The sequence below is a fragment of the Quercus robur genome, chromosome 2 (genome assembly GCF_932294415.1).
Source record: "Quercus robur chromosome 2, dhQueRobu3.1, whole genome shotgun sequence".
Lineage (NCBI taxonomy): Eukaryota > Viridiplantae > Streptophyta > Magnoliopsida > Fagales > Fagaceae > Quercus > Quercus robur.
The window spans coordinates 24,425,075-24,486,022 of NC_065535.1; the positions used below are offsets into that span (position 1 = coordinate 24,425,075).

General features: G+C 34.5%; 4 protein-coding genes and 1 long non-coding RNA gene across 7 annotated transcripts; 3 read left to right on the forward strand and 2 right to left on the reverse strand.

Annotated features, from left to right (window-relative positions):
* Window positions 1–20,085: 20,085 nt before the first annotated feature.
* LOC126696540 (zinc finger BED domain-containing protein RICESLEEPER 3-like) lies at window positions 20,086–21,602 on the forward strand. The gene is made up of 4 exons (XM_050393259.1): window positions 20,086–20,762; window positions 20,930–21,045; window positions 21,161–21,528; window positions 21,588–21,602. Exons 1-4 carry the CDS (start codon window positions 20,086–20,088, stop codon window positions 21,600–21,602), a joined length of 1,176 nt encoding a protein of 391 aa, XP_050249216.1.
* A 201-nt stretch (window positions 21,603–21,803) lies between these two features.
* LOC126705292 (zinc finger BED domain-containing protein DAYSLEEPER-like) lies at window positions 21,804–22,428 on the forward strand. Its single transcript, XM_050404185.1, has 2 exons — window positions 21,804–22,168; window positions 22,270–22,428. Exons 1-2 carry the CDS (start codon window positions 21,850–21,852, stop codon window positions 22,383–22,385), a joined length of 435 nt encoding a protein of 144 aa, XP_050260142.1. The 5' UTR covers window positions 21,804–21,849; the 3' UTR covers window positions 22,386–22,428.
* A 7,316-nt stretch (window positions 22,429–29,744) lies between these two features.
* Window positions 29,745–31,118, reverse strand: LOC126705309 (uncharacterized). The gene is made up of 2 exons (XR_007648236.1): window positions 31,062–31,118; window positions 29,745–30,243 (listed from the first exon to the last, which is right to left on the reverse strand). It is a non-coding gene; the product is annotated as an uncharacterized LOC126705309 (long non-coding RNA).
* Window positions 31,119–44,565: 13,447 nt separating this feature from the next.
* LOC126713000 (probable histone H2A variant 3) lies at window positions 44,566–51,149 on the forward strand. 2 transcript variants are annotated; one of them, XM_050412586.1, is made up of 3 exons: window positions 44,568–44,897; window positions 50,607–50,904; window positions 50,999–51,149. In XM_050412586.1, the coding sequence occupies exons 1-2, from the start codon at window positions 44,790–44,792 to the stop codon at window positions 50,901–50,903; spliced, it is 405 nt and encodes a 134-aa protein (XP_050268543.1). In that variant the 5' UTR covers window positions 44,568–44,789; the 3' UTR covers window position 50,904; window positions 50,999–51,149. The 2 variants fall into 2 exon arrangements, with proteins under 2 accessions (XP_050268541.1, XP_050268543.1); XM_050412584.1 differs by having other exon boundaries at window positions 44,566–44,897; window positions 50,607–51,149.
* A 4,097-nt stretch (window positions 51,150–55,246) lies between these two features.
* Window positions 55,247–57,828, reverse strand: LOC126713001 (3-ketoacyl-CoA synthase 11-like). Of its 2 annotated transcripts, none has more exons than XM_050412588.1 (2): window positions 57,658–57,828; window positions 55,247–57,344 (listed from the first exon to the last, which is right to left on the reverse strand). In XM_050412588.1, the coding sequence occupies exon 2, from the start codon at window positions 57,057–57,059 to the stop codon at window positions 55,527–55,529; it is 1,533 nt and encodes a 510-aa protein (XP_050268545.1). In that variant the 5' UTR covers window positions 57,060–57,344; window positions 57,658–57,828; the 3' UTR covers window positions 55,247–55,526. The 2 variants fall into 2 exon arrangements, with proteins under 2 accessions (XP_050268545.1, XP_050268544.1); XM_050412587.1 differs by having other exon boundaries at window positions 55,247–57,447.
* Window positions 57,829–60,948: the final 3,120 nt, after the last annotated feature.

Here is a 60,948-nt window from a genome sequence, read left to right on the forward strand (position 1 = left end):
ATAATTTGTGGGTTCCAGTTAGCTCAATGGGTTCCAGTTAGCTCAACTGATAAAGTCTCTGATGGTTGTATAAGAGATCTGGGGTTCAATCCCCGCCTACACCAAAAACAAATTGGTGTCTTGGTCTGATGATAAAGAGCTATCATCAGGAGCGGACGCCATAGGTTAAAACTCTCTCAAAAAAAAAAAAAAACAATAATTTTTGGACGAACTATGCAAATGCCCTAAATCTAAAAGCGACATGTTGACAATGTAACAACATGAACATGATCCCATGTTACTGCTGGGACAGAGACAGGGTTGCCAATTGCCCTCAAACAATCCCAATATTTCTGCCCCTGATGATGCTTAGAGTTAGACTGTTCCCAAATTTGCAATTTTGTATCGTTTGGCCCGTTATAGTGGGCTCAATGCACCTGCTTTTTTGTTCTTTTCCTAATTGATTGCCTGTTTCCCTTTTACCCCAATCGAGTTTTTTTTTGAAGTCTACCAAAAAAGAGTTTATTTTTAAAGAAGACACTGCAATACACTATGCCATTAGGGTGTGATAGCTAGGCATGACAAGCAGCACATAGCATTTTCTTTTCTTTTTTGTTCTCTTTTTAAAATAAAGAAAGAAAACAAAAATTACAAATCTGTATTCTTTCCATTTCAAAGGTCCATTTTAAGGCTAAGATTTAGTTGAAATAAATTTGTGATTTAGAATCTACAACCTCATTTAAAAAGTCAAAAACTTTTTAAGGAAGAGTGTAAACACAAAATTCGAGCAATCTCAAAAGTTTTTATAATTGCAGAATTTCTAAATCCATATGGAGTTAGGTTTACATCACAGGATGTTTCCGAAGCTCCGTCAGAGAATTTATGATTGCAGAGAAGAATTTCATACTAAATGGAATTGCCAGCTATGAATTTGAAGGTGGTGGAAAAGTAAATGTAGAACACCATGAGCGTAACGCTACGAGAGGATGATAATTATCGGAAAAAAAAAAAAAAAAAAGGAGAGGATGATACTTATGACTTATGATCTTCTAATGTACAATCCAAACAACTAATAAGTGATTTGCACTCTACTCACCCTCGCATGTTTAAATTCTCAAGTGTTCATTTCTAACTTCTATTGAAAAAACACACACAAATCTCAACACTCAAGCGTTCATAAAATTTCACATTCCAAGTCATTTCATTTCCAATAAGAATTATCACAAAAGTTACAAGCTATAAGAATTATTACTCCTTTCTTCCAACTGTGTCAGCTAGGACTAATTTTGTTACTAGACTTATGCCAGCATCTTTTAGTCTTCCCCATTCCCTCCTCTTTCACATCGTGAGAAATTAAAACGAAAGCTTTCAACCAGTTTATTAAATTTAAAAAAAAAAATTAAGCTAAAATCTTTAAAAGAAAAAAGAAAAAAAAAAAAAAAAAGGAGTATCATTGTATCAATATACCCTTTATTGTTAAGCTTTTTTACTTGTTTCCTTTTTTTGAGATTTGAATCGGTGAAACTTTATGATGTAAAAAATATGAAAGAAATAAATAAGTCAAGTTAATAGTATACCATAATAATTTTTTTTTTTAAATAAAGCTAATTGGTGAAAAGTAACGATAATTTAGTAAACCCTATCTTTGGCACTTTGCATTCATTTGTTTGCATCTTTGATGTGTCTTCCTTTTATTTCTTTACTCTCTTTTTTTTTTTTTTTTGGGAGGGAGGGGGAGAGAGATGTTAGGATATGTGCCCTTAAATCCTATTGTATGATGTTATGTATGATATTATGTATGACTTAGGTTTCGTTTGGAAGGAGGGAACGGAATAGAATGAAAAGAATCATTTTAAAATATTCTTCCATTCCCTTGTTTGGGAGTTTTAATGAAAGGAATGGAAAGCCCGTTCTCTTGTTTAGGATTTTAAGACTTTAAGTATGAGAGAATGAAATGGGTAGGAGAGAATACTCATTCCTCTCTATTCCCTTAAAACCTCAAATTTTCATTCCCCTCGAAATCGGGAGGAATGGGAGGGAATGAAATTAAATTTAATGATTTTTTTACTAAAACTCCCAAAATATCCTTGTATATTCAACTTTTTATTTTAAAATAGGTGTCTATAGTAATATTATCATAAAATGATTACATTCAATTCCTTCCATGCTGCTTCCAAACAAGATTACTTACATTCCATTCATTTTTATTCCTTTCCATTCCTTTATTTTAAAACATCCAATCAAGGTTAATTAATTCCATTCAATTCCATTCTTTTATATTCTTTTCCCTTACTTAAATGCATTCCATTCCATTTTATTCCTTTCCATTCCCTTATGATCATTTCATTCCATTTCATTCCCTTCCCTTATGAATTCCCAAACGGAGCCTTAATGTTGTGATTAATAAAGTTGTTTTATTATTATCTAAAATAATGGTAATATAAATATTTGGACATTATCATATAGCCCATAAGATGCATAGTATGTAATTTATGTGATTTACTCACAGAAGATATATTTGGACATTCCATTCCCTTATGATCATTTCATTCCATTTCATTCCCTTCCCTTATGAATTCCCAAACGGAGCCTTAATGTTGTGATTAATAAAGTTGTTTTATTATTATCTAAAATAATGGTAATATAAATATTTGGACATTATCATATAGCCTATAAGATGCATAGTATGTAATTTATGTGATTTACTCACAGAAGATATAAATCACAAGTTCTTTATAAACTTAAAATTTTAGTTCGTAGTCAATGATGAAATTAAGTATTTCGTCTACGAAGACTATAACATATCAACTAAGATGATTTGTCTTGATCATAGAAGTTGAGACTTCTAGTTGATATGTTAATATATTTTAAGAGTTAAGACATATTGAACTGGACCGCTGTGAGATTTATTATTCTCCTAACGATTGTCAAATGAATAACAAATCTCACGACTTCTATTTACATCAACTTTTTATCCTGAGAGAATAATGGACTTGATCATGAAGTGTAGGTTGTTTTGATATATCAGGAGTGAGATCTAAAGTCATGATCAAAACCTCAGTATGTTGAGCAACCACATTTAGTATTAATTGAACATATATTCTTAAGATGGAATTCATAATATCTTAACAGAGATATAAAATATTCTCTTAAAAAAAGTTTGATGGATTTGGTTATTCAAAGTGTTAGACCTAACCACTTTAGTAATGAGTTACTAAAGTATATATTTATGAAATTGGATTTCATAAATATATGATGAACAACTTAAAGGATTAAACCGAGTACTCAAGGATTAAGATGGAGTAATCTTCAAAGTAGCAGTCTACATTCATGCTTTTGTATTACTACGAATATTTTAATGAAAGGGTTGCATGTACAATAAAGTCTTGGGATATAATTTATTAATAAGGCTTAGAGTGCAATTATATTTATATAATGATATTAAATATAATTAATGGTAACTTTGGACTTGTCAAGAGTTAACAAAAAAGCCCAAGGCCCATTGGAGCTAGTGTCTTATTTGTTACCTTTTGATCCCACTCCAAGTCACGTACTAAAACCCAATTGGAATGACCCATGAGGCTAGCCCAATTAGATAATCAGTTATAAGGAGAGAAACATACAGAATTTTGAGAGAGAATGAAATGTTTTTGTATGTGAGTGTTGGACACTTTCTTACTCTCCCTTGAACATACACATATAAACTGATTGAGAGACCACACTTCTTAGGCATAAGTGGAATTTGAGTGAAGATTAAAAGTGTTCTCAAGTACTTCTAATCTTTATTTTTGAATTTCACCGTACCAAGGTACACTCTTTTATTCTTGTATTCTGAAATTTACATAGTACATGTTATCAATTGTGAATGAAGTAGATTTGTTAATTTTCCGTTGCGTATGTTTTGTATACGATACAAACTATGTTTTTCCAACAACTGATATCAAAGCAAGGTTTTCAATTTCAAATCTGTATAACATGTTTTGTGAGTTTTGGAATTAGAGATAGTAATTTCAAGATGTTAGAAGATTTAGTAATTAATTTTCTGCATGGTCATTGAAATTATTGTTTGATAAAAACTGATATTAATGTTAAGATGTTGTTTAAGTTTGATGTTAAGTATGTTAAATTGAACTTTAAAGCTATAGCATCAATGGAATTCAGTTTTGATATCAATCTCTGTATATTATGTTCTTTTTCAATCGATCGAGAAGCGATTGAGTACCAATCAAGCTAGATAGATTGCTGAGTTTGGTTCAATTGATATTCGATTGCTAGTCAATCGATCGAATGTTCTTTTTTGATCGATCGAGTACCAATCGAGCCAGGTAGATTGTTAGGTATGATCTTTTTTAATTTTTTCAACCGATCGAGATACATATTCGATCGATTGAAAACTGAGAATTTAGAATTTTTTCTAAGTGTTTTCACATATAAAGAGCAAGGCTTTGTGTGATTAGATTACATTTGTTTTCTAATTAAAAACCTTTATTTTAAAACATCTAGTGAGAGAGAGATACAAGGGTTGGATCTCACGGCCTCCATTGTCGGTTTATAGTAGTATGATTAAGCACCTCACCTTGGCGTATATGCCTTGCTCCCTTCAGAGGATGTTTAATTCATGTTTCTATAAATTAAACTTCTTTTTTTTTTTTTTTTTTGACTGTGAAGATAGATAAATTAAACTTCTTAATAATGAATGATATGTGTTTTTACATTAAGAATGACCATGCTACCATGGAGTTACTTAACGACTCACATAAAATTCAAGCTATGGTGTACACTAGACTAAGTTTAATGTTAACCTCCCTTCGGAGCTATGTCATTATTACTTAGAGGCTAAAGGAAATACAGCATATTATTAGGGTTTGATAAGAGTTATCATGATAGCACTAATAATGAGAATAGTTCTCAATCAGTCATAGTGTTTATAATTTACTTGCTACCAAGGAATTTAAACATGGGATTGGGTTGTCATTGCTTATTTTATATTATGGTTTTATTAAGGTTCCATACTATATGTTTATATGCTAAATTGTTAATGTCTAGTTTACTTATTATATTCATGTTTATTGTTTTCAAATTTGTTCATGGCATCATTTAACCCACTTGTTACTATTCTTAATCAAAACAAACTGACTGGATCTAACTATGTTGACTGAAAAAGAAATTTGGACATTGTTCTTACTACTGAAGAGCACAAATATGTGCTTACTCAACCATGTCCATCATTAGATGCTCCTTTTAAGGAAAAACAACGATATGATCATTGGCAGAAATCTAATGAGATGGCCAAGTGCTATATCCTAGCATCTATCTCAAATGTTCTACAACATCAAATGCAAGATGTAGAACTATTTTCGGACATAATGCTAAGTTTGAAGGAAATGTTTGGTGAGCAAGGCCGTTCTACAAGGCAAGAAACTATGAGGCAAATTTATAATACCAAAATGACTAATGGCACTTCAGTGAGGGAGCATTGTCTTAAGATGATCTCTAATCTGAATACACTGGAAGTTTTAGGTGTCGATATTGATGGAGAATCCCAAGTGGATATGATACTCCAGTCACTACCAAAATCATTTAAGGAATTCAAACTTAATTATAATATGAACAAAAATATTTATTCATTGTCTAAATTAATGAATGAATTGGTGGCAGCGGAAGGCATTCTTGGTACATTCAGTGTTGATGCTAATATGGCTAAAACTTCTACTTCTCAACCTAAATCAAAATGCAAAGGTAAGGAGAAGAAGAAGAAGAAGGACTTTACCAAGCAAGATGGTAAACAAATTGCCTTAAGAGTTACCAACAAAGGAAAGAAAACCAAAGGAAGGTGTTTAGTACAAAATCCCACGGATTCTTGGTTTGTAAAATCAGGTTGTACTAATCATATCTGCAATTCTTTGCAGGGGTTCCAAGAGACCAAAAAGCTGAATGAAGGCGAATTGTTTCTTAATTACTTTGGCTGATGGAAGCAAGATTCCAGTTGTAGCTGTTGGAGTGTTTAATTTATGCTTTGAATCTAGGGTTTTTAATATTGGAAAACTGTTTATATGTACCTAATGTTCGTAAGAATTTAATTTCTGCAACTTATTTAGGTAATCATGGATATTGTGTTATCCTAAAAGACAATGTTGTAATAAAGAAGGGTAAAGTGTTTATCTGTTCTAGCAATATTGTTGATGGTCTTTATATTTTAACTCCTGATAAGCATGAATTATATAACTTTGAATTAGATAATGACTCTCATGTAAAATCATTAAAAAGAAATTTTCCTTCTACTAATGATGCATATCTTTGGCACTTGTATTTGGGTCATATTAATCCAAACAGAATTCAAAGACTAATCAAAGATGGACTTTTAAAGCCATTGGAATTTGATGAATTTCCAGTTTGTGAATCTTGTTTGGAGGGAAAAATGACCAAACAACCTTTAATGCAAAAGGTAGAAGAGCCCAAGAATTACTTGAATTAGTTCATACGGATGTATGTGGTCCTATGTCAACCCAAGCAAGAAGAGGTTATGAGTACTTCATCACTTTTACTGATGATTACTCAAGATATGGTTATGTGTACCTAATGAAGCGGAAGTCCGAAACTTTTGAAAAATTCAAAGAGTTTAGGGTTGAAGTTGAGAATCAATTTGGTAAACACATAAAGGCCATTCAATCTGATCGAGGTGGTGAATACCTTTTTGGGGATTTCAAGGATTACTTAACTCAAAATGAGATTGTATCCCAATTGACTACACCTAGAACTCCCCAACAAAATGGTGTAGCAAAAAAAAGGAATAGGACTCTTTTAGAAATGGTTAGGTCCATGATGAGTTACTCAACTTTACCGATTTCTTTTTAGGGGTATGCCTTAAATACAACAATACATCTTTTGAATTTAGTTCCATCAAAATCTATTCCTTAAACACCCATGGAATTGTGGAGTGGGCGTAAGCCTAGTATGAGATACCTCCACATTTGGGGTTGTCCAGCACATGTGCTAAAAGGGAAGCTTGATAAACTGGAACCAAAATCAGAAGTATGTTTGATTGTAGGTTATCCAAAAGAAACTAGGGGTTATTTATTCTATAGTCATAAAGATAACAAAGTTTTTATTAGTACAAATGCTAAATTCTTGGAAAATGACTATATGAATAATTTTACTCCTAGAAGTAGAGTTGCTTTGGCTGAAATGAATGAACCTATGATTGAACAATCAATGGATGAAAACTAGGGATGATATGGCTGTATTAGATACACCACAAGATATTACTCATGAGATGACTAGTACATAGGAGCCTCGTCGTAGTGGGAGGATTGTTCGGCCAACTATAAGATTTATAGGTTTGGGAGAAACTTATGAAACTATCTCAATAAAGGTTGAAACTGATCCTTACATTTATGAAGAGGCAATGAATGCTATAGATGCACATCATTAGGTCAAAGCTATGAAATTTGAATTAGATTCTATGTATTCCAATCAAGTTTGAGATCTTGTAAAGGTGCCTAACGACATTAAACATGTTGGTTGCAAATGGTTACAAGAGGAAGAAAAGGATAGATAGAAATGTTGAAACCTTTAAAACAAGGCTAGTGGCGAAAGGGTATACACAAAAAGAAGGAATTGATTATGAAGAAACCTTTTCACCGATAGCAATGCTTAAATCTATTAGAATTCTCTTATCCATTGCTGCTCATTATGATTATGAGATTTGGCAAATGGATGTCAAAACTACATTTCTAAATGGCAAACTTGAAGAAGAAATCTATATAATGCAACCGGAAGGTTTCATAGTAATGAACCAAGGGTATATGGTATGCAAGTTGAAAAGGTCCATTTATGGACTTAAGCAAGCATCTAGGTCGTGGAACATCAGATTTGATCAAGCAATCAAGTCATTTGGTTTTAAACAAAATCCTGATGAACCATGCGTGTACAAAAGACATCAAGATAAAATATTAATATTCCTAATGCTTTATGTTGATGATATTCTACTCATTGGAAATGATGTAGGGGTAATGCCATCGGTAAAGGTTTGGTTGTTAAGCCAATTTGATATGAAGGACTTGGGCAAAGCTAACTTTATTCTAAGGATCAAGCTTTGGCGAGATTGCAAGAATAAGATGTTAGGTTTGTTACAAGCTGGATATATAGATAAGATTCTAGAATGGTTTAACATGCAAAAGTCCAAGAAAGGATTACTTCCTTTTAGACATGGAGTTCCTCTATCTGAAAACCAAAGGCCTAAGACTTTCGAGGAAGAAAATATGATGAGACAAGTTCTTTATGCTTCTGCAATGGGAAGTCTCATGTATGCCATGCTTTGTACTAGACCAGATAACTATTATTCAGTTGGCATGGTCTGCCGATATCAATTAAATCCAAGATCAAAACATTGGCAAGCTGTAAAGCATATTCTCAAGTATCTACGGAGAACAAGATATTATATTCTTGTTTATAGGCGTGAGGATTTGATTCCCATTGGTTATATAGATTCAAATTTTCAATTAGATCTTGATTTCAAAAAGTCCACTTTAGGTTGTGTATTCACCATAGGAGGTGGAGCCATAAGTTGGAGGAGTGTTAAGAAATCTTGTATTGCTGACTCCACCTGGAAGCTTAGTATGTTGCTGCTTGTGAAGCGGCAAAGGAAGCTGTTTGGCTCAAGAAATTCCTTTCTGATCTTGGTGTTGTGAGAATGGAGCAAGTTCCTATTACATTGTTTTGTGACAATAGTGGAGCGGTTGCACAATCCAAAGATCTAAGGAATCACAAGAAAGGAAAGCACATTGAAAGAAAGCACCACATCATTCGAGACATTGTTGCTCAAGAAGATGTAGTAGTAGCAAAGATTGATAGTACAAATAATCTAGTAGATCCCTTTACCAAAACTTTGCCCCAAAGGACCTTTGAGTCACATTTGGAGGGAATGGGAGTTAAATTAGTGCACAATAGTCTTTAGGGCAATTGGGAGATTATTAGGATATATGCCCTTAAATCCTATTGTATGATGCTATGTATGACCTTATGTATGACTTATTAATAAAGTTGTTTTATTATTGTCTAAAATAATAGTAACATGAATATTTAGACATTATCATTTAGCCCATGAGATGCATAGTATGTGATTTAGTCACAGAGGATATAAATCACAACTTCTTTGTAAACTCAGAATTTTAGTTCGTAATTGGTGATGAAATTGAGCATTTCATATGCGAAGATTATAAAATATCAACTAAGATGATTTGTCTTAATCATGAAAGTGGAGACTTCTAATTGATATGTCAATATGTTTTAAGAGTTAAGACATATTGAACTGGATCGCTGTGAGATTTATTATTCTCCTAATAACTGTCAAATCAATAATAAATCTCATAACTTCTATTTACATTAACTCTTAATCCTGAGAGATAGACCTGATCATGAAGTGTAGGTTGTTTTGATATATCCAGAGTGAGATTTAAAGTCATGATCAAAACTTCAGTATGTTGGGCAACCACATTTAGTGTTGATGGAACATATGTTCTCAAAATGGAATTCATAATCTCTTAATGAAAATATAAAATATTCCCTTGAGATAAGTTTAATGGGTTCGGTTATACAAAGTATTAGGCCTAACCACTTTAGTAAGGAGTTACTGAAGTATATATTTATGAAATTGCATTTCATAAATATATGATGAATAACTTAAAGGATTAAATCAGGTACTCAAGGATTAAGATGTAGTAATCTTCAAAGTGGCAGTCTACATTCATGACTTTGTATTACTATGAATATTTTAATGAAGGAGTTGCATGTACAATAAAGTTTTGGGATATAATTTATTAATAAGATCTAGAGTGCAATTATATTTATATAGTGGTGTAAGGACCGAAAGTGGATTGGTCCCAAAACTAGATTGGGCTCAAGCCCCAACAGCTCAAACAATAAATTTGTAGAGCGTGGATAGAAGAACTAGATTTATCCCAGAAGAAAAACGATTAAATTTAATGGTTCAAGACGGTTAGATACAAGTAAGATTAGAAAATCCATCCTCGGAATCAATTAAGTAGTTTGTATTATATGGTTTTGTTGAATAATAAAATTGTACAAGAGTTCTAGTCCTTATCCTTGATTTCTTCCTCCTTTTTTAGTACATCTTTCCATGTTATATATTCCAGCCTTGGTGCCGTCCCTACCATACACGTGTAGGTTAGATTCGGAGAACTCGTTCCTGTCCCATCTAGCACTTCCCAGAACCATCAACTAGTAGCTGTAAGGCTGCTTAGTCACTGTTTAGGCGTCACTTCCACATTAATGCGGCCAGAGAGTTGGTTGGGAATCATTTAATGCAGAGGTAGCAGCTTTTTCAAGATATTTCTTGCCCTTCTCCTTTCTTATCCTTTGTCCGACGTCTAATCCTTAGTGATGATGTAAATATGAAGTAAGTCCGTGATGATATGGCACTCAGATCAACCTCGGACACATGTTGCCGAGAGGGCTTTTATCCTCTGACACTTGTTTGACCTATCTCATACTGCTTCTACTCCTCTCTTCATTCCATTCTCCTTTATAATCTTATCTGGACCTCCTCAAATGGTTTAACGTCCTCGGATTGGGTCATAGGCCCAGTTAACAATGTCTTAACAGTACTTCCTAATTAATTGGCCCCCACAATAACCCCTCAAAATCTTGCTTTTCGACTCCTCGGAAGGAAATGAGGATTTTGACATCCTTAGTCCATCTTGCTTTTGGTCCTATTCTATATTCCTGACCTCTCATGCATTTTTTCGCCCGCTCAGGGCACGCTCCTGAAGCTTCAGCGTCCAGAGCATGCCAGCATTAAATTTTGGCAACGACCTTGTCCCCCACGTTCAACGGTAAGATGTAAATCTAACGGTGGAAGGTTTTTCTTGTTTTGCGAGCGGGAATTTTCCCGCTTGTAACTTCTACGCCACTATAAATAGATTTTCAAATCAATTCTCTCTCCTACTTTCAACAATCACACAATCCTAGAGCTCATACATTGAACCTCTCTTTCATTTCCTTGTGCGTCTACAAATACTAGAACTTTGTCCGAGGACCCTCTTTCAAACATGTAAGTCTTCTTAAAACCTTTTTAGTTTTCATCTTAAACTTGTTTATTTTCTTTGTAACCTTTTAGAAAAATGGGTAAATTTCAATGTTTGGTTGAGTCCGAGGAGGGTATGAGAAGTTTCAGGGAAAAATATAGGATCCCACCAACAGTGGGTGTGAGGTATGCAGCCTAAGGGGAGTGGGTCGGCGCTAGGAAAACAAGGGAGGTGGTCATTCCCATGATTACCTTCATAGAGGGTGGGATGACCATTCCCATGGGTACTATTACTAGGAATTACCTTAGGTTTTTTAGGTTATCTCCCACACAGTGCGCCCCAAACATGTTTAGGGTCTTGGGAAGTATAGAAGCTTCAAACAAGAGAATGAACCTAAACTTGACCCACCATAATGTGAATTGGGTGTACAATCTACACCATTTGAAGGGGCAGGGATATTGCCTCAAATCGAGGTATCCCGCAGTAAGGCTAATCCAGTGCCTTCCCACTTCAAACAAGAATTTAAAGGAGGATTTCCTTATCTTTTTCGGGGAATGGCACGATGGCCTGCCCTGTCCAACGAATGAGGGAGAACCAAGTGGGAGTATAGCCGTAGATTCATGAATTTTGGTTAACATTTTTTTTTTTTTTGTGTCTCAATATTCTTATTTCTAATGAAACCTCATTTTAATTCAATGATTTTGCAAATAGGCGTTCTACCAAACCCAAACTTAACTTAGTCAACAAAACGAGCTTGGATAGGGTATTGCAAGTTGAAATATATGTGAACGAGCTGACGGTCAACTCCGAGCAGCCCATTTAATCCTCGGATACACACCTCTCTCGTTCGCCTTTCAAGCTTCTAAGTGTGTAATCAAAGCTCGCGACCCTCGGCTCCGCCGTATCAGCGTTACCTACCAGGGGTTCGTCATTCCAAAGGGTGTTCCACTCCCTAGAGACACTCCCTGCACTTAGCCACTTTTCGTTGCCACTCCTTCAATAGGAGCATCCTCATCCCAACTCGTCCTCAGGGAAGAGGAGGATAGAAGAGAAGAAGAAGAAGAAGAAGAAGAAATAAATCCGGAGGAAGTTGTAGATTTTACAGATTCCTCGGACGAATTCGAGGTTTTTAATCAGACCATACACTTCAAGGACACTTTTGATGAAATGGGTGTCTAAAGGAAACCCCAAAGGAGTCTAATGGAGCTGATAGAGAACCAGCCTGGGAAAGGTGCACCGGGGAGATCTACACAGTCTCAAATTCCCCCTTCTCCCACCAAATCTCCTCCTCCTGCTCCTCACCAACCTCAGCCAGTCAGACCTGAACCTGTTAACCTAAAAAGGAGAAGGAAGCAGAAAGAGAAGGACGTGATTGATACTGGAAGATCCCATCCGACCTGAGAAGAAGAGGCCCAACGAGCTGCGAAGCAGCAAAAGGTCAGCCATACATCACAACGGGGCCTGGAGAGGTCGGATACTCAGCCTCTTGAGCCACAAGCCTGGCTCCCAGCACCCATGCACGGTGGGGAGCCCCTGAGGGATGATGCATCACTCAGGGACTTCAACGGTGGCATTGGGTGCCACGTAGCCTCAGCCGTGGAGGAAGCCTTGTTGCTTCCAAGAGATATGGCCGAGCTGAAGAACATGAGGAAGAATGAAGTCTTCCTTAATTGCAAAAGATATTTGGGAATGGTATAGTGTTAACTCTTTTCCCTCTTTTTTTTTTTTTATAATTATTATTTATTGATATGTACTTTTTATTGGCTATGGTGTTGATCCTTCCCTTTTAGGCTATCCAAAACACTTTCAAACTGGAAGAGATTACCAATAACTGCTACCAGCAGTTGGAGGATGAAAGGAAAAAACGGATGGCAGCCATACAAACACTGACCATATCTGAGCATAATCTTGCCGAGTTGAAGAAAAAGTTGACTAATGAGGAGCAAGCTCGCCGTAGCGCTGACTCGGCCTTAGAAGGTGCAGAGAGGCAAGCCGAGGACCAAAGGAGGCGTCTACGCGAGGCAAATGATGAATTGAATGCTGCCAGGGAGCAAATAGCAGCCCTTAAAAAACAACTGGAGGAAACCCAAAGGCTAAAGGATCAAGCTGAGAAGTCCAAGGTTGAAGCTGAGATGGCAAGGGTTGAGGCCAAAAAGGCAAAGGACAAGGCCGAGCAGAAGGGTTATGACCTTGGAGTAGCTGAGACCGAGGAAACCCTTAAGGTAGAGGTCCCAGCGGTGTGCCGCATTTACTGCGCCCAAACTTGGGATGAAGCCCTTAACCGAGCTGGGGTTGAGGCTTCATCTGAGTTGAGGAAAGCAGAAAATGTGTTTTACCCTCCTGCAATTTGAGCCTCGGATCCTCCTTCCACTCAAGATGATGTGGCTTCTATAACTGTTGATCCAAATCCAGAAGTATTGCCTCAGGATCCTCCTCCCCCCAGCCAGCAAGGACCAACAAAAGAGACCGGTGCTTCCTAAGAAGTATCCTCGGATAAGGCTGCAGCTATTTCGGAGGTAGGGGCAGCTTCCCAAGGCTTTCAGCAAGACTTGGCTTCTACAGTCATGCCCGCTGACGGAGCTTCTAAAGACAAAGAAGGAACAACTACCTCAGAAGCAGATAACCCGACCAACAAAACTTCCAAGCTTCAAATTAAGCTGAAAAAATGAGCTTTCTTTTGTAATACAATTAGGTCTTTTGCAAGGGATTTTGTTGTTTGTTGTTTTTTTTTTTTTAGACATATTTTAATGAAGTATGCATTTTTACTTTTTGGAATTCATTTGAGTTGCTGTTTATCTCATTTTTGTGTTATTCATTTTATCATTTTGGTTTTGAGTAGTTTCATCTTGATTGCCCTTTGTTTATACAAGAGAAAAAACATAATTTACACACATTTTTAATTGCCAGCTAAAGTGGATGATAACCATTGAGTCTACAACATCACATAGATATATTTTGGATACATATATATCCATTCTAACAAGTTGAACCTTAAGAAAACATTCAAAAGCTGGATAAAGTTAAGTCTAGAGCACCTCAATATGCATTAAATGATGCTCGCAAGCTTATTGGGATTTATATCTTTACTAGGTAATTAGAAACCCTATGATTTGAGAATGGGACTTAAGGGTTTACTCCTTTGAAATGCCCAAGTTTGTGTGGCACTAGCATTTTAATAACAAGAGGCTGTATTAGTTTCTATTGAACCTATTTAATGCTCCAATAGTAGGGTATTAATTTCCACTAAATTTATGGTCCTAGGAACCTGACATAACTTAGTTTCTGTTTAATACTTCAGTAGATGTCAAAGGGTATTAATTTCCACTAAGTTTGTGGTCCGAGGAACCTTACATAACTTAGTTTCTATTTAATACTTCAATAGATGTCAAAGGGTATTAATTTCCACTAAGTTTGTGGTCCGAGAAACCTGGCATAACTTAGTTTCTGTTTAATACTTCAATAGATGTCAAAGGGTATTAATTTCCACTAAGTTTGTGGTCCGAGGAACCTGACATAACTTAGTTTCTGTTTAATACTTCAATGGATGTAGAAACACATGATGTATGATTGGCATAAATTAAAGGAAGACTAAGCAAGATTACTTTTATTAATAATAATACCTCTTCAGATTGTTTACATTCCAAGGATGGATTACAGCTTTTTCATCTAAGTCTTCCAAATAATAGACTCCTATTCCGGCCACTGAAGTAATCCGATACGATCCTTCCCAATTAGGCCCCAATTTTCCCCAGGCTAGATTCTTGGTGGTTCCCAAAACTTTTCTCAGCACCAAATCTCTTACAGCTAACGGCCTCAGCTTTACATTGGTATCGTAACTTTGCTTGAGTTTATGCTGGTAATAAGCTAGTTGGACCATTGCGTTCCCCCTTCGCTCTTCGATCAAGTCCAGACTTTTTTCCAACAGCCTATCATTACTGTCCGAGGTAAATGCACTAGTTCTTAACGTTGGGAAACCAGTTTCTAGAGGGATGACGGCCTCGGCTCCATATGTCATTGAGAAAGGAGTCTCTCCTGTTGATCGTCGAGGCATTGTTCGATACGTCCAAAGAACATATGGCAATTCCTCCACCCATTTTCCTTTTACATCATCCAGTCTCTTTTTAAGTCCATTAACTATAACCTTGTTGACAGCCTCAGCTTTCCCATTCCCTTGAGGGTAGGCCGGAGTGGAATATCTATTCTTTATCCCTAAGTCAGAACAGTATTGCCTGAAGGCTTTACTATCAAATTGAAGGCCATTATCCTAGATAAGGGTGTAGGGAGTTCCGAATCGAGTAACGATATTCTTCCAGATAAACCTTTTAACATCCACGTCTTTGATGTTAGCCAAAGGTTCAGCTTCGACTCACTTAGTGAAATAATCCGTGCCGACCAGTAGATACTTTTTGTTCCCTAATACTTTAGGAAAAGGACCTACAATATCTAAACCCCACTGAGCAAAAGGCCAAGGGCTAGAAAGAGGATTCAGAATTCCTTCAGGCTGGTGGATGTTTGGAGCGAATCTTTGACATTGGCCACATTTTCTAACATATTCTTGTGCTTCCTTCTGTATATTTGGCCACCAGTATCCTTGAGTAATGGCCCGGTGAGCTAGGGACCTTCCCCCCGTGTGACTTCCGCAAATTCCTTCATGCAGTTCTTCTAAGAGTGACTCTGACATCTCAAGATGTACACAGAGCAGATACGGCCCAGAAAAGAACGTTTATACAACTTTCTGTCCTCGGACAACCAAAACCGAGGAGCTTTCCTTCGTATTTTCTCAAATTTTGTTCTCTCCCCAGGCAATATATCACTTTCGAGGAATAAGAGTATGGGGTCCATCCAACTCGGCCCCAAGTTGACTTGATGAATCAGGAGCAAGTCCTTCCTTGTCAAGGTAGGGGTGCATAAGTTTTCAACAATTATTACCCATGGCAAATTCTGTGCCAAGGAGGTGGCAAGCATTGCCAAGGAATCTGCATGGGTGTTCTCACCTCTGGGGACATGTGACAAGTCAAAAGATTCAAACTTTGTTTGTACACGCCTGACTTGACCCAAATACTCTTGCATTCTTGTATCTCGAGCTTCCAGCTCCCTTTTTAACTGGCCGACGATCAGTCTTGAATCTGAGAACATTTCCACTGCCTTTCCACCCATTTTCTGAACCATAGTCATTCCCACCAACAAAGCTTCATATTCCATTTCGTTGTTCGAAGCTGAGAATCTCAGCCTCAAGGACTTCTCAATGATGATCTTTTCAGGGGATACCAGAACTAGCCCCACTCCTGCTCCCCGTTGGTTCGCTGCTCCATCGACATATACCTTCCAGGATGGGGGGTCTTGTGTGGAGATTAGGCCAACCGACTTTTCATCCATGCCATGTTGCTTCATCTTAGCTTCTTCTGGAAGCTCAGCGAACTCGGCTACTAGATCGGCAAGGACCTGACCTTTCATAGAGGTGCGAGGCATATACTTGATGTCGAAAGCCCCTAGGATCGTGCCCCACTTAGCGATCCTCCCAATATAATCTGCGCTCCTAAGAATGGACTTGAGCGGTAACTGAGTTAGAACTACTACGGTGTACGCCTGGAAATAATGTGGGAGTTTCCGTGTAGCATACACTACTGCCAAGATGGCCTTTTCCAGTGATAACTACCGCACCTCAGTTTCATGAAGTGACTTACTTACATAATAAATCGGTCTCTGTCTTCTCGTATCAAGACAAAACTTACTGCATAAGTGACCACTACCACGTAGGCAAACAAGACCTCGTCCACTTCAGGACTGGACATGATAGGCAGCCGAGATAGGTATTCTTTCAGCTGCTGAAATGCTACGGCACATTCTTCAGTCCACTCAAACCCTTTCCACTTATGCAGTAAAAGGAAAAAGGGTCTGCACCTATCAGCTGACCTAGAGATAAATCGGTTTAAGGCAGCAGTCATTCTTGTCAATTTCTGTATCTCTTTCGGATTCCGAGGTGCTTGTAAGTCATTAATGGCCTTAACCTGATCTAGGTTCACCTCAATTCCCCTGTGAGTCACCATGTATCCCAAGAACTTTCCGGAGCCTACACCAAAGGAATACTTTGAAGCATTCAAACATAGCTTGTGCTTTCTCATAATTCCAAAAATGCTCATAAGATCTCCCACATGCTCGAAAACCACTTTGCTCTTCACAACCATATCATCGATATAGACCTCAATGTTTTTGCCCAGTTGTGGTTCGAACATTTTAGTCATCATCCATTGATAAGTAGACCCTGCATTTTTCAAACCAAAGGGCATCACTTTATAATGATAGTTTCCAATGGGGGTGACAATAGCTGTCTTCTCTTGATCGTCCAATGCTAACAGTATTTGATGATATCCTTAAAAGGCATCCAAAAAACTCATTCGAGGATGACCTACTGTTGCATCCACCAACTAGTCTATCCTTGGCATAGGAAAGGGGTCCTTAGGACAAGCCTTATTGAGATCCGTGAAGTCCACGCATACTCACCACTTCCCAGTCTTCTTTTTCACCACCACCGTATTGGCTAACCATTGAGAATAAAAAACTTCCTTGATAGCCCTTGCATGCTTGAGCTTGGCCACCTTACTTCTGACTGCCTCGACGTGCTCTTTTGATGGGCGTTGAGGTGGCTGTCTCTTCAGAGTGACGGAAGGATTAACATTGAGTTGATGACAGATGAAGCTTGGATCTATACCCGGAGCTTCATATGCACTCCATGCGAACACATCAACATTTTCTCTGAGGAATTCAATCAATCGCCCCCTCTCTTGCGAAGGCAATTTAGCCCCAACTTGAAATAACTTCTCCGAATCATCACCAACGATTACCCTCTCCAGATCTTCGCATTTTGCCTCGTCGGCTGGTCCACTTAAGGGTAATGTTGGGGCTTTTGATTGCTATAAACCATTATCGGCGATAGCCGAGGTCTCTGCCTCTGGCCGATGTTGGATAGCCGCTACCAGGCATTGTCGAGCTGCAGCCTGACTTCCTACTATCTCCAAAACCTGGCCTCTGGATGGGCATTTCACCTTCTGGTGTAGAGTAGAGGAGACGGCCCCCAGAGTGTGAAGTCAAGGTCTGCTCATAATAGCCGTGTATGAAGAGAAAACATCTACAATGAAGTCCACTTCCACCACATCCCTACCGGTCTGCACAAGTAATCTGATCTGACCTTTTGGGACGACCATTCTTCCCTCAAAACTCACCAGAGGGGAACTATAGGCCGCCAGGTTCTCAGACTTCAAACCTAGCCCCTTATACAAATCAGGGTACATTACATCAACAGCACTGCCTTGGTCAATCATCACCCTTTTCACATCGTACCCGCCAATTCTCAGCGTGACCACAAGAGCATCATCATGGGGCTATATGGTTCCAACCTTGTCCTCATCTGAAAAACCCAAAATCAACGGGATGTCCATCCTGGCTCTTTTAGACATTTAGCTATACTTCTCGGCTGGAGATCAGGATACTAACATTACTCTGCAAGGACAAGATTCAGTCCTCCCCGGGCAGCAAAAATAACATTTATTGTGCTAAGGGGGAGTCTTGAAGAAGCATCTCCCCGCATCTCTGAGCCTGCTTGGCTTACCCGACCACTGGAATGATGCAAAAGTTGCTTCAACTTCCCTTTTCGGACTAGCTAGTCCAAATGGTCCCATAAATTTTTGCAATTCTCAGTTATGTGTCCATAATCCTGATGATAGTGGCAATAAAGATTCTGATTGCGTCTCATAGGCTCTCCTGCCATCTTGTTTGGCCATTTGAAAAACGGCTCATTCTTGATCTTCTCCAGTACTTGTTGCACTGGCTCCCGAAACATAGCATTAATTGCCTGGGTGTTGGCAGAACCTAATTGTAGGGATGGCAATTTTTCCCCACCCCGCTTGACCCGCCCCTCCCCACTTCGTCCCGTGCAGGTTTTCCCTGCCCCGCAAAGGTGGTAGGGCAGGGATGAGGTGAGATTTTAGACCCGCACCACAGGGCAGGGCGGGGATGGGTTTACACTTTTTAGACCCACCCCGCCCCACATTAATAAGGGTTAAATTGTAATTTTATTGTACCCTAAAACCCTACTATTTAAACAAAAATATCATCAACTTATTTTTTTCTACCTAACGTGGCTCTACCTCTTTTTTCTCTCTAGCAAAGTTGGAAAAAAGGTACCAATTTTAACTTTTTTTTTTGTCTTTATTAGAAACAAATTTATATACTATTGTGTGGGCATTTGGCTGCTTAACAATACTGTTTCTTTAAGCTTGTTAAATTCCATATCTATTTTACTGGGTTTTTGTTTTTTAAGTTTTGGAGACAAGATGATGAGGGTCAGGGATATGTTTCCCTATGGGTTTGATTGCCAATATGATTCTTTCTTTTTCTATTGATTCTTTTCTGAAATCCACTAGATGGACAGAAAGACTAACCCCTATGAATAGAATCTAAGTGATTTCTATTTTCTACGTCATACCCTTTACTGAGCTACGGACCTCCTTCATGCCTGCCTTACTTGACTGGCTCACTGGCCTGTTCCTAGAATTACTATTGGAATAATATATACTATTCGGCATTGTTTCATAACCCGGGTCATTGCTACTAGCTCTAGCTGTTCGTTCTTGTTCTCCATGCAAAACATACTCACAATTTAATTTTGTTTTATGTATTTTTATTAAAAAATATAAGTTACAGGTTTTTTTTTTTTTTTTTGAAAGGGGTACAGGTTTGAGACTTTGTCCCATTCTCTATGAAATAGTCACAAAATGGGAGGAATTAACTAATGCATACTACTGACTACTTAGTATAAAGGAGATTTGTTTTAGTGTTTTTTAGGCCAATGAAATATTAATACCCATTTGTGTATGTGCTACGGGTGCTATGATTTTTAATTTAATTGTTTAACGACGTTGCTAAATATATTTTAATTGTTTAACAATGTTGCCAAGGAGATTTGTTTTAATTTTTTTTTTTCGTTCCCATTATTTTATATTATCACTGTTGGAGAAATATAGTTTGTCCATTACTAAGTTGCTAAATTAACATCAGGAAAAAAATGACTTCACATGAAAACATTGGTAGCTCTAATCCATCTGGTAGCAATCAATTTCCTTTGATAGTAGATGAAGATAATGCAACCCCATCATCACCTCTGTTGAATATGCCAAACGATGTCCAAGCAGTCCAGCCTAGCAATGAAATAATTCAAGAAGAGGGGAAGTACAAATCAATTGTTTGGAATCATTTTAAGAGAAAGAGAGTTGATGAGAAAGACAAGGCTGAGTGCAATTATTGTAAGAAATTGCTAGTAAGGGGATCCAATTATGGCACTAAACATTTGCATGACCACGTGAAAATATGTCCAAGGAGAAAGTTTCAAGACATTAGGGATATGAATCAAAAAATTTTGGCGAGGGATCAAAATAAAGTGGATTCAATGGCGGGTGTGAATGCTTATAATTTTGATCAAAATGTATCAAGAAATGAACTTGCTCGTATGATCATCTTGCATGAGTATCCCCTCTCTATAGTTGACCACATTGGTTTTAGAAAATATTCAACTTCTCTTCAACCATTGTTCAGGATGGTTTCTAGGAACACAATCAAGAAGGACATTTTGAGCATCTATGAGAAAGAAAGGGAGAAATCAAAGCATGAAATTGATAAGAATCAGGGTAGAATTTCTATTACCACTGATATGTGGACTTCACAAAACAAAAGCGAGGGTTTATGGTTGTAACAGCACACTTCATTGATGGTTTGTGGAGATTACAAAGCCGAGTTATGAGGTACTTTTTTTTAAAGTATATATTCATTTTTATGTTTCAATTAAATTCTTTTCAAATGTTTTATGAACTTATATCATTGTTGGTTCTAATTATTTAAATTTCTCATTTAAGGTTTATTTATGTGCCATCTCCACATACGAAAGAAGTGCTTTCTTGTGTCCTTCTAGATACTTTGTTGGAGTGGAATATTGATAGGAAGTTATCTATTGTGACTATGGACAATTGCAGTATGATGTAGTTATAAAAATTATCTTAGATAAGCTTCGACGTGGTGCACTTATTATGCGTGGATCAATGTTGCATATGCGTTGTGCAGCACATGTTCTTAATTTGATTGTTCAGGATGGTTGGATGTAATTGGATCATGCATTGAAAAGGTTCGAGAAAGCGTGGGATTTTGGACTGCATCAACAAAGAGAAGGCAGAAGTTTGAAGAGACAGCTCGACAAGCACATGTTGAATGTACCAAAGAACTAGCCCTTGATTGTAAGACTCGTTGGAACTCTACCTTTCTCATGCTTTCTATTGCTATAAAGTATCAAAATGTCTTTTATCGATTGAACATATGTGAGTCATCTTATAAGTGCACTCCAACGGAGGAAGAATGGGAGATGGCAAGTAATATATATGAGAGATTGGCAGTGTTTTACAAGGTTACAGAGCTATTTTCAGGTACCTCATACCCTACAGCTAATCTTTTCTTTCCTAAGGTATGTGAAATAAAAATAGCTTTGAATTATTGGTTTACAATCGCAAATGATGTGATTAGGAGTATGGCATTTAAAATGTTGGAAAAATTTGATTGTTATTGGAATGTGATTCATGGTGTTATGGTTGTGGCAACCATTTTAGACCCAAGATATAAGATTGAATTGTTAGAATATTATTTTCCTGATGAAGCTGATAATGAAATTCAAAGGGTTAGAGATATTTGTTATGAAATGATTCGTGACTACAGTTCTTGGAGAATGGGTAGGGAAGGTACTCGTGGCCCTTGTGTGGGAGAGGATCCGCAAGTTGATGACTCTCTTATGGACTTTGAAAGATATCTTAGTCAGAAAAAAAGGGGTGGGAATATTAAATTGGAGTTGGACCATTACCTTGAGGATGATTTAATGCCAAGAACTATGGATTTTGATATTTTGGCATGGTGGAAATCTAATGGGCCAAAGTATCCTACTTTGCAACGTATTGCAAGGGATATCCTTGCCATTCCAGTGTCAACTGTTGCCTCAGAGTCATCATTTAGCACAAGTGGTCGATTGTTAAGTCCACATCGCAGTAAACTTCATCAAAAGACTGTGGAGGCATTAATGTGTGCTCAAAATTGGTTATGGGCTGAAATTAATGGTAATTAAATTTACTAGTTTAATTATACAATGATTTATGTTGCTGCATTCTTTATTATATTTTTCAATTGTTTGATTGAATTTATTTTATCTTTTTTTTAGGTTCTTCATCTACCATAGATGGAATTGAAGATAAATTCCAAAATATCCTGGATGATTATGATGATGAAGAAGAAAGTGGTGTCACAATGATGGAAGAAAGTGGAGATTCTTTTTGAAGAACTAGGCAATTTTTATTTTGTTATGTATTAGGAGTTTGGATTATTTTATTGTGTCATACTATGAGATTTTTGTTGTGATATTGTCTTGTTAAACATTTAGATAATATTATTTAGTTTTTGCTAAAAATTAGTTTGATTTGATAGGATAAATTTATTTATAATTTCAAGTATATTTTTATTATTGAAACATGTCATTTTATTTGAAAAAATGGTAATAGTTGTAGGGAAAATTAACAAGAAATAAAGTTTTACGGTGTAGGGCGGGACTTCGCGGGTCTTCGTGGGGCCTTAAGGGGCGGGGATGGGGTAAGACATTTTCCCCATCATGCGGGGCGAGGCGGGGATGGGGCAAGAAAAATCCATGCGGGGCGGGGGCGAAGATCTCATCCTTCGGCCCCGTCCCGCCCCATTGCCATCCCCACCTAATTGCCCAACAAAGTCTTTCCAAGGTCGGTTATTGTTATACTGGTCCGACCTGAAATCCCTCCTCTCCTGAGGGATCACCTTAGTCTTCCCCTTTCCCTGCTGTTGGTCTTCTTCTACCCTTCTGTACTTGTCGATCCGATCCATCAATTGGCATACGCTAGTAACAGGTTTACCAGTTAGAGATTTCCTCAAATCATGCTCGGCTGGAAGACCGGCCTTGAAAGTGCCTATGGCCACATCATCATGCTTTCAGTCTATCTTATTAAACATTTCCCAGTATCCATCTGAATAAGTTTTCAGAGTCTCACCCTCTCGCATGGACATAGACTATAAGGGCCCCAAAGGCCGAGGAACCCTACTGCAAGTAATAAAGCGAGCGCCAAAAGCCCGGGTGAGTTTTTTAAAGGAATCGATAGAGTTAGCCCTTAAACCATTGAATCATCTCATCGCTACCAGGCCCAAGCTAGATGGAAAGACCTTCCACATCAAAGCCTCATCTTTGGAGTGAATAGCCATCCTTTGACTGAAATGGCTAACGTGTTCTACTGGGTCTGTCTGACCGTTATATATGGTGAATGTAGGTCGATGAAATCGCCGAGGAAGACTCGCATCCTCTATGTTTCGTGTGAAGGGTGATTTGGAAACTTGACTCAGTGCCTTATTCATGGCATTGTTCCCCAAGCCTCTGCGAGGTGGGCTTTTGTACCTATGTCGATGATGGTGCTCCTCTTCATAGGAAAAAGTCTCACTAGGTAGAGTTCTGGATCTCCGTTTATAACTAGCACCATCTGTCTCTTCGGAGGACGGTTCGGAGCTAGTTAGGGAACATCTTTGCCGGGCGTGACGCAACTCTCTTCTCAAGTCGTCAATTTCACGTTGCATGTCTCTGTCATTCTTTGCATGGGAGACATGACTCTTCCCTCGAGACTGAATTTTATTGGTATGAGTTATGCACACACTTCCCTCACGGCCCCCTCTCCGTTCGAGGCTCTGGCACGGATCGCCATGCTGGGAACCCCTTAATTCTGCTTGGTGTAGGTCAAGATCTATCTGGTGCGGTCCTGCTACTGCCTGGTGTGGACCTGCCTCCTCCATCGTGAACATTGTAACCGGATTTCCTTTAGCCTAGATCAAGCTCTTCCCACAGACGGCGCCAATTGTAAGGACTGAAAGTGGATTGGTCCCAAAACTAGATTGGGCTCAAGCCCCAACGACCCAAACAATAAATTTGTAGAGCGTGAATAGAAGAACTAGATCTATCCTAGAAGAAAAACGATTAGATTTAACGGTTCAAGACGGTTAGATACAAGTAAGATTAGAAAATCTATCCTCGAAATCGATTAAGTAGTTTGTATCATATGGTTTTGTTAAATAATGAAATTGTACAAGAGTTCCAGTCCTTATCCTTGATTTCTTCCTCCTTTTTTAGTACATCTTTCCATGTTATATATTCCAACCTTGGTGCCGTCCCTACCATACACGTGTAGGTTAGATTCGGAGAACTCGTTCTTGTCCCATTTAGCACTTCCCAGAACCATCAACTAGTAGCTGTAAGGCTGCTTGGTCACTATTTAGGCGTCACTTCCACATTAATGCGGCCAAAGAGTTGGTTAGGAATCATTTAATGCGGAGGTAGCAGCTTTTTGAAGATATTTGTTGCCCTTCTCCTTTCTTATCCTTTGTTCAACGTCTAACCTTTAGTGATGATGTAAATCCAAAGTAAGTTCGTGATGATATGACACTCAAATCAACCTCGGACACATGTTACCAAGAGGGCTTTTATCCTCAGACACTTGTTTGACCTATCTCATACTGTCTCTACTCCTCTCTTCATTCCATTCTCCTTAATAATCTTATTTGAACCTCCTCGGATGGTCTAACATCCTCGGATTGGGTCATAGGCCCAGTTAACAATGTCTTAACAGTACTTTCTAATTAATTGGCCCTCATAAGTGATATTAAATATAATTAATGGTAACTTTGGACTTGTTAAGAGTTGACAGAAAAGCCCAAGGCTCATTGAAGCTAGTGTCTTATTTGTTCCCTTTTGGTCCCACTCCAAGTCACATACTAAATCCCAATTGGAATGGCCCATGAGGCTAGTCCAATTAGATAATCAGTTATAAGGAGAGAAACATATAGAATTTTGAGAGAGAATGAAATGTTTTTGTATGTGAGTATTGGACACTCTCTTACTCTCCCTTAAACATACACATATAAACTGATTGAGAGACCAAATTTCTTGGGCATAAGTGGAATTGGAGTGAAGATTAAAAGTGTTCCCAAGTACTTCTAATCTTTGTTTTTGAATTTCACCGCACCAAGGTACACTCTCTTGTTCTTGTATTCTGAAATTTACATAGTACATGTTATCAATTGTGAATGAAATAGATCTATTAATTTTCCGTTGCGAATGTTTTGTATACGATACAAATTATCTTTTTCCAACAAGGGGACCTTTTCTCTAGAATGTTCGGATATTTCTTTTTTCCTCAAGTATTTATATCTGTTACGTATCATACTAGATACCTCTAAAATACATACCCAATATTTTTTGTTCAAAAAAAATAAAAATGTCGGTTCGTCCATAATGCACCCGTGATATAACTTGGATACGGTTGTAACCCGACCCCTCGATAGTAAGAGATAGCTCAAATTTGTAAGAATTTTTATTTATATTTTTTATATATTGATTTTAATGCTAAAAACTTACTAGTTATTTTTTATTTACTTTTTTTAATTTTTTTTTTTTTTTGAGAATCTACTTTTTTTTAATCTTAATTTGAATTCTAAACATTATTTAGTGAACATGGATTTACTTTAATATACATTATTTCTCTTAAAGTGATATTTGCTTAATAATATATAAAATATATTTAATAAGCAATTAATACACACATTTCTGAAATATTATATCCTAGTTTTTCAAAAATGGTCATAACGTCACATCTCGTATCATATCATACCTGTACGTATCTGTGCATCTTAGGCTTTTCTATCTATGATTTTGGCTAACGTTTCTTATTACAATAGCTCTCTTTTTTGCTTACAACTTTTGGTCCAATCATGACTAAAGCAGATAATTAATCTTATGTTTGGGATTGGGATTCCTCGTAGAGAGATTGTCTCAGCCCGATTTGGTGAGTATTGGTGAATCTGCTTTTTTGGTGAGACATTTGAGGTTGATATTTGGGCATGATTTGACTATAAAAGTGGGATTCACATCCTGTGCAATACCTCAATTCTCAGCCATAGATTTAATCTAATGGCTTAAATATTTGACACCTCACCTGTCCAGGTTGGCAATTCTTGTCTCACTTTTGTTTTCATTTTAGCTTCCCAAAATTTGAATTTCACTAAAAATCTCTCTTCTCTCTCTCGCTCTCCTTAACGCTCCACGCTCTTTGCCTCTTCGTCAACCTGTCGTCTCCACGCTCTCTACCTCTCTGTCAACCTGTCATCTCCACTTCTAGCATACCCAACTCAAACCCATCAACAAAAACAAAGAAAAAACATTAACTCACCATCATAGCTCTCGACACCCAAACACTCGCATCCTTTTTAGACCCAGATCAGAGAGAGAGTAAGGGTTCGGGTTTGGAGAGAATCAAGTGTGGAGAGAGACATTGATGCTTTTCAGACCCAAATCAGAGAAGGTTAGGGTTTGGGTTTGGAGAAATCGGGAAAGAGAGAAGTTGATGATCTTTCAAGTTTGATCTATGGAGGGAAATGAGATTGAGAGACAGAGAAAGAGATTTTGGTCAAAGGAGAGAAGAAGCCACCATCGGAGGTGGTGGTTGCAGTGAGCCAGCCTTGCCGATTTGGTTCAAAGACTTGGGCTGTCTTAGAGGGAGAACACCACCCAGTAGGTTTTCTTTTATCTCTATTTTTTTTTATTAATTTTTTTAATAAACTCTGTTTGGTTGCTAGGAAAGGAAGGAAAGAAAATAATGGTGTCACAATTTTGTTGATTGATTTATTGGTGCTGAATTTAATTCTATTTTCTCTTATTGTAAGGTGCCAGAACTGATGACTGGATTTTACTTTTTAATTTGTTGAATAAATATGTGGATAAACAGTTTTTTTAATATAAAAATTCTTTCCATTTTTGGGTCTTAAGTCAGTTATGTGGTTGATTGGCTAACCAGGCACCAAGCAGCAGGATCTCTAATCTGAAATCAGTTTCCTTTCCTATTAGTGGGAAAAGCTTTACTACTCTAAGGATGCAGCCAGCACATTTCCGTATTTCTTGTGCGGTAATTTCTTCACTATTCCAGAACATATCCAATTTATCAATATTTTGACCTCTCAACAATCATATTATATTGTTCTTTGCATTCTAGATATATCCACTAGCATTGTATTAGCTGATTCATCATTTGTTTGACAAAAAAAATCCTATCATAACCTTGACGAGGCTAACCTTATGATTCCAATGGCAATCAGTCAGAAAGTTTTCCTAAATGTCTAAAATGTGTATTGAACAATGTGCTACATGTGATTGTCAGAGTTGTTCAGCTTCTCAGTCTGTCTTTTATACTCTCATTCTACTTCTTGGAAAAGAAATTAAGTTCATGGATTACTAGTCCAGATAAGAAAGTGGGTGTTTCTCTCCCAACCTATTGTGTAAGCTGCTTTGTCTTTGGGCATGTGAACATTTTTTTTCTTTGGGCATACTATGTGGTTTTAAATGATGAAACTAGTACATATATATAGATTTCAAGCATAGTGTTCGTATGTTGATGTAACTAGCAACAAGAATGCTAATGCTCCTATGCAGGCCAAACCAGAGATAGTGACGATGGTGTGTGAAATTGTGAAGAAGCAACTAGCTCTACATAATGATTCTGCAATCACTGGAGAGTCAAAATTTGCTGCCCTTGGGGCTGATTCTCTCAACATGGTACCCTAATATCTACCCAAGAAACATCTGTTATATTTTCCTATACATATTATTTTGTTCTGATGCAACTCTTAATTAAAGGCCCATTGTTTATTTTGTTACTGTACAATCATCAAGCAATTTTGATATTGCTATTGGACTTGTTTGGAAAGGTAATGCTTGAATATATCTGAAATGAGTTGGAAATCAAACTCTTCGAATGTAGATGTGTTTGCTTAACCTTTTAACTCATACCTTCTCCAAGAATAACAAATAATATGCTTGAGCTTAGATATAAAGAACATGACTCATATATTTTTGCTGGGATCATAATCAAGATGTGGCTATTTTGGCTCTCTTAATCTTGAAACATTGAAATCACATATCTACATTGTGAAGCTAATTTAGTTGGCTATAAAGCCTTTTTGTTTTGGATTTTGTTCATTTGGTTGGGGATAAAAATTACAAAGAAATTTTTTTGTTTATATATAACAAGTGAATTTGGTGGCCCTACTACTGAGTATAAATGGTTTTTTCTTCTTGTTATTACTAGATAGTATAAAGACCATAAATAGTAGCTTGTCTTTGAGAAAGAATTATTAGCTTTTATGTGCTCTGGTTGTGCCTTTCATATAGGAACTTATCCATAAACTTTCCTAGGAATTTATCAAGTTTACAGTATTGTAGATTAGATAGGAATTATGAGGAGCAATTTCTCCACACTAATTTAACTAGTGTCTTTTGGAATGTAATTTTGCTTTGATGCCTTTTTTTAGTCTTGGTTCTCCTTAATGCAAAATGCATTTGTTATTGCCTGATTGCCCCATTAAAATTGGGTTGTGCACCTACCATATTATGTCATTGATTACAAAGGAATTAAATGTATCTCATGAACATTCAAACTATATGATCTGCTCTGTATTTCACTTTTAATGTTGGTCCCTTAGCTGAGTTCTTAAGATGGAAATTCCCAAGCTAAACCCTCAACAAACTTACATATTTAGTAGTAAATAGTGATATTGATCTTATGGCTTCACTTGTGCTTGCTGTTAATTGGAAATTTTGATTTATGTTTATCATTGAAATCACGCTTTGTTCTTTTGTCAAGTTGAATGGCATGATTAAAGGAATGCTATTCTTGATGTCAAAAAAAAAAAAAAAAAAAGGAATGCTATTCTTCGTTTGATCACCAAGAGCAAGAAATGGCATCTGCTGGAGGGATTAGTGCTAAGTTTAGATTGTTTTATGTTAGTGAAGAATACATGTTCTCACACTTGTATAAGTTCTACCATTAAGAAGTATTGTACAAATATATATATTTTTTGGATACCTAAACTTCAGCCACTTGTATAATTCAAAAATTGTTTTGAATGGAAGTATTTTGCTTGGGTATAATCTTATTTATTACACTTGGGCTTCAACTTGCATCCTTACAGAATTTGTGAATGCAAATTTTAGGTTCTTTTTGAATGAAATAAATCATTGCCCATGACTGTTTTTAATTAGGGCTCTTGTTCTAATAGTCTTGTAATCAAAGTAGACATTTCAATAAAGTTTTGTTCATTATTGGATCAAACTCTTGCATCAATTCATGACCGTATAGGCAACATCAAAATTGTTCAATTTGAAGCATTACAAGATATTATAAATAAAAAGGCACACAATCAATTACATTATATTACACACTCAAACCAATATCAAGAAAAAAATAACTAAATTTTGTTACATTTTTCTTGGTTTGTACGCTAAATCCTTGTAAAAGTTTTTGTAAATGAACAATGAAACTACCTAGTGTCAAAATAGAAAATACATTTAATGTTTCACTTATACTGAAAATAATGGCCTATTGACAACAAGATATGGCTTCAATACATCATGGAGTGCTTGTAACAGGTTCTATGTTATGACTAGGTTTAATTTCTAACTGAATGGATAGTTATTTGGTCGTATTCAAGATGACCGGTATAAGAGAATAGAGAGGGAAATTGAGATAATAATTCTCTACTGCTTTATTAATTGCATTCTATGTTAAATACAAGTCTTAGGAATTCAAATAACAATCAGATAACAATAGATACTCCTATGAATATTCAAAATACTAACAGATAATCCTAAAGGGACTCAACTTCTTAGAAACTCAAATACAAGTACCAAATCAGATATAACTTTATCTAAATAACATAATTCAAATATGAATGCAACAACAACTCCATAGTAATCCAAATACTAATTTCAAATGCAATAGCTATCCACCCACGACAATAGCTATCCACAATGCTAAGTCTTCCACGTAATCTTCTCCCTTTCAGTAGTGCACTTCTTTCTTCAGACATCACATTCTACTTCGAAAAAATTCAATTACAAGTTACAACCGTAGGCCATCTTTGATAGAGCTACTATTTTCCTGGCAGAGTACCAACACTTCATATTCTTAGCAATTTTTATGTCAAGCTTTTCTTTATGTAGAACTGTCATGTAATGTGTCTTAGTTGCTATGCTCTTTTCTGAATGTGTCTTAGATCATGGAATGCTTCAAAACATTTTATCCTGTTAACAAGAAAACAAGAGACATATAGCTATTAATCCATCTAAGCTTTGGCCACAATAAATGGGGAAAAATGCATAAAACAAACTCTTGTTCATAAGCTCAATTGTGCCTAAATTTAAATGCAATTTCTGCTTTATTGTATAGATCAGTACAATATTTGTATAATTTAGAAATGCCCAATTAGAATTAGAGTTCATAAATCAGTAACATATCTGTATAACATTGAAATGCCCAAGAATTAAAGTTCATCTAGAAATATTTGAAGATCTATTAAAAGAAAAAAAAAAAAACATCACCAAATTTTCAAACATTCTTTTGAACCAAAAACCCAGAATATTTGAGGGAGGCCTTAACATATAAAAATCTAAATTGACTACTTAAAATTTGGGCTAAACTTGTTAAGTATGATTGGTAACAATTCAAGCAAGAAAAAATTTTCCCCTCAAGTTAGCCTATCAAGAGCCACAGTTTATACCTTTAAAATGAACTACAACACGCAAAATACCCATCTGCAATTTAGGAAAATAACAGGTACCTAAGAAAAATTAGGGCAAAAAGAGAAATTTCATAATGATTTTTTTAGCATAGACCAAGCAACACAATTACTTTATAGATGTCAAAGACAACAACACACAACAATTACAAGCAGGCCACTTTCCCTTCAATCACAACACATTTGGCTGTACCCAAAAACCTCCATTGTTTTATGCACAAGGAAATCTAGTCACTAATAAAAATTGAAACAAAATGGGGGTTTCGGTCATTTCTAAAAAGCAAATAAAAAGAGAAGAGACAATACAGAGAAAAAGAGGGGTACCAGCGGCCACCAATGGTGTAAACACTGACTATATGCATTGCCACCGACAGTAGTGTGGGTGCAAGAAGAAGCTCAGCCAAGTGTGAGCTTTAAAGAACTTTTTTTTTTTTTTTTGAGAAAATTAAAAGAACGAAAAATCAAAGAGAAAGACAGAGGAACTTTACCAGAACCACCACCGGAATTGGTGGAGCGGAACACGGTGATTGCTACCTGTAGCTATGGAGATTGAGCATCAACTTCTCTCTTTCCCGATTTTCTCCAAATCCAAACCCTAACCTTCTTTGATTTGGGTCTGAAAAGCATCAATGTCTCTCTCCAGACCCAATTCTCTCCAAACCCCAACCCTTACTCTCTCTCTGATCTGGGTCTAAAAAGGATGCGAGTGTTTGGGTGTCGGGAGCTCCGATGGTGAGTTAATGTTTTTTCTTTGTTTTTGTTGATGGGTTTGAGTTGGGTATGCTAGAAGTGGAGACGACGGGCTGACAGGGAGGTAGAGAGAGTGGAGATGACGGGTTGACGGAGAGGTAGAGAGCGTGGAGACGATGGGTTGACAGAGAGGCAGAAAGTGTGAAGCGTTAGGGAGAGTAAGGGAAAGAACCCAATTGAAGTGAGAGAGAAAAGAGAGATTTTTAGTGAAATTCAAATTTTGGGAAGCTGAAATGAAAACAGAAGTGAGACACGGATTGCCAACCTGGACGGGTGAGGTGTCAAATATTTAAGCCATTAGATTAAATCTATGGCTGAGAATTGAGGTATTGCACGGGATGTGAATTCATAAAAGTGAACCTTATATGTGGGTCATGTATATAAAATTCATATCATATATTTATTATATAATAATAGTTGAGTTTTAGAAATAGTCGTTGTACCAGGTGGTTATCTTCATTCTTCTCTCCGCGATAAATGGCTACACTTTCTTGAAGATAGTTTACCTAAAATTATATTTTATTATCAAAATATCAAATGACTCTAAGTGGTATGAGGGCCATTCTACAAAACCTTTTTTTTTTTTTTTTTTTGGATAAGGTACTCACCCAAATCTTAACCATTAATTTAGTATTGTTTTAATCATGATCGTTCATTTAATTTTATTGGTAAAATAGTTATCAAGAAAGCAAGTTAGTGTATATAAACCCAAAAAAAAAATTTAGATAGTACCTCTCTCATCTTTTGTTCTCCCATTTTCCACGTCTTCCAGGTTGCTTTTTCTCACATTTGGTTTATCATCCAATTGATTTAGTCTCAGGTGAAGGCTTCTTAAAAAGATCAAAATCCTTTTGATATTGTTAAAGGCAATGATCAAAACGCTAAAACCCTAATTTCACTACCATAGTTTTGTTTCCCTTTTTTTTAATTAGTTTTTCAGAGATTGCCCACTTGAAAAGCTAGATATATGCAATTTCAACATTTTATTTCATATGATTAGTGTTGATTTTCTTGTGGCTATTATGTACAAGGTGGGTGGGGATGAATACTCAATCTTCTTCATGCATCTTCATGCATTTGTGTCGTACTATTGCAAACAGTTTTTAAGTCCTTTTCTGATAATTATATCAGTAATATGATCTTTTTCTCTACTCTGTGGCAATGGATTTGGCTTATTTATTTAAATTACGGTTGGTTGGTGCTTGGCACTTAAAGATTGATTTTTTTAGGGACAGGAGGTAAATAGATTGAAAATTGCATCAAGATTATTAATTTTAGGGGTGTGAATGTGTTAATAGTGCAAATAGTGATTACTTTTAAGGTCCCAAAGCAATTATAATTCAGGTTTTTTTTTTAATTTTTTTTTCCTTTGGATAAAATCATAATTCACTTTTATTTTGTGCCATTTACGAGATGTTTTACTTAACTATACATTCTAACTGAGAAAGTAGCTGCATGCAGGGGCGAAACTAGAGGACTGGGAGGGTTGAAAGAAGAAATTATCTTAAAATTTAGGAGTAATTTAGTTACCACCCCAAATTTTATATATATATGCCATTTTCATTTTTAATCCTCAAATATTTCAGGGAAAAAAAAAAACCAAAAATATAAATATAAATTGGCCCATTCGTTGGCCAATAATTCCTCCAAAATACAAGATTACAAGCAACAAAATAGTTTTAATCAATTCACAATAACATCACAAAAAAAATAAATAAATAAAATCCCTAAATCCCTTTTACATGTATTCCTCTTAAATCAGGACTCCTCCAAATAAAAAGAAAAAACAATCTCCTAATTAAACAACCCCCAAAACCTACCGCCGTCCCGTTTACTCCCAAATCAAAATCTGAATACATATATTCCAAGTTCCAACAACCACCACCAAAAAAAAAAACCTTACCGCTTAAACGCCGCGCGCCGGCTGCAAGAAGCGACGACAGGAGCGAATCAAGCCTCCACTCGAACCGCTGCCGCCGTCGCACCAGGTTAGTCCCTCCACAGCTTCACTGGTATTTATCTCTCTTTGGCTCTTACCGTGTAGTGAATTATATTCAAGTTTCCATGCACTCTTTAGTAAAAGTTACTGAAGTAGCTTATAGGTTTGTTAATTATATACACAGATTGATACCTGTAGATCAACTAAACAAGGAAGAACAGTACGTGTAGTATTGTAGTCGGATTCTCAAAAAAATAATAAAAAAGGGTGTCTACTATTATAAAAATTAGGATTGTTATTAGAAAATTGCTTTATATTAAATTTAATTTAATAAAATTTTTTTTTATTGTTTGTTTAATGGAGAGTATTTGTTTGAGCAAAAAAACTAGGACTTTTTTGTTAGTTATATTTTATTATAATAAGTTAGACAAACTCACGGTTTAATTCGACATCATACACTTTAGTGTTTACTTTTTTTAGATGCTATATGAATAGATTATTAAATTTAATATTTAGGTTTTCAAAATGTGTTTAATATTTTGGTTTTCAAAGTGTGAGTAATTTATAGGAAAACCGTCTACAATTTATGCATATTTTAAAAGAAAATTTGTTCAAAATTCAAAGGTTACTATTCAAAGTGTGAGTAATTTATAAGGAATATCTTATTAATCAATGCGATGAAATTCATCCAGAGTATATCAAATCTAGGCCATATCAACATGAAAGTGAGAATTATAAATTGTCTGAAAATGAAAAGCATCCCAAATATTCTTCATGGTTAGAATATTAGCCAATAACAAATGTTGCCTATTGTTTAGTAAATTATCTCATTAGTAAGCCAACAAGGTTGGGTAGTAGGACGTCTCAAGGTTGCCCCCACTAGAAAAATTCATGACTTCGCCACTGGCTACATGATTGAAGTCAAAATCTATTACTGAATTGATTGAGCAAGATGTGGTATCTCAAAGTATGCTATTCTTTATTTTCCTTAGATATGACAGATTACATAAAATTGCCCAATGATGACCTGTTTAGTTAGTCATACACAGAGGTTTTGACATTTAGATTTTAGTTTTCATGGGAGATTTGATGTAGGATTTCAATTTTTCATTTATTTTGCTAATTAGATGATCAAATAATATTTGATTTGAAGATGGGGTTGGGGCTATGAAGGGAAAAGGTATACGGTGTGCACGAGTTGTGAGAATTTATTAACTTGTGAAGCAACTCTGCTACCAAAGAGTGTTTCATAGATTGACTTTCAAAATTTTGGTGGTAGGGATCAAATCTGTACTTGGCATACCACTTGTGTTTCTCAAAAAGACCACCATTCTAATTTTTGATTATATGCACTTCAAAACTTTTTTTTTACCGATTTTCAATATCCATGTATAGCCCAATTTGTTTTTATTCCAAATAAAGTGGTGGAAGTTTGTATACTAGTCCTGCCTAATCTTTTTGGTTAGCTAATAACTAAACTTGAAATTGTTTTGTAAATGTGCATTCCTTCAATTATTTGTAACCAAGACAAAGATATGATTGCTAGATGTCAAACCTTAATATTATGTTTAATGCTTATCATTGTTTTCCTACTTCATGTTTTTCAGATCAGTATAATAAGTGTTTTCCTAGCTCATATTCTATAGTACCAACAAATTTTTTATTTTTGTTTTTATAGTACCCACTTATATCTTAACCATTAGTTTTACTTGTTATAGATAAGAAAAACTGAAAAAGAAGAAACGTACTTCCCAAAAGGATGGTTTGCTGGATGATTGAGGTTTTTCTTTTCTTTTCTTTTTTTTTTTCTTTTTTTTAACACTTAGAACCTAAAGCTAGGCAGCAAGAAATTTAAAGTGTGGGGATATATGGGCAGTAGCTTGGGCTTGGTGTTGCTAACTTGGAAAGAGCTGGTGGGTATGTGTGTGTGGGTTAATATACTAGTAAGTTTAAATTCTACAAATTGGGCTGTGAGGTAGCCATAGACTTGATCTCCTTAATTGTTTTCTCCTTTAAATATGGTGGTTGCTAGTAGGTTGGGGTTGTTTTTGTCTGGTATGTTTCTAATAGAGTACTTGTTTTTTATTTGGTTGGTATTGCTTGCACTTACTTTTGTTTATTTTTTATGGCTTGTTGCCATGGTTGTTGGTGCTATGAGTGCAAAAAACTAAAATCAAAGAATGCAACAAAAAGATTACAATCGATAAAATGAAATTGAATTTTCAAATTTATTTAATAAAATTGTTAAAGTTCTATTGGGATACGCCAGTGTACAATTTTCTGTTTAAATTTTCGTTTTATTTATTTAGTTTTTGCTGCAGTTTAATATTGTATTTAGTATTTAGTATATGTTGAACAGAATGTAAAGCAGAATCTATGCCAATTGAACATAAATCAGAATCTAGGTATCTATGAAATTTGAATTTACCAAATGTATGTATTTATCTAGAATTATGCTATTGCTTACCTTGTTTTTATTTCATGCAACTTGATATAGGTTGCTTACCTATAGGAGTATGGTTATAGTAAATAATATTGAAGAGCAAGATGATGTCTATGTTAGTTTCCCTAAAAGACCAATTGAACCATATTTTTTGTATGAGTAAGATTTAGGCTATTCATTATGTATCCACTAATATTAATTTTCCAATTGTTATAAGTAAAATAGTCTAATTGATTAAATTTGGATTTGCAATATAAAGCAAATAGAATCGATGAAAGCTAAAGGTATTGCCAATAAAATAAGCAAAGCTATAAGTCACATAATAGTTAGATTTTTTTACCATATTATTATCAAATATATTGTTTAGTTGACATATTCATTCGCAAACCACGTAAAGTAAGTATTCATCTATGAAACTTTTAACATGCATTAATATTTATTAATTTCTTTATGAAACCCTTTTTACCCAATATATAACACAGATTTCAATAGTACTCAATTTGCCCTGATTGTGTTGGTAAGATAGTGGCTAGCTTAAATGAAAGTAAAAAAAATTTGTCATTCTAAGAGTTGGGATTGGGTGGATTTTTTGGATTTAAGGTATATAAGCTTAGATAGAGATCTATGCACATGGTTAATTTATAACTTTTAACTAAATTTGTGTTCATTGGATATCTGTGGTAAGAGTTTACCAATATCCATTAGAGATATTAAGTTTATTTTAGGAATAAAGTCAAATGGGGTTGATGCCAACAACTTGGACTTAATGTTTTCATTTGTGAGTTGTTTTATGTTGTTTGTCTTGGGTACTTTATTGTGTCCCACAATAAAACCTTGTGTCAAACGATCTTTATTTTCAATTCTCCAAAATACTTAAGATATTAGAAACTTGAATTGCGTGAAACTTGTATTGAATTTCTTTCGTTCAAGGTGTGCACGAATATAAAGACAAGAACCTTGTTGTGCTATTGGTTGTGTTTTGTTGTTAATGGTAAGTTGTGATAAATAGTTACATTCAAAAATATGATTTTGTTGATTAAATTTCTATAACTCTTTTAATTAAATTTCTATGAACATTTTATACATATTGTAGATGTTTTATTTCAAGCATGTTAACATTGAAATGAATGTTGATCAAATGTCCAAACAACCTCAGTCATGTATTTGTTATTAGTGAGACCAAGAAGTTAAGTAAAGAATACAAAAGTTGCATTCGATTGGAAGTTTTGATTGTCTAGAGGTAATACTTGTATTTATAATATTAAACTATTTATTAATAAGTTCAAAACATATTTTAACTTATTAATATATAGTCAAATATTATAAGTACAAGTATTACCTTTGGACTATCAAAACTTCCAATCAAATATAACTTCTTGGTCTTGCCAATAACAAATAAATGGCTGAGGTCGTTTGGATATGCATTCAACATTCATTTCAACATTAATATGCTCAAAATAAAACAACTGTAATATGTTCATAGAAATTTAATCAATAAAATCATATTCTTGAATTTAATTATTTATAACAAATTACCATTAAGAACAACACTCAACCATTAATGCCAACATGGTTTTTGTCTTTATATATGTACATACCTTGAACAAGAAAATCCAATACAAGCTTCTCGCAATTCAAGATATTAACTTTTTAAATATTTTGGAGAATTGAAATAAAAGATCGTTTGACATAAGGTTTTGTTGTGGAACATAATCAAATACTCAAGACAATCAACAAAATACAATTGTTGATACCTTGGAAATAGGCATCTTAATTTTGGCCATTAGATCCTTAATCTCATTTCATCAAAATGATATTGATGTTGTAACGACCAAATCGACTGGTCATAAACCCTAATTGGACCATCAGATTGAAAGTTATCATTAAATCAAGTTTTAATGTCCTAAATGTACTATCACAAATTGAGTCCAACTATATGTGATTATGAACAATTAATTTCAATTGGTTATAATTATAATCAATTTGAGATTAATGACGTGTGATAATTTGATTGGTTAGGTCTACATCTTATGATAATGTTGCACACACTTAATTAATTAAATAGTCAAACATTAATTATTTAATAAGTAATTTATGTAATTATATTTTAATTAGGATAAATTTGGAACTAATTAAGTCTGAAATGGAAGTGATTAGAGTCTATTAATGTTAATTGAAAACTAATTTGAGACCTATTAATGTTAATTATACCAAAATTATATTCTAACAAATGACTTTTGCTCACCATTTTGTTGATATTTCTAAGAATATTTTGAATCTGTGAGTGAGGCTAATTATTCCAGAAACTAGACATATGGGGCTTCAATTTGAGCACAAGAACGAGACAATTCGTATCAGAATTAAGTATGATATAAATTTTTGAATTTGGCTCTGCGAGCTGTTACAATAGCTACGTGAAAAACTGAATTTTGCTTGCTCATCACTCCTACCAATCTTTACATTTAATGCATCAGCTTTCCCCGAAATTTGAAATAGGGTCTAGGTTTATGATTCCTTTTGATCATTTTTCAACCCTTATTAAATGACCTTCTATTCATTTTTTTTTTTTCCACTACAACTATATAAATCTCCCATCTTCTTCATTTCAAAGTACACAAAAACACTTTCTCTTCTCCTCTCTTGAGTTCTAGTGAAGTAGAGTAATCTTGTCATATCTTGGTCTTCTTGAGACTCAAGGTATTGAGCGAGACTCACTCTCCCTCACTTAGTTCTTATTTTCTACTCCACCCTTAGGACCTTTACCAAGAGTCTCTTCCTCCATCGTGTGGATCTTGCATGTAGATATAATCCATTTCCCTAACTCTTTTTTTTATATTACTATGATGAGATTAAGATTAGAGCATGCTAATGTTTATTTAAATTCCTTGAATATGTTTGAATGTTTTTAAATGTTCACATGTTCTTAATTGTTCATCACATGTTCATACATAATACTAGTTTTGATCTTAAATTCACATCAAAAATATGGAAAACATGTTTGTTTCATAATTCTCTCAAATCCTCGAATCTAAGATATTATCATTCACACACATTCACTATAATTTATTTTTTAATCCAAATGTAAGTATTAATAAATTGAATTAGGATTTATCACATGCATACACGTTAAATTCAATATGCAAATTGATTGATAATATATTGGATTATATGATATGAATATTGGTCATCATAATCTAGAAAACCGGTTTTATCGGGTAAGGTGATGCCTAACACCTTTTCACCTTGTAACATAGTCTTCGAGCTTAGATCGAGGGTTGATAGACCAACGCTTATCCATGTAATTTTCAATTTCTAGATTGAAACTAGGTAACAAAGTTATGTACTTTATCTTAAATTGTATCTAAAACCAAAGTCATGTAATTTCTTATAATCAATGTAAATTCATTTGCAAATCAATAAAATGAGGAATTTTTCAATTTTGATTTTTCTTATATATACCAATAATTAAATAAGTGGCAACTTTGTTTTGGTGTTGGGCCAAACTCACGTGAATGAGTGGAGTCTTGTTATTGCCTCTCGAAGTGAAGGTTCGACTGCTTATATTTTTCTCTTTAGATTATGCATTTTATAATGGAGTCGCCACTTATTTAATTATTAGAAAATAAAATAAGAAAACCATAATTGAAAAATTCTTTATTTTATTGATTTGATAATAAATATACATTGATCATAGGAAATTACATGGTTTTAATCCTAGATACAATTTAAGATAAAGTACATGGTCTTATTTTCTAGTAACAATCTAGAGATTGAAAATTACATAAATAAGCAGTTGATCTACTAACTCTTGATCTAAACTCAGATGTTATGTTACAAGATGGGAAGGTGTTAAGCACCCACCTTGCCCGGCGAAACCGGTCTTCTAGACTATGGTGACTAATATTCATATCATATCATCCAAATCACTCAATTGCATGTTGAATTTTAATGTGTATGCATGTGATGAATCCTAATTCAATTTATTAATCATTACATTTGAATTGAAAAATAAATTCTAGTAAATGTGTGTGAATGATGGTATCCTAGATTCAACGATTTGAGATTTATGGAATAAACATGTTTGCCATATTTTTTATATGGATTTAAGATCGAAACTAGTGTTATGTATGAAAATGTGATGAACAATCAAGAACATGTGAATAATGCATATAAACATTTAAGAACATTTAAACATATTCAAGGAATTTAAATAAACATTAGCATGCTCTAATCTTAATTTCATTATAGTAATATAAAAAACAAGTTAGAGAAAGGGATTATATCTGCATGCAAAATCCACACGATGGAGGAGGAGACTCTTGGTGGAGGTCTTAAGGGTGGAGTAGAAAAGAAGAACAAAGAGAGGAAGAGCGAGTCTCACTCAATACCTTGAGTCTCAATAAGATCAAGATATTACAAGACTACTTTACTTCACTAGAACTCAAGAGATGAGAAGAGAGAGTGTTTCTGTGTGTTTTGGAATGGAAACGAGAGAGGATTTATATAGTTGTAGTGGAAAAAATATGAATGGAAGGTCATTTAATGAGAATTGACAAATGATCAAAAGGAATCATGAACCTAGACCTTATTTGAGATTTCGGGGAAAGTTAGCGCATTGAATGAAGAGATTGGTGAGAGTGATAAGCAAGCAAAATTTGGTTTTTCCTGTAGTTATTGTAACAGCCAGCATAGCCAAATTCAAAAATTATATCTTACTCAATTTTGATCGGAATTATCTTGTACTTGTGCTTAAATTGAAGTCCCGAATGTCTAGTTTCTAGAAAAATTAACCTCATTCACATATTCAAAATATTCTAAGAGATATCAACGAAATGGTGAGCAGATGTCATTTGTTAGAAAATAATTTTAGCACAATTAACATTAATAGGTCTCCAAATTAGTTTCCAAGTAACATTAATAGGCTCCAATTACCTCCATTTCAGATTTAATTGTTCCAAATTTACCATAATTAAAAAGATAATTGAACAAATTACTCATTGAATAATTAATATTTGACTATCTAATTAATTGTGTGCAACTTTACCATAAGATTTAGTCCTAGCCAATCAAATTATGACATGTCATTAATCTCAAGTTGGTTATAATTATAATCAATTGAAATCAATTGTTTATGATCACATATAGTCAAACTCAATTTGTGATAGTGCATCTCGACCATTAAAACTTGATTTGATGATAACTTTCAATTTGATGGTCTGATTAGGGCTTATGACCAGTTGATTTGATCGTAATCATATCAAGATCATTTTGATGAAATGAAATTAAGGATCTAATGACCATAATTAAAATTCTTATTTCCAATATAAAATTACTCTTTTACCTTCCATGTGAGGTTAAATACAGGTTGCAAAATGGGGTGTCAACAACAACCCATAAATTCATCTCCCAATGTTTTTATCTCTTTCAATTTGTCCTCTAAGACTTTAATTGGTATATCCCCTCCCACATTGAGTCCATGTTAGCATGTATACTTTATATCTTTTGTGCTCACAACGGTAGATACTTCAACCCTGTTTGGCTTTATTCTCATAATGTACTCAAAATATCTAGTGGATATCGATAATCTCTTACCATAAATATCCAATGTACACATGTTTGGGTCAAAATTATCAATTAGCTATTTGCATAAATCTTTATCCAATATTATACACCTTAAATCCAAAAAACAACCAAACCTCAACCCTTGAATGACAATTTTTTTTACTTTCATTTAAATTGCTAACCAACATACAAACATAAAAATAAAATGCCGAATAATTGTTTATATAAAGATATTCCACAATAATTGTAACATAGAGAACAAATTGAGAGATATTGCCTCATTGATGTGCTTCATAATATCTCATGACAAGATAAATAAATTAATGTCAATTCCATGAGTGATGAGTTTAAGGTGGTGGAGTTGAGGCAAGGATTAGGTCTCTCTCTTGAGACGATACATATCGTCTACGGAATTTTCGGTGTAGTATACTAACAATTTTGTGTGCCACCCTTAGGATACAAAAGTCCAACCACCAAGCTGAATATCCTAACAAAGTCTACAACACTTTTAGGATGAGAAATTCTCAAACAATACTTTCTTGAACCCAGAATAAAATATATAAAAATAACATTATTTGTAAATTATATACTAGAAAATGTGAGGAAAATAACTCTAAAAAGTATATTGAGAATACTTGTTTTTAGAGAGAAGACTGAAGCTATTCATGCTCTTCTATAGCCGGCAATACAAGCCTATATAAAGTAAAGAAATAATGCCAGTTAAAACCATCTTTAATAAGATAAAGGTTAGGTGTAATCTATATATATATATAAAACCGAAGTCTTTGCTGGCACCATATTTTTCCACGTCAGCACAATATTTAAAAAATAAAAAATAAAAATAAAAACATTATAACACCTCAAAACCCTAGCAACCTTACCCCTCTCTCAAGTTAAGAAATATAAAGCCACAGTTTCTGCAAACTCTCTCTCTCAAAACATAAATATCAAATTCAACCCCTTTAATTTCTCTTTATATTTTTTAGGCTTCTATAGAGTTATAGTGAGTTATGCTGATTTTGTTTTTTTTGTGTGTGTATAGATGGTCATAATACTCCGGTATTCCAAGAAAAGTTCGTGTTTTCGTTAATTGAAGGCCTTAGAGAGATAAGTGTTGCAGTTTGGAACAGTAATACAAAAGACGATTTCATTGGCAGCGGAAAGTAATTACTTTGTCTCATATTTTTGTTTTTGAATTGATTTTGTGTGCTTTTTAGACCCTTTTGGATCAATTTTGTTAATTGGGTGTTTTTTTTTTTTTTTTTGATAGGGTCCAATAGGGGAAGGTTCTTTCAAAGGGTTACGACGACCGCACTTGGTATCTGTATACTAATAGTGGGGGGTAAGTGCTATAAATTACTAACCATTTTAAGTGTATAATCTGTTTCTAAAATTATCTATAATATTTTGTCCTTCGAAAATTTTATCTCTTTAATTTTAGTATATTGTGTTTCTTAAACTATAGATAGATTTTCTTTGTTTCTTATTTTCAATAATAAATCATTTTATTGCAATACCGGTAATTGTTTGAGAAATTCAATATGTTCATATCTCTATAGAATAGAGAATAGTTGAAGCCAATTTTATTACAACTACTTAAACTGAGTTGACTTAATTCCGTACAATTACAAAGTATAGCATGAAAGATAATGGAATTAATTGTTGTAATTTTTATTTTCTTTCCATGTTTTGAATTTCCATGTTTTTATTGTTGATGAGAAATTAAGGCTCAGTTGCACAATATGTGTAAATTCTTCAAAAGACTACTTTAAATAGTAAGTCAATGTGTCTCTTACATTTGGGTATTAGTTATAATTATTTTCAAATGATTGTACCAATAAAAGTGAATATGTATAAATTTTGTTTAACTATCCCGTGCATTGCACGGGTTAGCGACTAGTTTTTTTTAATTGCTATGACTCTTCAAATTTATTGTAAGAAAGAAGCTTAGAAGATTAGCAACATTCACTTCAACGTTTGAAAAAAAAAATTTGATAATCAGTTTGCATTGATTTGACCAACTCATAATTGGCAAGTTATGATATTATTACTAAATTTTAATTTAATAGCACGAAACTGTTATGCCATCAATGAAAAAGATTTTTCTTTTCTTTCACTTAATTTATAATAATTTTTATAAAAACATTCCAACAATCCCCCACTAATTTTTATAAAAAATTAGTTCATAAAATTTTGGGTTAAGATAAAATAGTATGCATAATGAGGGTGTCAATAACTTGAACCCGTATTCAGCAATGTAGTTCCAAAGTCAATATTGAGCAATATCTTGAACTATGACTTTTTATGTGGAAACAATATATTGCTATCACACACATAATATTCTAGTACTTTGCTACAAGCTTCTAGACCAGTATATTACCGCCTTATACTTGATTCTAACTTTCATGAACATAGCAAAGATTTTGTAGCTGAATTGACACCTCTTCATGTACAAAGTACTTGGGAGTCTAGGGGGAAAAGGGTTCGAGCTGCTAAGCATGTTGTAATTAACTAATTATCTTTCAAAAAAAAAATTTCATGAACATTTTAGAGAATTAGCCCCATTATCATAGAAAACAACCTTTTCAAGTGGGTAATCCCAAAAGACTAATAAATAAAAAAGGGAAACAAAACAATGGCAGTGAAATTAGGGTTTTATCATTCTTATCATTACTTTTAACAATATCAAAATGATTTTAATCCTTTCCCTGAGATTTTAATCCACTTGATGGCAAAGAGAACGCAAGAAAAAGTAATCTAGTTTTTCTTTTTAAGAAGAAGCAATCTAGAAAAAGTAGAGAACACGAAAGAAAAAGTTGAGAGGGGAACTATTTGTTTTTTTTTTTTTTTTTTTTTTTTGGGTTTATAACTTTATATAAACTCACCTGCTTTACCAATAACTAGTATCCCACTAAAAATTAAATTAACAATTAGATCAAAACAATACTAAAATCCCATTAAAAAAAAAAAAACTAAATTCCCATTAAAAAAAATACTAAAGTAATAATTAATAATTAAGATTTGCGTTGGTTTTTTTTTTTTTTTTTTAAAGTACCTAGAAGGTAGAATGACTGAATGACCCTTTATAGAAAGCTAAAATTTCTCATTAATGAGAAACAGCTCTGTGTTTTTTGGCCTTTTCGTTTTCTTTTTCCCCAAATACACGACAAGAAAGCACGGGCCTCCTCTCACCCCGATCCTTGTTTGACTGTGTATCACACTAGTTTCTACTTTCTACCCCAAACCAAAATCGATTTTTCTATATCTCACAGAGTTAAGAGTCAGAGGAGCTCGATATCCCTCTTGATAGTTCAATCAATCAAATTGGTTCGATTAGATTAGAGATTTAGCAGAAAAGATGTCAGGGAAAGGCGCAAAGGGTTTGATAATGGGCAAAACCCTAAGCAAGGACAAGGACAAAGACAAGAAAAAGCCCGTCACTCGTTCCTCTCGAGCTGGTCTTCAGGTACTCTGTTTCTTGCATTTCTTTGGTTTTGGGTTACTGGGTTTTCTTTGTTGTTTAATTTCACGTAATGGGTCATTCAATTTTGCACTATTTCGGAGCATGTGAAACCCCCACTGGACTGAACCGTGTCTATGTTTGATATGCGATTTTTGTGCTTACATGGTTATCTGGTGTTTGCTGATGGGTTTTGTTATGTGTTTTCAACCTGTCCAACTTTTACTTTACGGTGATCTTTAGTTTCGACTTTTATAAATAATTGGCATGTTTCAGAAATCAAGCTGATCTGATTGCTTAATACAGTCTAGAAATAGTGAGTTATTACTTTTGGAGATTTAGATTTTGAGTTATCACCTAATCGTATAAAAGAACTTGTTTTGATTTTGTATTGGGTTGCAGCCTGCTTGAATGTACAACAGGGAACATAAATTGATTACTTACAAATTCTGTTAGGATTCCAATTTTTCCACTGTTTTATAAAAATTCTGTTAGTGTTTCGAAATTTCCATCCTCTAAATTGCCAATATTCTGACTTTTGGGGAGAAGATACCGGGCCCATTTGGTTATACGTTTTGGGAGCTTAATAGATCTTTTTTAAAACCAAAGACTGTTTTGCAACCACAACTTCTCATAACTTTTTTACAAACGCTCATCTTAAAAACACTGTTTTCCAACAGCTTATACAAACACACCCACCATAAAGTTTGTAACCTTTTGGGGTAAGACGCATCACATCCTCCGTGAGCCATCCATGTAGGAAAAATGGGATGGGACAAGGGCTTTTGAATTTGCGCACTGAACTTTTGTTAATCAACTCTTCAACTTATATCTGCATGTCAACTCGTTGTTGAGGTGGCATTCTATAAACAGTCAGATTTAGCAAAGCTACCTTTGGTATTAAATCAATACCATGCTGAATGCTTCTCATTGCTGGCAAACAATGAGGTAATTCATAAGAGTTGTTGAATTTCTGGGGAATGATCATCAAACTCTAAAAGCTGTACTTCCTTCCCAACTTTGCAATGGCATATATAACTCCCATATCTTGACTCTTAGCTTCAAACTTTGTAGCAGTCTAGAAGCCATTAATCTTGATGTATTTAGAAGAACTGGTGACTTTTTCCCTAAGAGGATGCAGGATATAGTTTTCATTGCCCTTCGGAATGATTTAATTATTGGCTCTAGTGTGATTGATCATGTCATAGTCATATAACAATGGTCTCCCTATAGAACGTGACAAGGATTTATGGGCACAATATTGCATGTACCCTCACTATCAACATTGTCACCAAGGAAAATTGACTAAGTAGCAAGACGTAACCAACACTTCATTACCATTTCAAAAGCAAAGCAATTTTGTAAGGATAAGGATGCTTTTGATATGCAATTTCAAATTTTCAGTCACCTCTTTGGAGATATGTTCTCACAGCTCCTCCTATTGAGAACAACATTGCACACCTATTACAATCACTAAGAACTCTTGCCTGGAAAATATCATGATGCCTCCAATCTTCTTCCTCCACTTTCAGTGTTGTCATTATATCACTCCCAGCACCACCAAGGACTCTCCTACTGGATAAATATCAAAATCCTCTTCCTCATTATCATAAGTTGGCTCCAGTAGCATCTCGTCTTCCCCTTCAAGTTCTACAAGGTTCACCCGTCATTGTGGAAATTCTTAGGTGTGCCCCTTTTCTCCACTAGCAAAACATCACACGTGATCCATAACCAACCTTGGAAGAAGCTGGACCAGAATTGCTTTGTGCTCCATATCTTACTATATCTTTCCCTTTTTCACTTCTATCAACATTGCTAGTATTTCTCCTCATTGCTTGATGCATTATGGTAGTGTCTAGACCAACATTTTGAGTTGTTTGGTCAGTATGAACTATGAACACCCCGAACAACTAATGAACCCCTTTGTATTGCACAACCAACTCTTCCTGACAAAGTTCTCCTTGCACCATAACACAACACCTGCTTTTCTGTCATTAAGGTACATTGTCAAATGTCAAGTGTCTTCAAAATTAATCAACCCCATTTCATTGCTAATAGGTTGGTTTACGCCTGCAATATAGATCTCATTTGCTTGTTAGTCTCATCGACGCTAGCTCGAATAGAAAGGTTGTTGAACTCCAAAGTGCATTCCTCCACAAACATCCCTCTTTGTTTTAATGAATGGAATTTTTCATACAATTTCACTGCATAATTAGCTAGGAAAAATTGCTTCTGTAGCTTCAATTTCATGTGCTCCCACACTTGATTTTTGGCTTGCCTTGTCGAGCATGTTTCTCTTTAACTCTCTTCTACCATTGAAGCTCTATCTTGATTCCCTCACCAACCAATCCTCCAATCTGCCTTCTGTCACACGTTCTATAGGTCTGACTTCATGAAAGGGTTTTTTTTTTTTTTTTTTTCATCCTCCTCATCCTCTATCAAGAGCCTTGTAGCCCAACCAGCACCTCCCGACATTTCCAATGGAAACATCCAAGGTTCAAACCCCCCCCCCCCCCCCATATTTTAACTATCAAATTATATAAATAATAATAATCATCATCCACATTTTGGTGTCCTAGGGTTTGCATTCACCTTTCAGCATCTCTGTACGGGCTCCTGCTGGTTCCTGTCACTAAAGAACTTGTACAACTCATGAAAATTCTTCAATCATACGCCTCATCTCAACCATATCTGTCTATTGGCCTTGATTTCCTCTACCCCAGAACTTGTACCACGACCAACCATAGCTTAACATTGCAACCTTTGACTTAGATCTAAATTTTGTGGCTTAGATCTAGGATCTTTTTCCCTGATATTACTTAATACAATGTGAACTTAGATCTATCTAGAAGAAATTCTAGCATCAAACAACATTAAAGCAAAGAGAAAGATAATAGGATTGGAATTGGAACCACAAATATCAAGTTCTAGGGTCCAAGAGCTCAAGAAATATTCAAATCTGAAATTTCATGCAATAGATAAGAAAATGCTGCCTACAATGACTCAAAAGAGGCTATCTATAATGGCCTTCAGTAACCTTAGAATCCTATCCCTTCATCTTACATATAACAGTTAAATCCTACCATCAAACATCATTGAAAAGTCACATGCTAGTCAGTTGACCCTTTTTTTTAACCTACCAGAAATAAAAGCAACAACAACAACATCGAGAGATAGACTAGTCTTATCTTATAATAACTACGGACTTGGCAAAATAATCTACTGGCCCTTCTTGGCTTAGATGCTTCTGCATCAAGCTGTGTAATCAACGTACAGAAGTTGGCAGTAGACTTGTTTCTCATTTAGTCCTAAGTAATGGTTTGTCTTGAGCTCAGATGGTAAGGTTTAAAGTAAAAAAGTTGAGGTGCAAAGAGATCTTGGACTTGTCCCTTAGAAATTATAAACAGATTGTGAATGTGTATTATATCTTGTCAGTGGTTTAAATAAGATTATGACTTCAGCCTTGAGGAATCTTTCTTTATTTTCTAATGTTGATTTATTAGATTTATGCAATTTTTGTAACTGATTGTTTATATTTTTATTACTTATCAAAAAAAGTAAAAGATGATGTCTTCAAACTTTAAAATGCATTTTTGGGGGATAAATTGCTTGGAGACTATTTTTATGGCTAGTTGAACAGGTTTTAGGAAGCATTATGAAGTGTCTCTGATTTATTTTAGCAGACTCAGAACATGTGCTTTCTCTGGTCTTGGATTTTTAAGCTGTCTTAAGGGTTCCTTAGTTTGCTCCACCGAAATGTGAAACAGTTAATTTTTATGTGGGATTAATCTTGTTCATATAGCCTCTTAACAACAGAAGTAGCATCCAATAAAGCTGTTACCAACTTACAATAATATCTCTCTCTCTATGGTGAGATTAGGATTGTCAAGCTCTATTGATCAAGTTGTAATGGGTTTTGAAGGGCTTGGCATTTCTCATTTTCTTAAAGCAATTGAAACACTTAGGTTCCTGATAATAATCCAGACATATTAATCAGTGGAATAGTAAATGCTATACAGGAGCTGATTCGTGTTTCCTTCATTTATTATCTTCACAATCATAATTTCCATCTGCATGGAACCTGCACATGATGATGTATCTTGCCCAATAATGTGGTAAAATTGTGATGTTCTTTTCCTAAAGATGGGACATCTTATTGGTTAAAAGCTAAATATTTAGAAAACTTAAATGCTGAGCTTAATGGAGTATTTAGAGTAAGTTCATATCCAAAAGGACTATAATTTGGTGGCATATTGATTAATGTTCCTAATTCTCCTTATCTCAACTTTCTGGCCTATGCTTTCTTTTTCACATGTTTACATTTTGGAGTTTAAAACAGTTTTCAGGTTTTTTTAATACTTCAGGAATTTCTTTCATAAGAGACCAATGACAATATTTCTCTCCTTAAAATTTTGGAGAAAGTATATGTATCCTTTAAAAATACCAACATTACAATTCATATCTCGAAAACATTTCATGTCAAGTTAGTCTCTCTCTTTTCAAACGAATAATTTAGTCTCTGGACACTGCAGCATCACATTTTGTGATGGAAAATGATGACTTGTGCTATTCTTTTTTTAACTTGGTACACAACAAAATACATGTTTTACCTAGTCAGCCAATTCCTGAGGGGGAGACTTAGCGCTGCATATGACCCACAGAAGCTTCCCTCTCATTTTCTTGCCCATTTCACCTGTACTCCTCGCATGCAACGCTAATTTCCTCATAGTCTCGAGAATTGACTGCCTAGTTAATATGCTAATTTGATTTCTCACACTTCTCTCCAAATAGACCGCATGAGACATAAAGGACTTGCATTCCATTTGTCTCTTGTTTATTTATGTTATGTGCCACATCCTAAAACAATGATATATATCACTCTTTTGCATCCATATAATGTAACATCATAGTCAGATGAGACCAAATTGAGTCATTTGGGGAAAAAAAAAAAAAAAACACAGGACCAATTTGACATGAAGTACTTTCTAGAGATGAAATTGAAAATGGGTAACTTTTTAGGGACCAAACATATACAAATACTCTAGGCTAAAGCTTTTGTGGGGGACCAGATTTTGGAATTTAGTGCTACATGCTACATGCTTCATTCCATTCACTCGCCTTTGAAAGAATTTATAAGAAAAGAATAATCCAACACTCTAGTTTAATTGAATACTTACGTTTGCCTCATGCATTTCATGGCCCTTACATCTCATGGATCCCTTTTCTCTAACTAAGAATATCTGGTGGCAGTTTGGATCCTATGCTTCCTGCCATTGATATTGAACCAATTCATTGAACATGACCAATCCTTGGCTACATATGCTTGGGCTGGTAGCATAAACCTTATATGAATTTGGAGGTATAAGAGGATTGGCACTACAACAGGAGTTGATAAATGAGGTTCTTTAAAACACAAGTTTTATTTGTTTGTATATTCTACTAAGTTTGAAATGTAGAACTCCTGGATGGCTTAAATACTTGCCCAAATATTTTAGTAGTCTTGCTTATTTCCTAATAGAATTCCAGATACAAGTGATGGATGTTATTCACAATTGATGAACTATTTTGGTATTACCTGTTTTTATAATTTTAGCTTTCTACGTTTAATGCATTAAGTTTGTTGAGTTTTGCTCATTTCACTTATCCTAAAAAAGGGATTATGTTCTTTTGCTTCTATTTCACTAATGACTCAACCTTGTACATCTGATCCGGCAGTTCCCTGTTGGTCGTATTCACCGTCTCCTTAAGACAAGGGTCATGGCCCATGGAAGAGTTGGTGCAACAGCTGCTGTGTACTCTGCTGCCATCTTGGAATACCTGACTGCAGAAGTTTTGGAGCTGGCAGGCAATGCAAGCAAAGATCTGAAAGTGAAGCGTATAACACCTAGGCATCTTCAGCTGGCAATTCGTGGTGATGAAGAACTTGATACACTCATCAAAGGAACAATAGCCGGTGGTGGTGTGATTCCTCACATTCACAAGTCACTCATCAACAAGTCTGCAAAGGATTGAGGTTATATTGGGATCCTTATATTGTTAACTTTTAAAAAGTGGGATTTCTGTGTACATTTTGCTGACATCTATGGTGGATATTGGCCCTTTTGTAGGATTGGCAATTATTGGGACCTTCCGCGGTTATCACAGGATATTGATTCTATTTTGTCTTGGTAGTTGTTGGGGACATTTGGCATGGTTGTTTTGTAGTATTTCTGTCTGAATGTATTTATTTTTCTATGAAGGTTACATCTTGAACTTGAACCTTGATTTCTCTCTCTCTCTCTCTCTCTCTCTCTCTCCTCGGGTGTGTCTGAGCCTGTGCCGTTTGACCATTTTACTCCAACAATAAGGCTTTGCCGTAAGATGTGGAGGATTTTTGTACTGCTTTTGGTAGCTTGTTTGCTTAAAGGTAAGTTTCTGCAAATAAGCGTACTTTATTTGATTAAAGCTTTTTTACTGACCTTTAAGCGAATAAGTTATCAAAACATATGCAAACGCATTCGCAGAAACTTTGTGAGCCTGTAGAATTGGATGGCCATGAATAACTGCTTGTCATTTTAGTTGGAATCGGGTGAAATTATTTGATGCATTCGGTGAATTATACCCTCCTCATATAAGTTCCTCATATATGACGGATTCCACTGTGTGAAAGAGAAGCATGGTACGTGTGTTTGGGCTTTGGAATAAGGAATACTTTCCTGGGAATGAGTTCAGTAGATAGAACAGAGGAATTCTTGTCACTCACAGTTTCTGAACTTTAAACATGTTCTCCCTCTCCGCATGGGAAAAATATTATGAAGTTATGACTTATGAGGCCATCATGGGTTGCAAAACGGAAAATGTGAGTTTATATGTTCGAGTCACCTTGGAAGTCAGTACTATTCAGCACTCTATTCCCTGAGGGGTACGATTAGGAAATGTTGCTGGTCAAAAACATTATGAAAGGAGAAAAACCTTTTGGTATTCTATAGTGGGTGGCATTGTGAAGTTTTTAGAAGATAATACCAAAGAAACGCATCTTTATTTCATGCTCTTTGCTCTTACACATTTCATTAGCTTCAGTACCTAAAATTATTAACGCAATATGTTCTCGTTGTGTCAGGAAGTCCCTGTCCGTTAAAGGCTCAAACCAGTTAGGGAATTGAAGTCAAAATTTGGCATTGGGCACACCAAATACCAAAAAACCTCCCACATCAAGTGTTCTAAATACACCAAATTTTAGTATAGGTAAACAGTATAATGCTATGTTAATTTTAATTCTTCTTCTTTATCTTATTTTTAATTCTTTTTTTTTTCTTATTAATTTCCCAATTTATTGTTATATTTTCTCTTACTTTTCCTCCTCCCTTTTACCTTTTCATCTCCCTATTACTATCTACCTTAATATCACTTTTCCTCTATTCCTTTACCTTCCTGAATTTTTTGCATTTCTTATTCCTCTCCTCTTACTATAAATTTTCAATTCTCTTTTCCATTCTGTTCATAATTTTTTCACACACAAAAAATTATTTTTCTCTTTTTTTTTTTTTTTCTTTTTTCCTTTTTTAGTGGATTTTATTATATTTTTCTTGCATCTCTACTTTAGGTTGATGAATTTTTGTATTATTTGGAACTCTAATTTGGGTTTAAGTTGTTATCTTTTTTATTCTCTTTGATTTCATAGATGTTATCATATTGCATTAAAAAGATAGTAGTATATAAGAATATAATGTTATTTTATTGCATAACATAACTTGGATAATCTGGTGTTTATTACTATATTTTTTTTTATTTTTACTTTTTTTTCTTCTCATATTATTTTCTATAAATTTGTTATTATTCTCTCTCACATTCTCTCTTGAAAAAGTGGTTATTCTCTTTCTCTTGATTTTTTATTCTTTCTTGCAACTCTATTTTATATTTGATGAATTGTTGTGATTTTTAAAACTTTATTTTTGGTTCATACGTTTTGGTGTTGTATTTTTTAGTTCCCCATCACAAGTACTCTCTCTCTCTCCAATAAAATTTAGAGAATAAATTATACATATTCAGTATAAGTTTGATATGAGTTTTGATTATCATAATTATCTCTTTTAAGAGAATGAATAATTTGAATAATTTATTTAAATAAAAATTATACATACATACATACATGTATATATTTATTTATTTTGCTTAAATGTATAATTCAACCTCATGCAATTTATTTAAAAGTAACAATATTAAAACAAATGAATAATTACCCTAAAGATTACATCTGTATATTTATAGCCATTATGTTAAGAAAGAATTTCATTTAAATTAGCCGTATCAAAGTGGACTGAAATACTACATTAGTGTGGCTCAAAAAAATTATAACAACAGTAAATACTACGCTTAAGACTTTAGATATTACGAGTTTGAGATTTATATATATATATATATTAATAAATTTAGATTTAAATTAGGTGCTTTTAACCTAAACATGTTTTTTTCCATTATGTAAGTGCACAAAAATAAATCGAAGTGGACCAAAATAAATTGAAGTGATCCAAATTGACCAAATTGGACCAACTGAAACAAAGTTGACCAAATGGACAGAATAGGACCGAATGGTTCGAATAGGAACAAGGTGGACCGAATGGACAGAATAAGAACAAGGTGGACTGAATAGGACAGAATGGACCGAATGGGACCAAATAGGACCGAATAGGACTGAAGATAAAAAATGGACCAAATAGGACCAATGTGGACTAAATAGAACTGAAGTGGACAGAATGGACCGAATGGAGCCAAAGTGGACAAAATGGACCGAATAGGACCAAAGTAGACCGAATGGACCGAATAGGACTGAAGTGGATTAAAGTGGACATAATGAACCGAATAGGACCAGAATAGACTGAATAGGACCAAGTAGAATCAAAGTAGACAGAATGGACTGAATAGGATAAAAGTGGACAAAATTGACTGAATATGACTGAAGTGGACAGGATATGACCAATGTGGACCGAATAGGGAAAATGTGAACTGAATGGACCGAATTAGACCGAGATGGACTGAATAAGACCAAATTGGTCCAAATAGAACTTTATTGGACAGAATGGACTAAATAGGAATGAATATGACCAAATAGGACAGAATGGACCGAATAGAACCAATGTGGACCGAATAAGACTTTTGAATATTTATCATTTTTATTGCATTTTTAGGGCTCATATTTCTAATTTCTAATGTCTATTTTAGTATTTTCCTTGTATTTTTTAACTCAAAACTAAAGAGATTAGCCCAATAAAATTTCATACTTTTCAATCCAAAAATTAAGAAAAAAAAAAAGAATTTTTGAGCTAAACTTAAAAAGAAAACCTACAAAAGAATCAATTTAAAGACCAATTAATCTAAAATGGACTGAAGGGGGCCGAAATTGAGCAACTGGGCTGAATTGGACTGAGGGGACCAAATTGGACCGAATTAGATCGAATGGGACCCAAAAATACCTAATTGGACCAAATGGGACTAAAGAATACCTAATTGGACTGAATAGAAATTGTTTAATTTTTAGGAAAAACAAAATATCTTCAAAAATTTTAGAGAAAATATTATATATTATATTACAATACAAAATAATTATTTATTTCCACATGCTTAGTATGCGACTAGTTAGTTCATTTTAAAAAGAGATGAATTAAAAAGGCAACTGCTTTAGATGCCTATTGGTTTTCTAGTGCCACCTATTTAGATGCACACGCTAAATCAAAAATGAAGGAAACACGAAACCAAGTAATATATCATGTATACTAGATGGCTCGATCTCATGAATAATTAAAAAAATATATTAAAGTTGGACTCATCTGTAAATAGAGTTATATTATCCGCGGTAAGTAATATTCATGATTGCTATTTGATGATAGTGATAGCAATTCAAAATATCCAGATGAAGACAATGATCAAAGTTCCATTCCCTTCAAAAATTATTGATCTCAATATCTAGGAAAAAATGGGCATTTGCCCTTAATTTACAAATTATGCAGCAAAATGCTCTTGTTTTGAAACTATTTAGCAAAATGTCTCTATTTTTTAAACTTGACTTCAACAAAATCGAGTTACAAGTGAAACTCGACATTAGCAATGTCGAATTCTATGCATATTTTGCCACTTAGATTTTTTAAAAAATTTAAGTGGAACTCGACATTGCTAACTTAAAAGTATACATAAACATAGAACTCAATTTTATTAAAATCGAGTTTAAAAAACAGAGGCATTTTGCTGCATAGTTTGTAAATTATGTACAAATGCCCATTTTCTCTCTCAATCTACTGCCATGGACTTCCAAGATAACGTGAAAACACCTTCTCCTAGTCTGATCCTATCTGGAAACAAATACCTGATAAATAGCCAGAAAATCACAGTTAAATCTCAGTTTCTGACTAGAGAGCTCAGTTGACCTCCATCTAGCATTACAGAAAATCATAAACATTCTTAATATCCTACCAAACAGTAACGGTTAACAACATACAATTAGAAACTAACCAAAAGAAAGATTTAGAAAACGAAAATACACCAGTCCTAGCACCTTTCCAACCTAAAATAAGAAATAAAAAACCATAATCTGGATCCCCATTGAAGCAAAAAAAACAAGAAGGATTCACCACTCAAAGAGCAGAGGACCTGTCACCGTCGCATTCAGATGGTCGAGATCTTAGGAACATTCACTGGGAACTGATGAATCTCATCCATCCATGGGTTCTCCTTTGCTGGATTCACAGTCTTTAGAGACTTCCAAACTGCACTGTTACATTTGAACCCGGATCCAAACGCTATCTGCCATATTCTGTCTCCCTTCTTCACTCTCCCCTTGGCTTCTGTATAAGCCAATTCATACCAAAGAGAGCTACTTGAGGTGTTGCCAAAACGGTTGAGTGTCATCCTTGAAGGTTCCATATGCCAATCCGAAAGCTGCAAGTTCTTCTCCAATTCATCCAGCACAGCTCTTCCTCCGGCATGAATGCAGAAATGCTCAAAAGCCAGTTTGAAATCTGGGATGTATGGCTTCACTTTCATCTTGAAAATTTTCTTTCCAACCAACGTAGCAAAGAAGAGCAATTGTTCAGACATAGGCAACACAAGAGGACCCAATGTTGTTATATTAGTCTTTAAAGCATCCCCAGCAACTGCCATTAGATCCTTAGACAAAGAAACTCCAATCCTCCCAGTGGAATCCTCTTGTTGAGTAACACAAGAGAAGCACTTATCATCAGCTCCTTTGTGGGTACGAACTGTATGAACTAATCGATACTTGGATCGACATTGTTCAGACCTCTTGTTTGTAAGCAAAATTGCAGCCCCTCCCATTCGAAACAAACAATTCGAAACAAGCATCGATCTATCATTCCCAAAATACCAATTCAAAGTGATATTCTCCATGCTAATCACCAAAGCATACGAATTGGGATGAACTTGAAGAAGATCTTTAGCAAGATCAATTGAGATCAAACCAGCACTACAACCCATTCCACCCAGATTATAACTAATGATATTCCCTCGAAGCTTGTAATGGTTAATGATCATGGCAGAGAGCGATGGTGTTGGATTAAACAAGCTACAATTCACGATCAAAATCCCAATGTCTTTCGGTTTCAAACGTGTTTTCTCAAAAAGCTGATCAAGGGCACCAAACATTACCATCTCAGCTTCTTTCCTTGCCTCTGCCATTGATGGGTTTGGAGGAATTCTCAAAACCGCTTCAGGAAGATAAGTTGACTCTCCAAGACCTGACCTCTCCATAATTTTCCGTTGGAACTCGAGGTTTTCCTCAGTGAATGTCCCTGTCAAACAGGACCGATTCATGAACACCTGCCTTGTGCATTTCCGGGCATCCTCTGGCTTATAGCACGAGAAATCAACAAGGTAGATTGGGCGGGGACGAGTAAGAACATAAAGGGTTGATAGAAAGACAAGGAGAGTTGAGCAAAGTATCACAGATATGAGATTGAACTGGAGTTGGTTCCATAGGTCATAGACATCTTGAAGTGAGAATGTAGAGAGTTGCGCTGCTATTAGAACAACCAAAGGCGACAAAAACAGGTACATTCCATGGGTGATGAGGTAATGGTAGCCAAGTTTCACATATTTCAGCTTCACAGATTGTTTGAAATCAGGGAGGTTTCGCGAGGACAGCTGTGGAATCAAGGGAATGTTTGGATTGGATTCAGACATTTTTGGTAAGAAGTTGATTACACTAATTGGAATGGTGCGGATCAGAATTGACAAAATAAAACAATTCCTGTGATGATCCAAATGAGAAAGTGAAAAAGAGCATGAACCCTTTTCCCTTTCCCTTAAAGCAAAAATTCTATGAATTTTTGAGGTCACAGGAAGTGCATTTGCTCAACAAATCGAAATGTATGACCTGGGTAATTAGTAAAATAAGTTTTTGGTTGTTGGGCTGAGAATAAACAAATTTAGGTGTACTGGAACTGTATTTTCTCGGATTTTCAGAACCTGACAAGGAAAGGGTACCTTAGAAAGGGCTTATAAATGGATCAAAATGAAAACTTTCATAACATAGAATTAGAAAATGCAGCTCAAAGAACCTAAAACATTCCTGCCAAAAACAAAAAAAGAACGAAAAAAATTACAGAAGGACAAACTTTTAAATACATTTACTATAAGTTTTTTAATGTAAAGTACTTATCAAAAAATAAAGTTTCTTAATGTAAAGTGCGAAAAACAAATGAATATTTAAATGAAATAATGCAGAAGAGAGATTCTTCAAGACATGCAAGAGACCCAGTAGAGAATGAAAAAGCCTTACCTTAAATTGGCATCTGAGCAGAGGTGCTCTTCTTTGTGCCGGAGAAAACAATGACACAGAGAGCAGAAATATTTTGTGATTTTCGAATTGTTTAATGAAAGAGGCGATGTGTGTGTTGTTTTTTTTGTTGTGTTGTGGTGAACTCTTAAACTTTTATATTTGAATCCCAAATGTGTCTTCTCCAGTGAACTTGGTGCAGTTAGTGCTAGTTTGTCCGCATTACAGTTACTGAGATTTTTTTAGTTACAACTTTCTCCGATTCTTCTTCTTCTAACTATTTAACAACAACAACCTCTTTGTTTGAATTGTTTCTCAAAAAAATAAAATAAATAAATAAATAAAACAACAACAACAGTCGAAAATTTTGAAATCTGATTTTTTTTTTTTTTTGAGAAAACTGAAATCAGATTTTAATCTCTAAATCTTATCTGAAGTGAACTAACTTCTTTTTTAATCTCTTACTTACATAAGTGCATTAAAGGAAAATGCTAAATCAATTCTAAATTTTATTAAAAAAAACTTGCGGGACAAAAATATAAATTAGTGCCACTTAAACACTTAAACAACGTAACAAATAAAGAAAGTTTTTATAAGCCTTTTGTGTTTAATCCTTTTATTTATTTATTTTTTTTTGAAAGGAATTAAATTAAAATTTAGTCCACAAATATTCAATTATTATATTTGATACAATAAATTATAAAGTATAAAGTTTTGGTTTTAAAATGAAACCAATAGAATTTAGTCCAAATTAATAGATTTTGCATTTTTTTTTTGAATGACCAAATTATCCTTGTGGTTTGACCCAATCTCAAGTTAGTCCAACAAGTTTTTTTCAATTTTTACATTTTGACAACTTAAAGTTTGGATTAAAATGAAATGATATAAATATTTTGGACAGAACCCTAATAATTTTATTTTAGTCCAAACCTTAAAGAGCCAAATGTTGCAATTGAAAGTTTATTGACTAAATTGTGATAGAGTTAAAGTACATGGAAAAAATATATTAATTTTTCCTTAATAAAAAATTGACTAATTATTCCAAATATATTATCACTCTGTTTGTTTTGTTGTAAAATTTGGTCAAACTTGAAAATGTTTTCCAATAATCATAAAATTCTTTGTAAAATTTTGCCAACATGGGTAATTAGTCCTACTCTGAGACTTGATATCAATGGGAGTGATTTTTTTTTTTTTTTGGATTTTTTGATATCAACAAGAGTGAAATTTAGTACAACTTAAAATTAAAATTGAACAAAAAGAAAGGAAAGATGAAAGTAATGGAAGTGTGTGTACATATATATGTCAAGCAAGCTTGGCATTTACATGACATCCATATGATGCTCTAGCGTCGTTTCTTTTGGATTTTGGTTGATAATTGCTTTGCTGGATTTGCCTCCATCCCTATCGACACCTTGGCTGGTGGGTAAAGAGTTTCACACACAAATATAAATAAAAGAAAAACCTATTTTAACATTTGAAAAATTAAAAATAAAAATAAAAATTTGAGCCCACTGCCTCCTTCGCTTGGGCCATGCATCATCGCCCCAAATTATTTATTAAAAAAATAATTCAGAATATGTATAAATTGTTCCATTATAACTCTAGTCTATTCAGTTGGAAAGGTAAAAAAGTGGAAGAATAGAAAATATTTAGTTTACTCTCAAATGTGTTTAGCTAGGAGAATGGAAAAATAGAGATATAAAAAACTATTGAAAATGAAGTTAGTATAGATTTATAATTATATCATTATTAAATAAAACAAAAAGCAACACAAACTTTTATACAAATTTTTTTAATTAAAAATTTGTATATGGACACTTCACTTTTTTTTTTTAATATATATTTTAATAGCACAGGCTAAAAGAATCCAAAACTTGTATAAAAAAATTTAAAAAAAAAAAAAAAAAAAAAAAAAAAAACACGAGAATGAAAGAAAGATAAAAACAAAATAAAAAAAATAAAAATTAAAAATTAAAAAAAAACCGGAAAACAACAACAGTGGAGTCATAGATAAAAATAAAATAAGGAAAAAGAAAAAGTGAGATAATGAAAAAAGAAATGAAACCAAAACAAATGAACTGGAATAATAGAAGAGACGAAAAACAAAACAAAAACAAAAACAAGCAAAAAAAAAAAAAAAAAATGCTTGCTGGTGGAGAATGACAATTTTTTCCAAAAACACACTTTCAAAATAAAAAAATAAAAGAAGTTTTAGTGGGCCTAGAGACAAAATAGCCGGGCCCACCATTTTTCTCTTCCCTTTCTCCTTCCAACTAAATACCTATCTCTCCTATTTTCCTTTTTTTTTTTTTTTTTCCATCCTCTATAAACTCATTCCAACCAAACATACTTGAATGTTTAATTTATTTGACTATTAGCAATAATTTGTCAATTACCTTAGTTTGTCCACAAATTTTTTAAATTGATTTACAATTTTATGAGATTGGGATTTTAGTTAAAGTTTTCTCCCTTCACTCACAATATATATATAAATATATATATATATATATATATATATATGGTCAATTACATTTTAGTCATTCTTTTGATCTTATCACAATTTAGTCTATAAGTTTTCAATTATTATATATTTGAACTTAAAAAGTTTAGATTAAAATAAAACTCTTAGGGTTTTGTCCTAATTAATAGATTTTACATTTATTAAAACACTAAATTATCCCTTGTAGTTGATCCAATCACAATTCAGTCCAATCGGGGTTTTTTTATTTATTTTATTTTAATAATAATTGTTACAGTTTTGTTAGGTTCAAAATATTGAATGTTGGAAACCCATGACAAAAAGGTTGAGTCCGAGTTAGAAATTGCTCAAAGACAACAAAGTTTCTATATGCTCAAGAGGAGAAGTTATTGTTCTTCCGCTCATATCTTTTGCATTCAGACCTATTTGAATTTGAAACTAGTGACATATTGCGGTTTAAAGTTGACCCTAAAAGTTGAACTAGGAAGTGCAAAAAAACTGTAGGATTTAACTCCAAATTCTAATAAGAGAAGTATTTTTGATAGGTTTTAACCCTACTTTGTGCACCTATATAAACCACTTATTGCACAACTTTTAGAGGCAAAAAAGGCAGTTGTAAAGGCAAAAACCCTAAGGGTTTAAGAGATAAAACTCTAGCCTCCACCTAGTGAACCTGTGAGTTCAGAAAGAGAAAGAATAAGATTTCACTACAACTTTTGTGTGCCTTCGAGCTATTTACCACCATCGTCTCTGACATCGTATTAAGATCATTGAGGTGTTTTTAGTGAAGCTATTACAAAAACAAGACTACG

What these genes read in the sequence shown, in the direction of transcription:
- LOC126713001 (XM_050412588.1), bottom strand. Translation starts at nt 57,059, where the DNA reads ATGTCTGAATCCAATCCAAACATTCCCTTGATTCCACAGCTGTCCTCG.
- LOC126713000 (XM_050412584.1), top strand. Translation starts at nt 44,790, where the DNA reads ATGTCAGGGAAAGGCGCAAAGGGTTTGATAATGGGCAAAACCCTAAGC. An exon ending in CCTCTCGAGCTGGTCTTCAG is followed by an intron (nt 44,898 to 50,606) that starts GTACTCTGTTTC and finishes CTGATCCGGCAG; the next exon opens with TTCCCTGTTGGTCGTATTCA.
- LOC126705292 (XM_050404185.1), top strand. Translation starts at nt 21,850, where the DNA reads ATGGACTTTGAAAGATATCTTAGTCAGAAAAAAAGGGGTGGGAATATT. An exon ending in GTTATGGGCTGAAATTAATG is followed by an intron (nt 22,169 to 22,269) that starts GTAATTAAATTT and finishes TCTTTTTTTTAG; the next exon opens with GTTCTTCATCTACCATAGAT.
- LOC126696540 (XM_050393259.1), top strand. Translation starts at nt 20,086, where the DNA reads ATGACTTCACATGAAAACATTGGTAGCTCTAATCCATCTGGTAGCAAT. An exon ending in AACAAAAGCGAGGGTTTATG is followed by an intron (nt 20,763 to 20,929) that starts GTTGTAACAGCA and finishes TTCTCATTTAAG; the next exon opens with GTTTATTTATGTGCCATCTC. An exon ending in TGTGACTATGGACAATTGCA is followed by an intron (nt 21,046 to 21,160) that starts GTATGATGTAGT and finishes TTGATTGTTCAG; the next exon opens with GATGGTTGGATGTAATTGGA.